General features: G+C 35.9%; 3 protein-coding genes across 4 annotated transcripts in view; 2 read left to right on the top strand and 1 right to left on the bottom strand.

The window, feature by feature from the left end:
• Nucleotides 1–1845: 1845 nt before the first annotated feature.
• Nucleotides 1846–16746, top strand: LOC129272738 (cyclin-J-like). Its single transcript, XM_064107792.1, has 5 exons — nt 1846–2143; nt 6272–6571; nt 7199–7483; nt 10844–11003; nt 11567–16746. Exons 2-5 carry the CDS (start codon nt 6286–6288, stop codon nt 11697–11699), a joined length of 864 nt encoding a protein of 287 aa, XP_063963862.1. The 5' UTR covers nt 1846–2143; nt 6272–6285; the 3' UTR covers nt 11700–16746.
• Nucleotides 16747–42999: 26253 nt separating this feature from the next.
• On the top strand, nt 43000–54049 carry LOC129272792 (DENN domain-containing protein 10-like). 2 transcript variants are annotated; one of them, XR_010295248.1, is made up of 8 exons: nt 43005–43112; nt 44946–45142; nt 46376–46604; nt 46996–47107; nt 48773–48981; nt 49770–49864; nt 50202–51772; nt 52354–54049. XR_010295248.1 is itself a non-coding variant. In XM_064107439.1 (7 exons), exons 1-7 carry the CDS (start codon nt 43073–43075, stop codon nt 50367–50369), a joined length of 1050 nt encoding a protein of 349 aa, XP_063963509.1. In that variant the 5' UTR covers nt 43000–43072; the 3' UTR covers nt 50370–54049. The 2 variants fall into 2 exon arrangements, 1 of the variants encoding a protein (XP_063963509.1); XM_064107439.1 differs by having other exon boundaries at nt 43000–43112; nt 50202–54049.
• A 4953-nt stretch (nt 54050–59002) lies between these two features.
• Nucleotides 59003–61393, bottom strand: part of LOC135156120 (ABC transporter F family member 4-like) — a 12245-nt gene continuing 9854 nt past the window's right edge. The window contains exons 7-8 of the mRNA XM_064107438.1: nt 60385–60530; nt 59003–59341 (exon numbers count right to left, since the gene is read on the bottom strand). Of these exons, the coding sequence (XP_063963508.1) occupies nt 59095–59341; nt 60385–60530 (393 nt within the window). The 3' untranslated portion in view covers nt 59003–59094. The remainder of the gene's footprint in view (nt 59342–60384; nt 60531–61393) is intronic.

Here is a 61393-nt window from a genome sequence, read left to right as displayed (position 1 = left end):
TATTTACCAATGGCATGAAATGCCAAAGTTCTCAACACATTTTAACAAAATATCGTGCTGTAGTTATAAAAATTCAATCTGAATTGTGGTGATAGTAAGAATGTTGCGAAACATTTACAGAGTTGTAATCAAAACAAAAAGGCAGAATCTGCCTCCTGTGATCTTTCATCCAATTTTCAGAAAAAGGGTTCCTCTTGCGACAGCCACCCAATTGACATAAAAGATTGTCGAGACTTCCGGTTCACTCACCTCCTTGCTGTCGCAAACGGAACTCTTCCCCAATTTTCTTTCAACCCAAAGGGGATTTTCCTTTCAAATCTGACAAATCTTTAATACAAAATTTGCCACATCAAGACATGCTGTTCGGAATTTATGCAAACATTTTTGGGGCTGATTCAAGAATCTTAAAGCATAAACAAAAAAATCCTCCCCCAAAATGAAAAGAAGAATTATCATAAAACTCTATCATCAAAGAATAATGGAAATAAGTGCCCTTTCCCCTCACTATGTGGAAGTCATCAAATGCAGCATGAATTATAATAATGTGCTTCACTTGCTGGAAGTGGTAATTTTGATCACATCATAAATGTTTGGATCTGATATTTCCTTAATTGCCAATAAGTCTACACCCACTTCGTCTAATTGCCGTTTGGTCTAATCTCACATGGTCTAATCCTATTTCGTATACAACCAATTTGTCTACTAAACATTTGGTCTAATTGCAATTTAGCCAATTTAATTACCATTTTGTCTAATATCCACTTCTTCTAATACCACTTAGTTGATATGATGAAATGTTTATGAACCAAATTTTCATTTTAATTAGTAATTCGAAGTATAAAATAAGTAGACTAATTGAAATTAGACTAACTGGGTATAAGACTAAATGAGAATGAGACTATTAGACCAAATGTAGTGTAGACCAAATGGCAATTAGACCAACTCGACAGTGGACCGAATGGGTATAGCCCATGTGGTAACAGAGAAGTATAGAACAATTAATGTCTATGTTTAGACCAAGTGCATATAAATACATGTTACCCCTGCTGCAATGGAGAGAACAGTAAGGTCAACTTACACTGCATAGCTGGCAAACGATGAGGAACCTTAAAGTAAATTAAAATAAAACCCCCTACTATGTATTTTGATATGGCTAAATGAATGAGTATATTCATGTATTTCCATATGATTTTGTTTCATTTTTTATTTCTAATGAGCAACCTCCATATTTGAAATATAATAGGCATGCACCTTGGGCTAGTGCACTTACTATACTTCTGGTTATTTGAAAATCCATTTACAGGGCAGCTAGTGCATGATCATATTCTCTTGAAGCCTACCATGGTAAGAAACATTTATGCCCTATTCTTTTTTTTCTAGCTCTCTAATTTTTTTAATAATTATTGCATATTTTTTGTTTGCTTGATTTGTTTTAATTTTGCGCATTTGAAACCATGGTCTAAACCAGTTGTTTGCCCTTATAGCTTATATGCCTAGGCCAGCCCCCCTTTTTTTGTAAATTATTGTTGAGTTCATCCCGGAATTCCATAGGTCATAGGTCATTTATGCCCAAATAGGCCTCCCATTAAAAAAAGAGAAAAAAGTCATTGCATGGCCGTTTGCTTGCCATGGGCATGCATGCATGAATACTGCATGGGCGGCATATTAATGCATGTAGGCCTAGAAAGCAATAAATGTTGCCTCACGCGTAATAAAAAAATATTCTAAATGAAGCAAATGTATGCGGACATAGGCCTAAAAGTTACGACAAAATGAAAAAAAAAAATCCCTTCATGCCCCCCCCCCCCCCCCCTCCCCCATTCAAACCGGACCAATCTGCATGGCATTGCGCAATGCACTGTGCATTCGACCGTGTGCACAAAACTCAAGAGAGTCCTCCGAAACTTTCAGCCTGTCTCGCTCGGCAAACAGGTATTGAGCGGGATTTCAAACAACACTTCCCCTTAACATCCGGCCGGCCGAGCGCGCGTCTTGGATTTGGATGGACGTCTGGTGATACGGCTAATCTCTTCACGCAACCTCGAAGTCTGAACGAAACAGAACTGATTTGGACTTAATTTCCGACTGTCACATTGAAGACCGCTGGACATATCTCCACATTGGTTATTCTTACACTTGTTAGGTAAGTTTGAAGACACACAATGGCACTAGAAACTGTCTGCATGATTACGAAAACGCTTTTTCACAATCACAGGGCGATTTTTTTTTGGCAAGTTCTATGCTCCATCAATTTGATCTCGTGCCTGTGGGAGGAATGGAAAAAGAAAGTTCAGGGGCCGATGGCCGCATGAGTAAATGAGTTGACACTAACTGACTATTAAAAAGGACAAATAGATGCCAACAAAAAAAGAAAACGTTTGCATATGATTAATAATATGGTAAGAATTTGCGAGCGAAACGAGACGCGATAACCTGTTGGCCGGAGTGTTGTCTGTTGGTCTGTGATTTTTGTGATTGTCAATATCTTTAAATGGACTAGGCCTAACTGAAGTCAAAACACATTTTATCTTGGTAATGATTTTCATGTGTTTTTCATGGAATTTTTTGCTGTCGTACCCCTGCCAGAACCCCTCCCTGTCAACACAAGTGCATCTAATTTTGTCTGAAGCCAGGAGCAGCAATAATAGACATTGGGTGATTTCAAGTACGGTGTTGAAATCTGGTGTTGGTGTTGTGACAACACCAACACCAGCCACAACACCGTACTTGAAATCAGGCTGGTGTTGGGATTGACCTCGGAAAATATGACGTATTTCCGGCAGTTCGTGTTGAATGTTGTCTGCTGAACCCAGCACTGCGGCTGGTGTTGACGATCTACGTGCAATTTCCCCATTCACCAACACCAACCCCCAGGGATTGGGAAAATCATGATTTCAAGTTCGGTGTTGGTGTTGGCAATCTCAAGCTCGTGAACGGGTGGCGAACACGATGAAACATCCCCGTAAAATTAGCTTTTACAGTTAAGATGAGTACAAATCATTTGAGCTGTATATATTTTGATGAAGAATAATGTTTACTCTTTCAAATTCTTGAATTAATTAAAACATTGGTATTCTGTACGATGAGAATTTAATGCATTTCTCTCCGATTTCATTTTCGTCGTCGAGACTTCTCGCGTGAAGTTGAGATGATTTAGCAGCGCAGCGCAGAGGCGTGACGTCATGTGTTATCGATAACGCAATAGGTATCATTCCTCTGAACCCAGCTCGGTGTTGGAGCTCGGTTCAGCGGCCTTTTTACGCTCTCAACACCAACACCAACGCCAAACACCGAACTTGAAATCACCCATTCTATTAGTAGGGTGTCTGAAGCCACACTGAAAAGTGTCAGCATAAAACAGGCTGATTTAGGGGAAAATATGGCACATATTTTCGGGGAAGTTCAGGCTACTAGAAAAATGTGATCTGAATTGATTATTAACTTGTGTTTGGCATGTATTGATAGAGAAAATTCAGGGGCTTCTTTTGACAGTAAGGACAAGTTTATATGATCATTTTAAATAAGGATTTAGAGATAAATTGCAAACCCTTATTTTTGTGTGTGTTGAGATTGCCATTTCTCCATGCGTTTTCTATGGGAAAATGAAATTTCTGTTTTGCACAATTTTTTTCACTTTGTCGCAATTTTTCATTGTGATCTGGTTTCCAAATCTTTATAAAAATCATACCATCAGATAGAGCATAAAAAATCCTATTGGACTCTTTATGGACAAGTTTTTGGCATTAATAATGAATTTATAACAGCTCTCGGAAGCTAAAAATTTGGATTTGTGTGTGTCCATTTCTTAACTACACAGACTATTGCAGAGAAATGCTGAAAATTGACCTAATTTCATTCTTCTTTTTTGCAGCCAATAATTTGATTTTTTTTCTATGGCAAGTGCCCCCAAGGCCGAGTCTGCGCAGTCCCCCTTGTCTGCGCACACGCGTATCTGCGCGATTCTAGTAAAAGAAGATACGCAATGAATACAGACTTTACACATGCAATACATAGACAGATATGCATTAAAAAATCCAACTCAAAATGGTGGAAAAATAATGAATTTTGGGCTTTTCATTTGACGGCCTCAAAATGCAGACTTTCTCATCAAAATCCCCGAATCATGTGCAAAGTGAATGGTTGCGCAGACATGGGGTATAGTGAGACCACCACATATCGACCACCTTGCGTGCATTAAAATTATTGCGTATTACAAACGATACGCGCGGGAGAGTAGGCGCAGTGTCCATAGGAATGGTAAGAATCGATTTTACGAGAGAAAGAGAAGGGGAAAAAGGTAAAAATTTAGTAGAATTTATCAAAATTGTTTAGACCCGAACCCGCCCAGTTTCCGATAGGAAACGGCTTTAGAACAAATATCCGTCGTCAATCGTCGAATCATGTGCCGGAGCTTGCAGTAGAAGTAGTGAGACGATCATTTAGCATGTTGACATAGAACTGATTTGGAAGAGTCAAAATATTTCGCCACCGCGACAAGAATCGGCCGTAAACTTAGTGTATCGCGGGTGGTCAGTTTCAAAAGAAGGGTGCAAATGTAAAACCGTCGTATTCGTTGTTCGCAGATATATACGCGAATTGAATCTGAGTAACTGATCGAAACACGGGAATCTGATCTGCTCAATTTTCTGCACAAATGAGACGAAAACTAGGTAAAACTGATAAATATTTTCGCTGATATGATGCTTAGAAAATTAGGTGGTCGATAAGGGGTAGTTCCAACCATACCAATTTTTTTCAATCTTAAAATGACTGCACAAAGTTTTTTCCAAGAAAATCCTATATGTCTTTCATACTTTTATGAGATATTTGGTACACTTACATTAATATTAACTGAAAGATTTTGTGAAATAAAACAAATTTCATGTTAAAGCTTAATTCATACCGTTAGTTGCGCAGACTTGAGCCTTTTGGGGACTATCATCATACTTTGTTTGATCGATGAACAGGCTTAGTCCTACTCGTTGGAGTAAGCTCTAAACTAAACTATAGGTAGTGTACCGAAGTGGATTGCACCAGTGCGACAAGGGTGAGGGGGGCTATTCGTCCTTAGTAACCCCAAAATGACTGGAGATCTAATTCTGCTTTGAATATGTTTATAATGAGCGTACACTGTTGAGGGAGGGAGATTGTGTCACTGTCATCATCATGGCAATGGCGTATCCAGCATCAGCCATGACGAAGAAATGTATGGGCCCATGCACAGCATATTATTAGAGTCACTATTGTCCCTAGGCAATTGGGCCCATGAAATGCTTTGCAGGATCTGATGCTGGATGCCTGCCTGTCATGGAGTCCTATTGCCAGGCTTAGCTAGGGACTTTTTTTAACGTTAAGTTTAGTTGGATCTTGACTTGTTGAAGTTTCTAATGCCTGGGTAAATGACATTTCTGTTTGGGCTGGTCAAAATTTTGCCAAGTTTTTTTTCACTTTATCGAAATGGTGCATTATGATTTTATATCTAGATCTTTGAAAATAATTTTACCTTTACTTTTACCCAAGATTCTGGTATAGTGCTGATGATCCCAGCAGTCGTGCTTCAAGTTCAAGGCCTTCATCCTTCTCATTAGTTTGGTATCTTCATAGCAGTCTAGCTTGGAATCTAATTCATAGCAATAGAAAACAGGAAGAATTCTGAATTCAATAAAAGATCTGCGCTTTTTGTTGACAGGTTTTTGGCAGATCTTACCCAAAATTTGAATTCAATTAGGGTCTACAGTAGATCTACGACTATGGTAAAGCCCAGTGTTTCTGGCAAAATTCATTTGGCTTAATTTTATGCCCAACTACCTTTAAATCTGTTGTTAAATCTGCCAAGTGCCAACTAAGTGAATGTTTAGTCAATTTTCTTGTTTTTATTGGTGAAATTTAGGTTTGATTTTGATGGAATAAATGCTATTTTTAATTTTGAACTGAAAAAGAAATTGATATCATATGATATTAGTCATTGAGACAAGTGAGGGATTCAAACCCGTGCCATTACGACAGTGCAGCAGAGATGTTTCACCCAATGCCTTGATTAGACCACTCAACCAGCAACCAGAGCAATCGACGGCAGAATTGAGTGTTCTATAAAACGTAAAGGCTTAATAGGAAATGATGTCTAGATCATATATATTGCTTGTCAATCCAGTGAAAAAAAAAATGTTGGGGGAAATGCAGTCACATGATCTGTTTCCAGTTCAATGCCTACATTGCAGTTCTGCAATTCCAAATGTGTATACATGTATATATCTTTATTCCTTATAACAAGGGCACCTTCAAACAATGGCTCGTCTCGACCAATGGCATGAAGATCGAGAGTTGGCAGTCGAGGTCTACGCATCCCTGTGCCATGAGGAGACCCGTATCCTACCCTTCCAAGCTAAATCTCCGCAGCTGAATCTCCGCCGTTTCCTGGTCGATTGGCTTGCCATCGTGAGCGAGAACTTGGACATCGAAAGCCCGGCTCGTCATCTAGCCGTTTATCTTCTGGATCGCACCATGGATAGGTTTACTGTCAGCGGTGAAGCCTATTTACAGAGACTGGCTCTTGTCTGCCTCCTGATAGCAAGTAAGTTTACTCTGACAAGCATGGTTGTCCTCTTATGAAAATAGTTTTAAAATTGAATACAGAGTATTCACCTCACCATGACAGCTTCTGATCCAAATTTATATTTGGTGCAAAGGTTCACATCGAAACTCAAACATATCTTTTATCCAGTGTACTTATAAAGCATATCTTTGATTCAATGGTAAATAGTTCTCTGATCCAAAGTTTCAACTTTGATTCAGAGTTGAATATAATTTGAAAATTATCATTTGAAAAGTATCTCTCTCATCTAATGTTAAAATTCTTAGAGAGCTTTAATAGCTTTAAAGCTGATACATTCCTCAACTTTTCATTGCAGCAAGGAGTTAGTTTCTTGAGATTTGACCGGACCTCCCAAATTCCTTGACAGAACTCATTTCAGGCAATGGAAAGCTGCCATCAACATCATAATGATAAAATACACTTTTTTCTGAGCTTCTTTCATAGTATTTCAAATTTTGAGAGGTGAGGGATTTTGGAACCCACTGATATAGTTCCTAATGGCAATAATATATATTTTTAATCTAGAAAAAGTGCAAATAGGGAAAGGTTCAGCACACCTTGAAATTATACTCTCAATAATCATATTTGTTTTATTATGACACACAGCCAAATTTGAAGAGAAGGAAGTCAAAGTGGTCAAACTGACCAATCTTGCCAACCAGATCAACTCTGATGAAACGGCCAAGAAGGAATTCTTCCAAATGGAACTCCTGCTCCTGGATTTCTTTGACTGGAATATCTCAGTCCCGACGGCACTCCACTTTGTAGACTACTTCTTAATGGATTCTATCGGGCCAAATGATCTTCATGGAGGCAAACCTCTCACAAACTTTGATGCCTTGATTTACCTGGAGAGATATGCACAGTACTTCCTTGAGATTAGTTTACAAGGTAATCAAGATATATTTTTTGTTTTCATATAATCAAGCATTTAGATGTAATACCAAATATCCCCTTAACAATGACGTAATGATCTTCTCTCTCTCTCTGCTGAAAACCTTTGTCTACCTTTCTTGTGATATTTTTTTCAGCAAGATTTTCTTTTTTCAAGAAATTATCGAATGAAGGCCAAAGTCTGACTTGGTGTTTAGTGTGACAACAACTTTCTTATAATTTGAATGTACCACATAACACTATTTAATGAAAGCCACATAACACTATTTTATGAAAGCCTTAAATGTTACATTTTCATTTGAAAAATATTAATGCTTATCATAAATGAAAATTGGGAATGGTCATTTGAGAAAAGTTGTTCACGAGCTCGCTTTGAACTGGCTTAGTATTTTCAAGGAGAGCACAGTCGCGGTAAAGAAAATTATCGGCTTGCTTACTTAACTTTTCACTTCAACATTTTGAGGAAAGAAAATTTTCACTAGAAAGTTGAAGATAATATCATTGGCTTTTATATATTAGAATACTTTGTTGAAAATAAGTATTTGGTAGATAATGCCTAATTGTATTGATACAATTCTGGTATATAATGTTCAAAGCCTACTGCTTAGAAAAAAATGCATAGCTATAATTATACTGTATTCAAATAATAAATTTCCTTTGTAGAGTAGATATTCAACTTTACAATACATAGACAGTGTTTTGAATTAATCCCAAGTTCAATGGTGGCCATGACTGTGGATGCCCTGTTGAGTTTTAAAAAAAAGTTTTTAATTTTTTTTTGTGAGAGTTGTTTTATTTTCCAATCCATTTTAATCATACTTGTGTCTGGGGCTTCTATGATATGATACCAAAACCTAATAACAGATTTTATAACAGATAATGCCATTGGATATCGACCAGTTTCTGATTAGAAGTTACTGCACTTTTATTTAAACCAAGGGTACATTTTATTTGAATATTTATGTATCTATGCTGTAATAAACCCCTAATTGAAATTGGCACTCTGGAAAAGTGACCTTTCCTGGAAAATATTGGAATAAAAGGCCTGCATAGAAAACAAATTTGTAACATGTTCATGAAGAAAAGAGGAGTCAAAGAAGAAGAAAATGAGAAGGGTATCCTATTGTATTCACTTCCTGTCCCCCCCCCCCCATTCAGAGTTCATGGCCTAGCTACTGAGTGGCTTATTGTGTTAATATCCTGTCTCTTTTCATTGAGAGGGGCCTTGATTGCTTTTATTGATTTTGGGGGATCTTTAGAATTTTACATAATACCCATATTATCATGCAAGTGTGGACTGGTATTTGCAGCTTAAAGCCTAAATAGTATAACACCTTCTTACAGTTATAATCTGGGATCCAGTTGCTTCTTGATTTATCCCCATCTTATTCTAAAATATTTTACCTCCTGAAAATTAAGAATTGTGATAAGGTCATGAATGTCAGGATAATGGGTGAAAGAGCTTTCAAAATGCCCTTGATTTTCTCTGAAGTTTCCTCTCCTATGAGAAAATAATCACATCAAAAAGCCTTGCGAGTATGGAATGTAAATGTACACTGTAAAGTGAGTTGTGCCAAGTGAGTTGGTGGTCAGAAATCTTCTGTGCCGGTTGGGATCGGCCACTGCCGTCCACTGCAGCGGTAACACTGATGATGGGTGCGAGTGAGTTATTGGACTTCACTTGAATGTATACGGTACTGGTATGCCTCCAACAGCCTATGTGCATATCGATGGTGCCAGAGAAAATGGGACATCCCAGTTATTTAGAAAAGATTTTAATTATTTGAATGTCAAGTAGAATGAAAAGAATACTGATTGTCTTACATGTACTCTCAGATGGAATGTAAGCCTAAAGTGTGCTACCGGCCGTCTCTTGTTTTGTCAGAACACCGGAATGGGAAATACATCACAAGAATCCATAAATTTGCTTCAGACAGATTCTAATGGCTGGCATATAGTAGAGAATTCATCCAGTTCTTATTAGTATTCACATTAGTTCTGAAGATTAATAGTGAGTCTTCAAATGTTTAAATTGCATAATGTCATTGCCTATTATTGTCTCATGGATTCCACGACTTGGGAATTTATCTACATGTTCTTCTCATTGTTTCAATTTTAGTGAAGAATAATAGTGAGTTATTGTCAAATATTTAAATGGTGCTTTGTCATCAGGGTTGGGCTCAATTACTTTCTTCAATTACAATGGCGTAATTGACCAAATGTTCAATTACAATTTACATTCTTTTAAATTATAATTACCTATTACTTTTGTCAATGACAATTACAATTAATTACAATTTCAATTACTTTCTACAAAAGTCATAAATGAAATCGATTTGTATTCTGTATTTTATGTAATATAATTTTGTACTCTTAGTAAATAAGCTTCCATTACTTAACTTGGCGATATTTATTTTGTAAAATTTTATACTTAAGTCTAGTATGATATGCTCAATGATAATTATATCCTTAATTTCCTTCATAAATTTTGTTGAATTTTGTATTTACTATGTCAATGATATCATACATCTTAATTTATATTTCACAGCTATTGTTTTGTCTACAGGATAGTTTTCACATTTCGTCAATTAAAAAAAAAATGAATACAGTACTAGTCACCATTCTTTGAATCACTATTGCCTGTTTCGGCCGGAGAGCAATGGATTTGGTCCACTGATCATGCTGATTCTATTGTTCTCTGGCTGAGGCAGGTGGTGCTGAGTCTGGGAATTGTGACTGGTAGTGTATTTTATCTCTAAACAATTTTGTATTAATGATAATTCTGATTTTAAATGTTATTGAATTCACTCATTACTGTACATTACCCAAGTTACTATTTTATCTATTATGTATATATTGTTATTTTATGTTAACAGGACCAGGCTGGAAAACAGTTAATCTGAGCCTGTTATCCTGTATAAAGATATTTTAATAAAAAAAAATAAATAAATAAATAAACATAGCACCACCTATTTCAACATAATTCTATTAAAGTTACAGAGTAACTGACAAGATGAATGTTTATGTTTAAGAGCACAGATTCTGCCTACGTGTATTACACATACTCTTTGATGCTGAGGCAGTTTACATGAAAAAGGTCATGAAATTAAATCATAAAGTAAGTTTATTGTAAAGTAATTGAATGTAATTAAAAGTAATTGACAATAATTAAAGTCAATAACATTTTTTTCTATTACAATTATAATTACTTTCCCTTTCAAAATTTCAAATACAATTACAGTCATTGAAAAAAAATGTCATTACGTAATTGATCAATTAATTACCTTGTAATTGAGCCCAACCCCGTTTGTCATTGCCTCTTATTACTTGGATCTCTTATCATGCTCTACTCGTTAGATCACACATTCTCCACATTACAACCGTCATTGGTAGCAGCAATCTGTATAGCAGCATCTCGTATATGTCTTCAACTCTCACCTACCTGGACAAACCAACTTAAGAAACTTACCAAGTACTCCTGGGAACAGATCTCCCCTTTCATTGAGACCATGCTCAAGTAAGTACAGGGGGATGTCGATAGAGTGCATACTAGGCCAGGGACGAACACCCTTTTTGCCATTCGATTGCTTGCCAGGGTAAACAATCAAATAGTTTGAACAATGAAGATTCCTAGATCATCAGAAATCACAAAAACGTTCTCACAATAACTAAAGAACCGTTTGGTGAATCAACTTAAAACCTGGTTCGTTATTGGAGAGCCGATCTGATGAGATCCCGGGGACAAAGATCACTGAAGTAATTAAATTTACCATTCTCGTGGTAAATAAAGAACTGTTTAAGGGGTTAACTTTAAACTATTTTAAAGGTTCCGTTGCTCAATTTGCTGCTTAAACTTCATATTTCTTGAGATTCTTGCTTCATGACATTAGTTGAAACAATTCTAGAGATATTGTAGTATAATATTATATCCAGTTCCTAGTTTCATTTTGGTTATCCGAAAATTGAATGTGAAAACAGTGAACTGTCAGTGAGAAAACGATAACATGATTTTCCACATGTAAATGTAAGTAGAAATATTTTATTTTTGTTCACCTTTATTTACTATTCCATTGCTTTCAGAGCACATGAATCAGACGAAAAGGCTGCCAAACGCAACACCACAGTCAGTAAGAAGACACACCATGGATATGTCACCAGTACCCCTGCCAGTGCTCCTACTACGAGTATACCAATACAACCAACGGCATGTTAATCTAGGACGCGGATGGTGTCCAGATGTCAGCGTTCTTGATAGTAGTATATACATGTAGCGACTGTACTCTGCTTGAACGCTGAGAAAGGACAACAAGGTGGATATCAAGGAATCTTTGCGTCACCTTAAATCACACCATTGCATGTGCTGGTATTGTTTTGCTCTCGACTTGATGAAATGACAGTGGTCAACATGGTGCAAGCTTCTGTAGGTGACCAAAGGACAGAACTCATCGAGAAGCTTCGGGATAGATGATCAACTGCTACACCTCTTGGAGATGGACCTTCTAGACATAAATGGAGTATAAATTTGATGGAAGTGTACTGTATGGATTAAGGTTGACATGTTCGTATAGTTTATGCTATGACAGAACTTAGGAATTGGTGATCAATGGCAGTACCTCTCAAAGTCAGTCACAAACCGTCCTTAAATTTGGTAGGAGTTTGCTGTATGAAGGAAGGTTGTACCATGAAGTAGAATTATTTAGTCTTCTTCACACATGCGTAAGGTACTGTAGCTTTGAATGGCCGGAATCCTTCTTTATAGTGTCTTGTCACATCAAATTCTCCAATTTCACCATCACCGAATGGGGATCAGGAGATTTGGTGTTAAATCGTGCCTGCGGCACAGCTGAGAACATGACTGTTAAGTATAACCATTGATTTACTATTTACAATCAGGCTGAAGCTGGCTAAAATTCATGGGAATTCTGTTGTTGCAGTTTGATCAGGTTCTGACAAAGTACTATTTTTCCTCTTAGATTATAATGTAAAGGTTATATCACTGCTAAAACCAACTCCTGTGTTATCTACCTCAACACAATATGAATGTGGTAACTCAGTTGGAGTCTTAACTCTTAACAGAATGTGCCATTGTTCAGGACAAACTTCTATGCAGGCATGCTGTACGTAAAAATGTAAAAGTTAAACAGGGTCACGTTTGAAAGTGTGTACAACATATCATGTAAACGTTTGTGCATTGGTTAGTAGTGTACACACTATGAAAAGAGTCTTACAGCTGAATATTATCGAAACCAAAGAATACATCTATTTATGCTGTAAGGTTGGCATTCCTGATTGTATACAGAAGCAATTTACATGGCTCATGTTAACAGATATATGTGTTAACAGATGCTTATATGTGTTTACATATTCAGATGTTTTGGTTTTCATATTGTTTTTGAAGAAAAATTTCCGTTTAATCTTGTTGATTTTTTTTTTTTTACACCCAACAATTGATGTGTGTGATATGTACCAGTCAGTGTTCAAATCATGTTTTGTTTTATAATAGTCTTTCAAAAAAATGATCAAGCAGCTTGATGATACGCAAATAATATTCATGGGTGCAATGGACAAAAAAATTCATGAGGTGAAAGATGAAATGATTCATGCAACGATGCATAGCGGAGTTGAATGGATCATTCATTTCATCTTTCATCGAATGAAGTATTCTATCCATTGATCGAATGAACATTCATTATTCGTTTTATATGACACCTAAAAATAGATTCTTGTCATTTGGCATTTATAAATTTGAATGCGAAAGTGCATTTAGTGCCAACGCAGTCTTTTGATTGTCGCAAACATACAAACACACACATTGTGTAAACACGAGTGTTTTTACGCGTACTGCCGATGGTCTTGGTGCGCGCTTGCAATGGACAAAATTATATGGATCCTAAAAATCGCACGATAGATGGATCCAAAATTGCAAGGATTATTATGTCATTGTAAAACAACCAGTCAAATTACAAGGATCTATAAAGGTGTCATACATGTATAATCAAAATTATGCAATACACATTACAGGGAGTAAGAAAGAGAAGCAAAGAAATAAAGGATTATAATCTTTATTCCTTTGATGAAAAGAAGCCTTTCATAAATGATAAGATGGACAGTATTCATACTAGGTGAAGACAGGTAATAATATTGTAGTATTAGAAATTAAGAGCCAAGTGGTGTATGGAATGGGACTCATATGGCCAGTGGAGGACCGGACCCGGAGGAGACAAAGCATTGGAGGGGCACAGCATTGTTCACAAAGAATACAGTGCCCCTACAATCATTTGTCTCCTTCGGGTCACGGTCTGCCACTGCATATGGCTCAGCAAGTGATGTCAGAGATATTCCATGAGTTATGCCCAATATTCCATGAAATAAAGCCAACACCCAAAAAAGATATTATTAAGCAAATTATGTCAGTTCACACTTTCAGTTGACAGAACCCCATCTCATAAAATGATTTTGATCCCAGAAATTTCATTTATTTATAGCTTTATGATATCATTAAGTATAATTACTGCTCATCCTATTTGCATTGCTTATATAGCATGCGTTCTTTATTTCTCGCATTTGTGCATTCGTGGAAAGCATGCAATGTGTGTATGACTTAATATTGAACACCAAGTTTTGTACATGATCTTCTGTCAAATTATTGTGCTTTATTGTGCAATACGCTCTCATATAGCACAGGCAAATTTTGCGAACCAAAACATACATGTAGGTTTTGATGCATTGTAGAATTACACCCCCCCCCCCCCTTCCCGAAAATATTTAATACTGCATCAATTCTGTAAATACCCAGCTGAAGAATAAGTATATGCATGTATATTTCATGCATCAGAAAATAGCGAAACTTCTTTTTAATACATATTTCATACAGTGGCAATTAGGTTTAAGTAAGTTATTGATTATGTTTAATATTGTATTCAGGTTTAAATGACTTTCAACTGAGTTGAAAACAACAAATGTATTCATTTTCAAAACAGAAAATCATTTTTGAAATAGAAAATTACTGTCCTTATATTGCTGAATTATACGAGCTTTATATGTTCATTATCATTTCTTATTGTTATATCAGCTGTACACTATTCTACCTCATCAACTCTAGTCCAGTAATGTAATCAGATTGTCTTTAGTCACCTTTCCTGGGTTGGACTTAAATATAAATTATCCTTAGAGAACTTCACTAAGAATTTTTCTAACCTGAATTTGGTTTATGGTTCCAACATGGTATCTACATATTCAGTCATGCTTAACCCTTAAAAGGACTGGGGGGGGGGGGACCATGATGGCTCCCCTCAACGCTTCGCACGATATGTCCGAAACGCAAAAAATATAGAGCCGCAGAATTTTATGACTTTTTCTTTGAAGTCTCACGCAACTTTTGAGATCAAATTAGTAATGTACGGGTATAGTTTTGCAAAGCCACATGCTTTTTTAAGAGACTATGTCATGCCAAAAATGGCTCATTTTAATCCTTTGTGTACAAAGTCTATATGGGAGATGAAATTCATAAATAAAAGGGTGATTATTTTTCATTCTAATTGGTCTGCTTAATTAATTTGATGTTTAATTTAGTTGTTAAATGGTCTGTAATAATTTCTATTGAAAAGAACAATGAAAAACAAAAGATGAAAACACCAAAAATACATATAAAGTTCTAAAAAACAAAGGAATACATAAGGAAACGTGGCTTTCGTAATTTTTCTTTGTGTCCTTTAAATAAGATTGCAAAGATTACATTAGGGGGAAAATTAAAATTTGAAATAATATTGGGTGTTAGATATGCAAATAATGTTTTCCGCATATAAATTTGCATATTTTATTCATAATAAATTCTACAAAATGTTGGGAATTTTTTAATGTATTGGCTTGTTTATGTGGTAAAGAATGTTCATGCCAAATTCAGACGTAATTGCGCGAACGGCGGTTGAGATCAAAAGGGGGCATCATGCCCCCCCCCCATCCTCAATAAATCTCAAAAAAGCCCAGTCCTTCCTTTTAGAGTTAAAACAAGAAGAGGAACGAATTTACCAAGCTGTGACTGAAATGTAATCATGTTAGCAACATTATTTGTGACTTTGGTTATGACTCAAGACATAAGTGCCCCAACAGCCAGATCTATAGGTATTGATACATGTAGGCTGCTCTTTGAATGAAATGAAGATTACTTAAACACCTTGGCCGTTAATTTATATTTTTCAGTAAATTATATTTAAATTTGGATAATATGAAAATAGCTCAATGATTCATATGTCGTGTATGAATATCTAAAGTGATATTAGAGAGTTTGGATATGACAAAGATGTCATGAATGATGAGTTTTGATATCTTAAGTGTTTTCTTGTTTGTGCTTCTTAAGTAAACATTTTTTCTTTGTCAGCTGACCTGGATTAGTTTTACTCAAGTTAAAAAAAAAAGTCCGTAGGAATATCTATGTGCTTCAGAATCACCGTTTCCGTTTTGATTTGTTTATTTTTTTCTTGTTGGCTATGTGACGTTTTTTTGCAATGAAATGTATTTCAATATTCACAACTCACTTTATTTCAGGTAAAAATATTGTACTCGTTCTTAAAGTGTACTGAAAAAGAAATATGTTATTTTAATCATATGCAAATGAAATGCTGGATTTAAGCATGAACACTGCTTTAGATACTTTCTCCCTAGAATCATGTATATTATGATCTGTTACGTATTAATAATTTGTAAAATAGATAAATAGAAAATAAAAAGAATAATATGATTAGGTATTCAAAGTAAGGATTAAACACATATTTGTTGTGTTAATTTGATCTCAAATACATGTAATGTGAACTAAGTGGATGCTTCACTTTTTGTTGTAGACATTCTGGCAAGTGTTAAAGCCATAATCATAACATAGATACCTTTTTCTGTCTCCTATAACTATGATAAATTCTTTTATAATATTGATATGATATTCATTATGTTGGAGAAGTGATTTCACTGGTATTTGTCTTGGTATTGACACGATTTATTGATATTTATGAATAAGTTTACAAACATTTACACTAAAAGCATTCCTAAGTCTTGACAGTAAAGTGTGCTGAATTGAAATAAGTGTGTGTATACATTCATCTTGTTTTGGATGAATGGAGTAAGCCAAGCAAATTGCCTTTTCAAATTGTTTTGTTATTTATTTTGTAAAGAAAGTTTTCTCATGAGTTAGAAGAAATGAAAAACATTTATTTATTCCATGAGTTGTGCCAAAGATAAAGAAATAGTATGAAATATCTCTTTACTATGTTAAACAAAAGTGAAAACAAAAGAATGGAACAAACACCACAATTAAGTTTGTTATTTGTGTTTAATTGTCATGTAATTTGTGTTGAGGTTCAGCCCCCACCCCCATCAAAATATATACATCTGGATATAAATTGTGAATGGAGATAGAGAGGGGGGCAGAGAAAGAGAGAGAGGGGGGGGGGGGTAATGTGAAAATGAACGGAATGAAAAAATAATATGTAAATCGATCTATGTTGTATATGCGTCGCTGTCCCGTTTGTATACCTGAAAAGGGTAGGGGTCGAAAGGGGCCCAAGTAACACCCTCATTTTGGGGAGAATGACTTACTTAAGTGCACCTTTAAAACATATTTTCTCCCCCCCCCCCCTCCCCGATAAAGAGTACCAAAAACGTCAAGAAAATGAATTAAAGAAATAAAACGAATCATATGACAAAAATCGCAAACCAGCAACCCCTGAAGTTATTGCCATTTTAGCACCAAAGTGATATTTCCTTGTGAAAAGCATGAGCTAACCCAAACATTTTTTTCAATTTGGGCCAAAAAGTGATGATTTCTTAATTAAATTCCAATTTCCAAAAGCTGCACTGGATGACCATCTTACCGACAATGAGTGTTCCTGTCCATTTATTTAGTTGGAGAAGCACTCATAAAGTAATGCAAATGAAAAACAATATAGTATATTATCGGGGTACTATCATAAAGCACTTCGTATCATTTATAGTTCTGCTTTCCGTTCTCAAACGGACCCACTTTTTCTTGAAAGTAAACAGTTGAAAGTCAAAGACCTGTATTTATTCCAGTTAGGGCACCTCATGTATAATTCCAATAATGCACTTCCCCATATTTCTTATGCATGTTCCCTAGAAATAAAATTTATCATAACTATACCCCACGAGGCACTGACGAATTTCATACAACTTATAGAACTTAATTATTGGCCCAAAATACATTCATATAGAACGGTCCTAAATTCTGGAACTCCCTTCCTTATAATGTTAAAGACAGTGTCATGGGCGGATCCAGGATTTTTCGAAGGGGGGGGGGGCACATTTTCCCGAGGGAAAATTTGACAAGCAAAAATTATTCACTTTCAAAAGGTGGGTGGGTCACACTTCTGTTTTAACGACATTTTTATATTACAAATTTTAATTGTGCCTCTCAAGGGGGGGGGGGGGGCACGGGCCGGCTGTGCCCCCCCCCCCCTCCCTGGATCCGCCAGTGGAAAGTGTCTCTTTAAATGTATTCAAACGTAAACTCAAACTTTCCTGCCTCATTCCTATAATTCTTCGCAACGGAACTAACATTCATTATTATCTTGTTTATCATCCTTACATTTTTTTTCTTCATTGTTTCATCTTTTTATTTTATATTGTCCAGTTATATCAACTTTCGTTATGTCAACAGATCAAGCTGGTATGTGGTCAGCCCCTCCCGTTTCTGACTTTTCCTCCGATTTTTTTTTCTTATTTATGCTTATCGTATTCTTCTTATTTTGTCTTGTCCTGTCCTGTCTCTTGTTTTGTCTTGTCTTCTTTGTCTTGTCATTCCTAATTCCATCTTCTCTCTTCTTTTTCTTCTGTCTATAATGCGCAGTGCATCCTTCATAGCGGAGACCTCTTTGTGTGACTAACCCTCCATCTAGTCATATGTTTACATCAATCTGATTTCCACCTTTTCGTTCCTTCCATTTTTTCTTTCCTGTATACGCATATAATGATTAAGTCGACAATTTACCTTTTTTTTCATTTCCAAGGGGGATCCGCACTTTACAAGCATATGTTTCATAGTGGACCCCCTCATTTCCATTTATGCTCAAATTTATACTGTTTTTATTTACGAGTTAAGAAAATGTTCATCTGTAAAATTGTACCCGATTTATATTACTTTTTATTATGTTTGAATGGAAATGAAATAAAGAATTGAATTGAAATAAATTATGCTTGCCTCTTGTAATTTTCACCTTATAACCAACTTGATTTTTAGGGGGCTCTTATAATTAACCGCCCTAACTCCCTCTGATGAAAGAAAAAAAATTGGGTGTTTCCCCACGTACGTACCTACAACCTGCAAGGCCAAAATACATTCAAAGCCAATCATCAAGCCTCCCTCCCCCCAAAAAAGCCCAAAAGTACATACGCCGTACGGCGAAACAACTGCCATGAGTAGGGAAAGGCGGGGTAAGTTGAGCATAGGGGCAAGTTGAGCCACCACCCCCAGGCCAATAATGAATGAGTCAGACATTATGGTGGTGTCATGTATTGATGACCCATTACATAACCCTTAACCCCACCACATTGTTTTCAACTTTGAAACAAAAAGTATTTTTTTAGAGGGAAAAATACAAATTTCAGCCAAAAAAGTAAAAAAGGGTGTGAAATAGATAAGTGTTTTTTACACACACACTTCTTTACATATAATAAAGCATAAGAACAACATTGTCAGTCCAGGTATGGATCTTCATTCTTGTCACAGTCTTTTACATGATGGATACATAAGAAATGTGTGGATGCGAAATTATCGCATTAAGTTCGGACTGGGGTAAGTTGAGCCAGCAAACATGGGGCAAGTTGAGCCATGGTAATTCTTATGGAAATGTAAATAAAAACACAATCAAACCTTAAAAAGCCATCGATATGCAGGCAGAAAAGAGCAAATTCACATGACAGTTCTTTTACTTTTAGAGAATGTTAGTATTTTTAGAGAATTAGCAAGTGAAAAGACTTTAAATAAAAAATTGACGTGCTGGTTCTTCCCGCATACATTTTGTACATAGTTTTTGTGGCTCAACTTACCCTCGAAGGTAGCACAACTTACCCCACAGATGGGGCAAGTTGTGCCACTTGACATCGTTTTTTTCAAAGGTCACAACGACTTTCAGTGTGGGGGTAGAAAGTTGTATATAGGTGAAAAAGATTTCCCAAGAATCATATTTAAAGGCAAGGTACTTATTTCTACATTATTATTAGTCATATCAATTCTATCATGCAAAATGCAAAAAGTGTCACAACTTACCCCGTCTTCCCCTACTGCTTTTAATTACTGTTCACTGCAGGTGCGGATCCAGCTTTCGCCAATATAGTCCAGGAAAAATAAGGTTTGACCACAAACAAATTGCAATAGAATTTTTTCAACGCAATGCATTTCCATGACGTCCCCAAAATGACATACTAAAAGTCCAGAAAAATCCATTTCGTGGAAAGATGTCTAATTTGCATAAATCCAAAATGGCGGCTACCGTAAGAATTTTTGATGATTGATAGTAGTACAAACATTGTTCTGATCATAGCACTTTTAATAATTATGATAAAAGCATGAAACTTTCACCAGTGTTATATCTTACCATAGGCTTCATTTTAAAATCAAAATGCAAGTCAAATTTGACCTCCGCTGACCTCTAGAGGTCAATGACCTTAAGGTCAATGACCTCTAAATATCAGAAAATTTATGTTTTGCATCATTAGTACATAATAAATATGGTTATAATGAAAACAAAATGATTCAATATTGACTTTCAAGGTATCTTGATATTTTAGAAAGAATTTGGTGGGTTATAAGTCTTGACCTTTGACCCGGGAGAGCTGGAAAAGGTCAATGACCTTAACATTTTAGAATATTGACACGTAGCATCTCTGATTTATGAACAGGCTTCTAGTGTAAAAATTGCAATACAATTAATTTGAGCACGATGCATTTCCATGACGTCACCAAAATGACATACTAAAAGTCCAGAAAAAGCCATGTTAGTACACAGCTCCTCGTCATAATATTTAAGGTTACCAAAAATTTTCTGTAGAATCTGATTTTTTTTGCTACTTCCCCTATTTTGAGGGTGCTGAACATGAATCTGCTTGTTGCCAAATTTATAATTGCCGTCTTCGACCGTTGCCATGGCAACGGATTCATTTATCAAAAATAGCTTGTATTTCCCTGTAAATCGTAGATAAACATGATATAAATTAGCCAATAGATAAAATTCAAGGTTCCAATTAAATACAAATGAAATTCAAAATATTTAAGATCATCAAAATGATTCCAATTGGCCCGTTGCCATGGTAACGGCTCATTTTTCGTCCAGAAAAGTAAAAATTTTGATTTAAAGTTGTAGAATCTGTTTTTTGTTTCATTTTCCCTGCGTTTAGGGTGTTAAAAATAGGAGTGGGTTTTGCTAAATGTATAAATACACTCTCATTCCATTGCCATAGCAACCAGATAATACCTAATTTGATAAAAATAGAAATAACATGGTAAAAAAAGACAATGGCGAGAAATACAATAAAAGCGACCTACATGTAATTTACATGCATTGGGTTTCTCCCACTCATTTACTAAAAAAACTACATAAATGTTATGCATGAGTTTATTGGAATGATAGGAATCGATGTTGCCTTGACAATGCTTGAATTTAAAGATAAATATCAATTGGCCGTTGCCATGGTAACAGCTTATTTTTCTCAGAAAAGTATACATTTGATAAAATATATTGTAAAATCTGAATTTTCTTTCATTTCCCCTAATTATATGATGCTAGATCTATATGTGCTTGTTGCTAAATGTATAAATACAATCTTAGGCCATTGCCATGGCAACCAAATATCATGGGGGAGATAATGGTGGAGAATTATGCTTAAAAGTGTTAAATATAATAATAAGGGGGGGGCATACATTTGATGAATGAACATTTTAAATCTGTCAGGAGGCGATGTGGTCTTGACCTCCTAATCTGATATTATTGCCATAACCAAATTGGCAGGTGGTGTCCATTTTGAAAAAGTAAAAGTAAAATTTTGGAAATATATGGATCTATATAATGATATTTCAACAAAACATTGGGTAATCATTAAATACAATTAATCATATTGCACAAGTTTCATGTCATATGATCAAGGTCAGAGGTATTTTACGATCACCAAACACTTGCCAGAATGTCTACAACAAAAAGTGAAGCATCCACTTAGTTCACATTACATGTATTTGAGATCAAATTAACACAACAAATATGTGTTTAATCCTTACTTTGAATACCTTATCATATTATTCTTTTTATTTTCTATTTTTCTATTTTACAAATTATTAATACGTATCAGATCATAATATACATGATTCTAGGGATGATTAACAGCAATAACATAAAGATGAGAGAAGAAAACGTATAGAATTTCTAGATAGCTTTATCTACAAGAAAGTGATTGAATATTTTGGAAGTCCACTATTTCGAGTTCAGTTCGGAAGCGACCTCCGACAATATTTCATTGAGAAAGCAAGTTACCAGGGATAAAGCATGGTCTTTCTGCCCATATTCGACTTTTGGCAGAGACATTTCACGCACGACGTCACTGTTGTCGTCATCGAAGAGATCATCGTCAAAGTCTGTCAGATCACTAACTGTTGTGAACGTGTCGTCATCGTATTCATCATCGCTAGCGATGCTGGAAAGGCTGTCATTATCCATTTGATCCATAAACCTTAGCAGACTAGATGTAGAATCCGATAGGAACGATTTGCTATCACTTTCAATCGAGACATTATGACCAGATTGATAAGAGTCATCGACGTTGTCGTCTTCGCTTTCGATTTGCTTTAAGATGTTTACCGGATAGTACAAGGTACTTTGTAAGCCGTCTTCCAAACTCCATTCGGATGTTGTGTCGCTGTAAGCATCACTGATATTTGTAGAATGGAACTGTGTTTCAATAAATAAGATAAAATGTGTCTAATATTAAATTCAACAGAAACGGGCCTCCAAAGTACATTAAGGAAAGAGTACTTTAAGATTTGGCGGGAGAACTTAAAGGAGAAAATTTGCAGAGCCAGAATAGGCCATACCTTTGAAGAAAGGGAAGTTTTCATAACTTTCTCATAGTCTGGTTGTCATGCATTTCAAAGAATATAATTTTTTTTCAGCAGTGCATGGCTTACCATTTTGAGGGCCTCTGTTGTCAAAGCATTCTTTCGAAAGCCAGCGCTGGCATCCTCGGTAACTGTGAACAAAGATAGATTATAGTTGATCAAACTTGAACATGTTGGATAAAAATTATTTTATAGCACCAATATTAAAATTGAAGTAGTCTTGTTTATTAGTAGTACAAGAAAAAATCACGTTTCGTTTACTAAATATGAATTGAATCAAATAGTTATGAAATTATCTTGAAATTGAGTTGACAATATTTTTTCTTCGTGTCATGTGTGTGAGATGGGATTCTGATGAAGAATATCGCCTATACCTTGGAGGAAACAGCACAATTTTGTCAAATTCTTTCCCATACTATTTCGAAGTCGGGAGAAATATCTTCGCACACGTGAAGATCGTCGAGCCATTCTCTTTAAAAGATCTAAAGACAGGAGCTAAGCAAACGTCTTGATCGCAATGAGAATTCATAAAGAATGAATTGTTTACGTTGCTAATGTAAACGGAAACTTGCAAGTTTCTCTGTTACGTATGATTTTTAATAAGCGGTTTTAGTATCTCGTTCCTGATTGGCCCAAAGTTTATTTTGTTGCGCAGTGTTCTTGTACAGGTATTGTTACGTAAGTCAGTGCGCGTAGAAGTTTTCAAAAGCTTTTGTCATTGGAGGACTGGCAGGTCTCTGTGACCTCACAATGTTTTACTTCCATGGGGATTCTGAATAGACTTGCGCCGCTTTGAGCGTGTAAAAGTGCAAAAATGTTGATCAGACAAAATATTTTTGATATCGGATTATCGCATTACTTGATTAGTAAAATACCTTTCCTCTTCATGAATTCCCATGAACCACAATTGAAACGTCCCTTTTTTATTTTAGAGTATCAAATATTTTCAGCTCGCGCTTTTGATTCATAATTTAGTAAGACACACTCCTTGTTCATGATTACAAAAAGTGCCTATAATATCCCGATTTTAGGTCTCAATCGCAAAAAAGAAAAAATGAAATATCTCAGCTTTCGTATCGTGCTCAACTAATGTGATAAGTAAGATTCATATTCCATATTATTTTTCACAATTTTCATGTTTTTCCCGTTCCATGTCCTCCTTTTTAGTTATTCCCCATTCAACCCTATGGCCTTATTCTTAAGACAGGTTTAACGTAGACCATGTTTTAATGATGCGCTAAAATTATGGGAAGCCAGAAATGTCAGAATTATGTTTATATTGTATGCTTCTCATGTTAATTCTGCCCTTTCCTAATTAATTAATTAATGGTAAAAACAACTATCTTATTTATCCTTCCCAGACAGTTAAGAATTAATTGAGAGACAAATGAGCTGCACGATTCCTTGTATCTCTACTGTTAAAGATTTATGTCATGATTGGCTTTCAGTTAAACCGCAACTTCAGCCTAACATTTTCCTGGAATCATTGTTAAAACATTCAACACTTGTCACGCCTAGCACTTTATCCTGCTATCATTCATACCTCTTAACAGCAATAACATAAAGATGAGAGAAGAAAACGTATAAAATTTCTAGATAGCTTTATTTACAAGAAAGTGATTGAATATTTTGAAAGTCCACTATTTCGAGTTCAGTTCGGAAGCGACCTCAGCCAATATTTCATTGAGAAAGGAAGTTGCAAGGGATAATGCATTGTCTTTCTGCCCATATTCGACTTTTGGCATAGACATTTCATGCACGACGTCACTGTTGTCGTCATCGAAGAGATCATCATCAAAGTCTGTCAGATCACTAACTGTTGTGAACGTGTCGTCACCGTATTCATCATCGCTAGCGATGCTGGAAAGGCTGTCATTATCCATTTGATCCATAAACCTTAGCAGACTAGATGTAGAATCCGATAGGAACGATTTGCTATCACTTTCAATCGAGACATTATGACCAGATTGATAAGAGTCATCGACGTTGTCGTCTTCGCTTTCGATTTGCTTTAAGATGTTTACCGGATAGTACAAGGTACTTTGTAAGCCGTCTTCCAAACTCCATTCGGAAGTTGTGTCGCTGAAAGCATCACTGATTTTTGTAGAATGGAACTGTGTTTCAATTAATAAGATAAGATGTGTCTAATATTAAAATCAACAGAAACGGGCCTCTAAATTACATTAAGGAAAGAATACTTTAAAAGTCGGTGAGAGATCTTAAAGGAGAACATTTGCAGAGCCAGAATATACCTTTAAAGAAAAGGAAGTTTTCATAACTTTCTCATAGTCTGGATGTCATGCATTTCAAAGAATAGAATCAATTTTTTCAGCAGTGCATGGCTTACCATTTTGAGGGCCTCTGTTGTCAAAGCATTCTTTCGAAAGCCAGCGCTGGTATCCTCGGTAACTGCGAACAAAGATAGATTATAGTTGATCAAACTTGAACATGTTGTTTAAAAATTATTTTATAGCACCAATATTAAAATTGAAGTAGTCTTGTTTATTAGTAGTACAAGAAAAAATCACGTTTCGTTTACTAAATATGAATTGAATCAAATAGTTATGAAATTATCTTGAAATTGAGTTGACAATATTTTTTTCTTCGTGTCATGTGTGTGAGATGGGATTCTGATGAAGAATATCGCCTATACCTTGGAGGAAACAGCACAATTTTGTCAAATTCTTTCCCATACTATTTCGAAGTCGGGATAAATATCTTCGCACACGTGAAGATCGTCGAGCCATTCTCTTTGAGAGATCTAAAGACAGGAGCTAAGCAAACGTCTTGATCGCAATGAGAATTCATAAAGAATGAATTGTTTAAGTTGCTAATGTAAACGGAAACTTGCAAGTTTCTCTGTTACCTATGATTTTTAATAAGCGGTTTTAGTATCTCGTTCCTGATTGGTCCAAAGTTTATTTTGTTGCGCAGTGTTCTTGTACGGGTATTGTTACGTAAGTCAGTGCGCGTAGAAGTTTTCAAAAGCTTTTGTCATTTGAGGACTGGCAGGTCTCTGTGACATCACAATATTTTACTTCCATGGGGATTCTGAATAGACTTGCGCCGCTTTGAGCGTGTAAAAAAAAAGTGAACAAATGTTGATCAGACAAAATATTTTTGATATCGGATTATCGCATTACTTGATTAGTAAAATACCTTTCCTCTTCATGAATTCCCATGAACCACAATTGAAACGTCCCTTTTTTATTTTAGAGTATCAAATATTTTCAGCTCGCGCTTTTGATTCATAATTTAGTAAGACACACTCCTTGTTCATGATTACAAAAAGTGCCTATAATATCCCGATTTTAGGTCTCAATCGCAAAAAAGAAAAAATGAAATATCTCAGCTTTCGTATCGTGCTCGACTAATGTGATAAGTAAGATTCATATTCCATATTATTTTTCACAATTTTCACGTTTTTCCCGTTCCATGTCCTCCTTTTTAGTTATTCCCCATTCAACCCTATGGCCTTATTCTTAAGACAGGTTTAACGTAGACCATGTTTTAATGATGTGCTAAAATTATGGGAAGCCAGAAATGTCAGAATTATGTTTATATTGTATGCTTCTCATGTTAATTCTGCCCTTTCCTAATTAATTAATGGTAAAAACAACTATCTTATTTATCCTTCCCAGACAGTTAAGAATTAATTGAGAGACAAATGAGCTGCACGATTCCTTGTATCTCTACTGTTAAAGATTTATGTCATGATTGGCTTTCAATAGTTAAACCGCAACTTCAGCCTAACATTTTCCTGGAATCATTGTTAAAACATTCAACACTTGTCACGCCTAGCACTTTATCCTGCTATCATTCATACCTCTTAACAGCAATAACATAAAGATGAGAGAAGAAAACGTATAGAATTTCTAGATAGCTTTATTTACAAGAAAGTGATTGAATATTTTGAAAGTCCACTATTTCGAGTTCAGTTCGGAAGCGACCTCAGCCAATATTTCATTGAGAAAGGAAGTTGCAAGGGATAATGCATTGTCTTTCTGCCCATATTCGACTTTTGGCATAGACATTTCATGCACGACGTCACTGTTGTCGTCATCGAAGAGATCATCATCAAAGTCTGTCAGATCACTAACTGTTGTGAACGTGTCGTCACCGTATTCATCATCGCTAGCGATGCTGGAAAGGCTGTCATTATCCATTTGATCCATAAACCTTAGCAGACTAGATGTAGAATCCGATAGGAACGATTTGCTATCACTTTCAATCGAGACATTATGACCAGATTGATAAGAGTCATCGACGTTGTCGTCTTCGCTTTCGATTTGCTTTAAGATGTTTACCGGATAGTACAAGGTACTTTGTAAGCCGTCTTCCAAACTCCATTCGGAAGTTGTGTCGCTGAAAGCATCACTGATATTTGTAGAATGGAACTGTGTTTCAATTAATAAGATAAGATGTGTCTAATATTAAAATCAACAGAAACGGGCCTCTAAATTACATTAAGGAAAGAATACTTTAAAAGTCGGTGAGAGATCTTAAAGGAGAACATTTGCAGAGCCAGAATATACCTTTAAAGAAAAGGAAGTTTTCATAACTTTCTCATAGTCTGGATGTCATGCATTTCAAAGAATAGAATCAATTTTTTCAGCAGTGCATGGCTTACCATTTTGAGGGCCTCTGTTGTCAAAGCATTCTTTCGAAAGCCAGCGCTGGTATCCTCGGTAACTGCGAACAAAGATAGATTATAGTTGATCAAACTTGAACATGTTGTTTAAAAATTATTCTATAGCACCAATATTAAAATTGAAGTAGTCTTGTTTATTAGTAGTACAAGAAAAAATCACGTTTCGTTTACTAAATATGAATTGAATCAAATAGTTATGAAATTATCTTGAAATTGAGTTGACAATATTTTTTTCTTCGTGTCATGTGTGTGAGATGGGATTCTGATGAAGAATATCGCCTATACCTTGGAGGAAACAGCACAATTTTGTCAAATTCTTTCCCATACTATTTCGAAGTCGGGATAAATATCTTCGCACACGTGAAGATCGTCGAGCCATTCTCTTTGAGAGATCTAAAGACAGGAGCTAAGCAAACGTCTTGATCGCAATGAGAATTCATAAAGAATGAATTGTTTAAGTTGCTAATGTAAACGGAAACTTGCAAGTTTCTCTGTTACGTATGATTTTTAATAAGCGGTTTTAGTATCTCGTTCCTGATTGGTCCAAAGTTTATTTGTTGCGCAGTGTTCTTGTACGGGTATTGTTACGTAAGTCAGTGCGCGTAGAAGTTTTCAAAAGCTTTTGTCATTTGAGGACTGGCAGGTCTCTGTGACATCACAATATTTTACTTCCATGGGGATTCTGAATAGACTTGCGCCGCTTTGAGCGTGTAAAAAAAAAGTGAACAAATGTTGATCAGACAAAATATTTTTGATATCGGATTATCGCATTACTTGATTAGTAAAATACCTTTCCTCTTCATGAATTCCCATGAACCACAATTGAAACGTCCCTTTTTTATTTTAGAGTATCAAATATTTTCAGCTCGCGCTTTTGATTCATAATTTAGTAAGACACACTCCTTGTTCATGATTACAAAAAGTGCCTATAATATCCCGATTTTAGGTCTCAATCGCAAAAAAGAAAAAATAAAATATCTCAGCTTTCGTATCGTGCTCGACTAATGTGATAAGTAAGATTCATATTCCATATTATTTTTCACAATTTTCACGTTTTTCCCGTTCCATGTCCTCCTTTTTAGTTATTCCCCATTCAACCCTATGGCCTTATTCTTAAGACAGGTTTAACGTAGACCATGTTTTAATGATGTGCTAAAATTATGGGAAGCCAGAAATGTCAGAATTATGTTTATATTGTATGCTTCTCATGTTAATTCTGCCCTTTCCTAATTAATTAATGGTAAAAACAACTATCTTATTTATCCTTCCCAGACAGTTAAGAATTAATTGAGAGACAAATGAGCTGCACGATTCCTTGTATCTCTACTGTTAAAGATTTATGTCATGATTGGCTTTCAATAGTTAAACCGCAACTTCAGCCTAACATTTTCCTGGAATCATTGTTAAAACATTCAACACTTGTCACGCCTAGCACTTTATCCTGCTATCATTCATACCTCTTAACAGCAATAACATAAAGATGAGAGAAGAAAACGTATAGAATTTCTAGATAGCTTTATTTACAAGAAAGTGATTGAATATTTTGAAAGTCCACTATTTCGAGTTCAGTTCGGAAGCGACCTCAGCCAATATTTCATTGAGAAAGGAAGTTGCAAGGGATAATGCATTGTCTTTCTGCCCATATTCGACTTTTGGCATAGACATTTCATGCACGACGTCACTGTTGTCGTCATCGAAGAGATCATCATCAAAGTCTGTCAGATCACTAACTGTTGTGAACGTGTCGTCACCGTATTCATCATCGCTAGCGATGCTGGAAAGGCTGTCATTATCCATTTGATCCATAAACCTTAGCAGACTAGATGTAGAATCCGATAGGAACGATTTGCTATCACTTTCAATCGAGACATTATGACCAGATTGATAAGAGTCATCGACGTTGTCGTCTTCGCTTTCGATTTGCTTTAAGATGTTTACCGGATAGTACAAGGTACTTTGTAAGCCGTCTTCCAAACTCCATTCGGAAGTTGTGTCGCTGAAAGCATCACTGATATTTGTAGAATGGAACTGTGTTTCAATTAATAAGATAAGATGTGTCTAATATTAAAATCAACAGAAACGGGCCTCTAAATTACATTAAGGAAAGAATACTTTAAAAGTCGGTGAGAGATCTTAAAGGAGAACATTTGCAGAGCCAGAATATACCTTTAAAGAAAAGGAAGTTTTCATAACTTTCTCATAGTCTGGATGTCATGCATTTCAAAGAATAGAATCAATTTTTTCAGCAGTGCATGGCTTACCATTTTGAGGGCCTCTGTTGTCAAAGCATTCTTTCGAAAGCCAGCGCTGGTATCCTCGGTAACTGCGAACAAAGATAGATTATAGTTGATCAAACTTGAACATGTTGTTTAAAAATTATTCTATAGCACCAATATTAAAATTGAAGTAGTCTTGTTTATTAGTAGTACAAGAAAAAATCACGTTTCGTTTACTAAATATGAATTGAATCAAATAGTTATGAAATTATCTTGAAATTGAGTTGACAATATTTTTTTCTTCGTGTCATGTGTGTGAGATGGGATTCTGATGAAGAATATCGCCTATACCTTGGAGGAAACAGCACAATTTTGTCAAATTCTTTCCCATACTATTTCGAAGTCGGGATAAATATCTTCGCACACGTGAAGATCGTCGAGCCATTCTCTTTGAGAGATCTAAAGACAGGAGCTAAGCAAACGTCTTGATCGCAATGAGAATTCATAAAGAATGAATTGTTTAAGTTGCTAATGTAAACGGAAACTTGCAAGTTTCTCTGTTACCTATGATTTTTAATAAGCGGTTTTAGTATCTCGTTCCTGATTGGTCCAAAGTTTATTTGTTGCGCAGTGTTCTTGTACGGGTATTGTTACGTAAGTCAGTGCGCGTAGAAGTTTTCAAAAGCTTTTGTCATTTGAGGACTGGCAGGTCTCTGTGACATCACAATATTTTACTTCCATGGGGATTCTGAATAGACTTGCGCCGCTTTGAGCGTGTAAAAAAAAAGTGAACAAATGTTGATCAGACAAAATATTTTTGATATCGGATTATCGCATTACTTGATTAGTAAAATACCTTTCCTCTTCATGAATTCCCATGAACCACAATTGAAACGTCCCTTTTTTATTTTAGAGTATCAAATATTTTCAGCTCGCGCTTTTGATTCATAATTTAGTAAGACACACTCCTTGTTCATGATTACAAAAAGTGCCTATAATATCCCGATTTTAGGTCTCAATCGCAAAAAAGAAAAAATGAAATATCTCAGCTTTCGTATCGTGCTCGACTAATGTGATAAGTAAGATTCATATTCCATATTATTTTTCACAATTTTCACGTTTTTCCCGTTCCATGTCCTCCTTTTTAGTTATTCCCCAGTCAACCCTATGGCCTCATTCTTAAGACAAGTTTAACGTAGACCATGTTTTAATGATGTGCTAAAATTATGGGAAGCCAGAAATGTCAGAATTATGTTTATATTGTATGCTTCTCATGTTAATTCTGCCCTTTCCTAATTAATTAATGGTAAAAACAACTATCTTATTTATCTTTCCCAGACAGTTAAGAATTAATTGAGAGACAAATGAGCTGCACGATTCCTTGTATCTCTACTGTTAAAGATTTATGTCATGATTGGCTTTCAATAGTTAAACCGCAACTTCAGCCTAACATTTTCCTGGAATCATTGTTAAAACATTCAACACTTGTCACGCCTAGCACTTTATCCTGCTATCATTCATACCTCTTAACAGCAATAACATAAAGATGAGAGAAGAAAACGTATAGAATTTCTAGATAGCTTTATTTACAAGAAAGTGATTGAATATTTTGAAAGTCCACTATTTCGAGTTCAGTTCGGAAGCGACCTCAGCCAATATTTCATTGAGAAAGGAAGTTGCAAGGGATAATGCATTGTCTTTCTGCCCATATTCGACTTTTGGCATAGACATTTCATGCACGACGTCACTGTTGTCGTCATCGAAGAGATCATCATCAAAGTCTGTCAGATCACTAACTGTTGTGAACGTGTCGTCATCGTATTCATCATCGCTAGCGATGCTGGAAAGGCTGTCATTATCCATTTGATCCATAAACCTTAGCAGACTAGATGTAGAATCCGATAGGACCGATTTGCTATCACTTTCAATCGAGACATTATGACCAGATTGATAAGAGTCATCGACGTTGTCGTCTTCGCTTTCGATTTGCTTTAAGATGTTTACCGGATAGTACAAGGTACTTTGTAATCCGTCTTCCAAACTACATTCGGATGTTGTGTCGCTGTAAGCATCACTGATATTTGTAGAATGGAACTGTGTTTCAATAAATAAGATAAAATGTGTCTAATATTAAAATCAACAGAAACGGGCCTCCAAAGTACATTAAGGAAAGGGTACTTTAAGATTCGGCGGGAGAACTTAAAGGATAAAATTTGCAGAGCCAGAATAGGCCATACCTTTGAAGAAAAGGAAGTTTTCATAACTTTCTCATAGTCTGGTTGTCATGCATTTCAAAGAATAGAATCATTTATTTTTCAGCAGTGCATGGCTTACCATTTTGAGGGCCTCTGTTGTCAAAGCATCCTTTCGAAAGCCAGCGCTGGCATCCTCGGTAACTGTGAACAAAGATAGATTATAGTTGATCAAACTTGAACATGTTGGATAAAAATTTTTTTATAGCACCAATATTAAAATTGAAGTAGTCTTGTTTATTAGTAGTACAAGAAAAAATCACGTTTCGTTTACTAAATATGAATTGAATCAAATAGTTATGAAATTATCTTGAAATTGAGTTGACAATAATTTTTCTTCGTGTCATGTGTGTGAGATGGGATTCTGATGAAGAATATCGCCTATACCTTGGAGGAAACAGCACAATTTTGTCAAATTCTTTCCCATACTATTTCGAAGTCGGGATAAATATCTTCGCACACGTGAAGATCGTCGAGCCATTCTCTTTGAGAGATCTAAAGACAGGAGCTAAGCAAACGTCTTGATCGCAATGAGAATTCATAAAGAATGAATTGTTTAAGTTGCTAATGTAAACGGAAACTTGCAAGTTTCTCTGTTACCTATGATTTTTAATAAGCGGTTTTAGTATCTCGTTCCTGATTGGTCCAAAGTTTATTTTGTTGCGCAGTGTTCTCGTACGGGTATTGTTACGTAAGTCAGTGCGCGTAGAAGTTTTCAAAAGCTTTTGTCATTGGAGGACTGGCAGGTCTCTGTGACCTCACAATGTTTTACTTCCATGGGGATTCTGAATAGACTTGCGCCGCTTTGAGCGTGTAAAAGTGCCAAAATGTTGATCAGACAAAATATTTTTGATATCGGATTATCGCATTACTTGATTAGTAAAATACCTTTCCTCTTCATGAATTCCCATGAACCACAATTGAAACGTCCCCTTTTTATTTTAGAGTATCAAATATTTTCAGCTCGCGCTTTTGATTCATAATTTAGTAAGACACACTTCTTGTTCATGATTAGAAAAAGTGCCTATAATATCCCGATTTTAGGTCTCAATCGCAAAAAAAAATGAAATATCTCAGCTTTCGTATCGTGCTCACCTAATGTGATAAGTAAGATTCATATTCCATATTATTTTTCACAATTTTCCCGTTTTTCCCGTTCCATGTCTTCCTTTTTAGTTATTCCCCATTCAACCCTATGGCCTTATTCTTAAGACAGGTTTAACGTAGACCATGTTTTAATGATGTGTTAAAATTATGGGAAGCCAGAAATGTCAGAATTATGTTTATATTGTATGCTTCTCATGTTAATTCTGCCCTTTCCTAATTAATTAATGGTAAAAACAACTATCTTATTTATCCTTCCCAGACAGTTAAGAATTAATTGAGAGACAAATGAGCTGCACGATTCCTTGTATCTCTATACTGTTAAAGATTTATGTCATGATTGGCTTTCAATAGTTAAACCAAAACTTCAGCCTAACATTTTCCTGGAATCATTGTTAGAACATTCAACACTTGTCACGCCTAGCACTTTATCCTGCCATCATTCATACCTCTTAACAGCAATAACATTAAGATGAGAGAAGAAAACGTATGGAATTTGTAGATAGCTTTATTTACAAGAAAGTGATTGAATATTTTGGAAGTCCACTATTTCGAGTTCAGTTCGGAAGCGACCTCAGCCAATATTTCATTGAGAAAGGAAGTTGCAAGGGATAAAGCATTGTCTTTCTGCCCATATTCGACTTTTGGCAGAGACATTTCACGCACGACGTCACTGTTGTCGTCATCGAAGAGATCATCATCAAAGTCTGTCAGATCACTAACTGTTGTGAACGTGTCGTCATCGTATTCATCATCGCTAGCGATGCTGGAAAGGCTGTCATTATCCATTTGATCCATAAACCTTAGCAGACTAGATGTAGAATCCGATAGGACCGATTTGCTATCACTTTCAATCGAGACATTATGACCAGATTGATAAGAGTCATCGACGTTGTCGTCTTCGCTTTCGATTTGCTTTAAGATGTTTACCGGATAGTACAAGGTACTTTGTAATCCGTCTTCCAAACTACATTCGGATGTTGTGTCGCTGTAAGCATCACTGATATTTGTAGAATGGAACTGTGTTTCAATAAATAAGATAAAATGTGTCTAATATTAAAATCAACAGAAACGGGCCTCCAAAGTACATTAAGGAAAGGGTACTTTAAGATTCGGCGGGAGAACTTAAAGGATAAAATTTGCAGAGCCAGAATAGGCCATACCTTTGAAGAAAAGGAAGTTTTCATAACTTTCTCATAGTCTGGTTGTCATGCATTTCAAAGAATAGAATCATTTATTTTTCAGCAGTGCATGGCTTACCATTTTGAGGGCCTCTGTTGTCAAAGCATTCTTTCGAAAGCCAGCGCTGGTATCCTCGGTAAATGTGAACAAAGATAGATTATAGTTGATCAAACTTGAACATTTTGGATAAAAATTATTTTATAGCACCAATATTAAAATTGAAGTAGTCTTGTTTATTAGTAGTACAAGAAAAAATCACGTTTCGTTTACTAAATATGAATTGAATCAAATAGTTATGAAATTATCTTGAAATTGAGTTGACAATAATTTTTCTTCGTGTCATGTGTGTGAGATGGGATTCTGATGAAGAATATCGCCTATACCTTGGAGGAAACAGCACAATTTTGTCAAATTCTTTCCCATACTATTTCGAAGTCGGGATAAATATCTTCGCACACGTGAAGATCGTCGAGCCATTCTCTTTGAGAGATCTAAAGACAGGAGCTAAGCAAACGTCTTGATCGCAATGAGAATTCATAAAGAATGAATTGTTTAAGTTGCTAATGTAAACGGAAACTTGCAAGTTTCTCTGTTACCTATGATTTTTAATAAGCGGTTTTAGTATCTCGTTCCTGATTGGTCCAAAGTTTATTTTGTTGCGCAGTGTTCTCGTACGGGTATTGTTACGTAAGTCAGTGCGCGTAGAAGTTTTCAAAAGCTTTTGTCATTGGAGGACTGGCAGGTCTCTGTGACCTCACAATGTTTTACTTCCATGGGGATTCTGAATAGACTTGCGCCGCTTTGAGCGTGTACAAGTGCCAAAATGTTGATCAGACAAAATATTTTTGATATCGGATTATCGCATTACTTGATTAGTAAAATACCTTTCCTCTTCATGAATTCCCATGAACCACAATTGAAACGTCCCCTTTTTATTTTAGAGTATCAAATATTTTCAGCTCGCGCTTTTGATTCATAATTTAGTAAGACACACTTCTTGTTCATGATTAGAAAAAGTGCCTATAATATCCCGATTTTAGGTCTCAATCGCAAAAAAAAAAAGAAATATCTCAGCTTTCGTATCGTGCTCACCTAATGTGATAAGTAAGATTCATATTCCATATTATTTTTCACAATTTTCCCGTTTTTCCCGTTCCATGTCTTCCTTTTTAGTTATTCCCCATTCAACCCTATGGCCTTATTCTTAAGACAGGTTTAACGTAGACCATGTTTTAATGATGTGTTAAAATTATGGGAAGCCAGAAATGTCAGAATTATGTTTATATTGTATGCTTCTCATGTTAATTCTGCCCTTTCCTAATTAATTAATGGTAAAAACAACTATCTTATTTATCCTTCCCAGACAGTTAAGAATTAATTGAGAGACAAATGAGCTGCACGATTCCTTGTATCTCTACTGTTAAAGATTTATGTCATGATTGGCTTTCAATAGTTAAACCAAAACTTCAGCCTAACATTTTCCTGGAATCATTGTTAGAACATTCAACACTTGTCACGCCTAGCACTTTATCCTGCCATCATTCATACCTCTTAACAGCAATAACATTAAGATGAGAGAAGAAAACGTTTGGAATTTGTAGATAGCTTTATTTACAAGAAAGTGATTGAATATTTTGGAAGTCCACTATTTCGAGTTCAGTTCGGAAGCGACCTCAGCCAATATTTCATTGAGAAAGGAAGTTGCAAGGGATAAAGCATTGTCTTTCTGCCCATATTCGACTTTTGGCAGAGACATTTCACGCACGACGTCACTGTTGTCGTCATCGAAGAGATCATCATCAAAGTCTGTCAGATCACTAACTGTTGTGAACGTGTCGTCATCGTATTCATCATCGCTAGCGATGCTGGAAAGGCTGTCATTATCCATTTGATCCATAAACCTTAGCAGACTAGATGTAGAATCCGATAGGACTGATTTGCTATCACTTTCAATCGAGACATTATGACCAGATTGATAAGAGTCATCGACGTTGTCGTCTTCGCTTTCGATTTGCTTTAAGATGTTTACCGGATAGTACAAGGTACTTTGTAATCCGTCTTCCAAACTACATTCGGATGTTGTGTCGCTGTAAGCATCACTGATATTTGTAGAATGGAACTGTGTTTCAATAAATAAGATAAAATGTGTCTAATATTAAAATCAACAGAAACGGGCCTCCAAAGTACATTAAGGAAAGGGTACTTTAAGATTCGGCGGGAGAACTTAAAGGATAAAATTTGCAGAGCCAGAATAGGCCATACCTTTGAAGAAAAGGAAGTTTTCATAACTTTCTCATAGTCTGGTTGTCATGCATTTCAAAGAATAGAATCATTTATTTTTCAGCAGTGCATGGCTTACCATTTTGAGGGCCTCTGTTGTCAAAGCATTCTTTCGAAAGCCAGCGCTGGTATCCTCGGTAAATGTGAACAAAGATAGATTATAGTTGATCAAACTTGAACATTTTGGATAAAAATTATTTTATAGCACCAATATTAAAATTGAAGTAGTCTTGTTTATTAGTAGTACAAGAAAAAATCACGTCTCGTTTACTAAATATGAATTGAATCAAATAGTTATGAAATTATCTTGAAATTAAGTTGACAATATTTTTTCTTCGTGTCATGTGTGTGAGATGGGATTCTGATGAAGAATATCGGCTATACCTTGGAGGAAACAGCACAATTTTGTCAAATTCTTTCCCATACTATTTCGAAGTCGGGAGAAATATCTTCGCACACGTGAAGATCGTCAAGCCATTCTCTTTGAGACATCTAAAGACAGGAGCAAAGCAAACGTCTTGATCGCAATAAGAATTCATAAAGAATGAATTGTTTAAGTTGCTAATGTAAACGGAAATTTGCAAGTTTCTCTGTAACGTATGATTTTTAATAAGCGGTTTTAGTATCTCGTTCCTGATTGGTCCAAAGTTTATTTTGTTGCGCAGTGTTGTTGTACGGGTATCCGGTGCGGATCCAGCTCCTGCCAATAGGGGGGGGGGGGAGGCCCGATTTTTTTTCACCCATATTCTCCCCGATCGGCCTCTCAAAGTTGATTTTTGTTTGTTTGTTTCTTTGAAGGGGTTGTCCCTGTGGCGTAATGAGCCAAACATTTTGAGGAGGCTCGATACAGCGTATTGAATGAAATCAATAAGAAGTTGCGAAAGTGCAACATTTCATTTTTTATTTTCTATTTTCTATTATTTGATAGATTTTGAATTAATATTTTGAAAATAATGAGCCTTTCTTTTACCCTTATCCCTTCCCTTTTCTCTTTTTTTTAAATATTTTTGGTCGTGAAAATGTGGGGCGGGTGGTCAAAATGCCGATGTCCTAACAGTCATTTCTTAGCTTTATTCTTATAAAACAACATAAAAAGTGTAATAATTGCATAAGTCCTATGTAAATAGTGTGAGCGCGAAGCACGAGCTGGACATTTTTGGAATTCCATGTATTTTGTCCTGAAAATGGAATATTCTGGGCAATGTTTGTGAATCTGAACAAGATGCGTATGTAACTAGATAATTACTGCGATCGAGCGCGAAGAAATTTTTAATATGGGTTCTGGCTTGATTGGAAAGGGACCTGACTAGGACGTTTTGCAGTTAGCCATTAAAGCAACACATATGCAATTATTAAGCAATGCGAGCGCAAAGCGTGAGCTGATTTTTTTTTTACATTCCGACCTAAAATAAATGACATTCCTAAGCAATTTATGTACTCACTAATGGTATAAGTATAAAACCAAACAATTGATGCGAGCGGGAAAAAATTGAGATTTCAGACCTACAAAATTGGAAACTCTATTCATGTTTTTAAATCTTGAAAAAGGATGGGTAATTTGGTATCTCCCTATTTTGATAATGCGAGCGCGAAGCGCGAGTTGAAAATACTTGAAATTCCGGTATGAAAAGGGTGAATTTAAGAACTATCTAATTAAGCACTGTGTAGGGAACTTGTGAAGTGGATGTGGATAGCACGTATGCGAGTGCGAAGCGCGAGCTGATATTTTTATTATTATTTTGACCTAGGACCTGGACATTCTTTATTTTGGAAACCTGTGACTGAGGATGAGGTTTTTAATCATCTTGTAACTCTAGATGAAAAGAAAGCTTGTGGTCATGATAATTTACCAGCACGATTGTTAAGAGATAGTGCTGTTTACATTTCAGGTGTCCTGGCATATATCTTTAATTTATCTTTAGAATGTGGGAGGGTACCAGATGAAATGAAAATAGCAAAAGTTACGCCTATCCACAAAAAGGGACCAAAAGATGAACCTGGAAACTATAGACCAATATCTGTTTTGCCAGTGCTCGGAAAGGTTTTCGAAAAAGTAGCAAACGGGCGATTAGTACAGTTTTTAGAAACAAACAATGCTTTTTACCACCACCAGTATGGTTTTCGTAAGAAGTACATTACTAAGTTGTCATTAATAAATTTGTCCAACACTCTCTTAAAAGAAGCAATTGATGAGAGTAAAGCTACACTTGGGATATTCATTGACTTCAAAAAAGCATTTGATACGATCAATCATAATGTCTTAATCAACAAACTCTCTCACTATGGAATACGCGGTCTCCCGCTTAAATGGTTCGAAGACTATCTTAGAGGAAGATATCAGTTTGTTCAATATGAAGAGACAGTCTCTAAGAAAATGGAAATCACATGCGGTGTTCCTCAAGGTTCGGTTCTAGGACCAACATTATTTTTACTGTATATAAACGATCTACCATCTGTTTCTAATTATTTCAATTTCAGATTATTTGCAGACGATTCTAATCTATTTCATACCTTCCCAGCTGGACAAGATGAAATTGATGTAAATGAAGTCAATATTAACATAAATAAAATACAAGAATGGTGTGTTGCAAACAAGCTTACTATCAACTCTATGAAAACGAAATTCATGTTGATTGGTAACAGAAGGAAAAATATTAGACTAGCTGGTAAATTGGAAATAGCCGGAGAGGAGATTGAAGAGGTTAATGAAGCAACTTTTGTAGGTATAACAATAGATAAACATCTAACTTGGAAGAACCATATTAGAATAGTTAATTCATGTATACGTAAAAGAGTAGGAATTATATTTCGGTTGCGACATTTTGTACCAAAATATACATTAGTATTATTATACAAGGCATTCATAGAGCCACACATAACTTATGGAATCGAGGTGTGGGGGAGTACTTACAAGAGTAGCTTAAATTGTATATCTTACACCCAAAAAATGGCAGTACGTGCCATCACATTCAGTGAGTGGCGAGCTCATACACGTGTATTATTTCAGAATTTAAAGATCCTAAATGTATTTGAAATGCACAATTTATCTATATGTACCTTCATGTATGACCTGGGTAATAATAACTTACCTCACTCTTAGTAGATTATTGCGATGTAATAGAGCATAGATACCCAACAAGACAAAAAGAAGGTCGACAAGTACATTTACCAAAATTACGGACTACTCAAGGACAATTCTCTCTATCTTTCTTAGGAAGTGATTACTGGAATAATGTACCATTAGCCATCAAACTAAAAGTATCCAGAAACGATTTCAGGAATTCATTACAAAATCATTTATTAAATCAATAACTTATCATATTGCTCTGTATATAACATAAAATGTTACACTCATAATTTTATTTTGTTTTTTTGTAGTTGTTGTGTTAAAAAAAAAAATACTTTAAAGTTCAATATTCGCCTATATTACTAATATGTGTAGGGGCCAGGCTCGACTAGCACTTGTGCTATTTTCTGGTCCCTTTTATCAGCTCTTAACATATACATGTATGTTTCATTTCTGTAATATTTATATGCATGACATAATAATGTAATATGTAAACATCTGTAAATATGTTGTTATCGTTGGTGAATAAAAAATCAAATCAAAAAAATCAAATCAAATCAAATTCTAAGCCTATAAGGACATTTTGTCATATGAAAATGATGACTATCTTCCTTTTCCTCTTCATAGTAGCACGATATGGAACTTGTCGATATTCGTTTCTGATCGAAAAAGGGAAAATTTATATTAGGAATTCATGAACATTTTATATTTATCAATGTATTAAGCCTGATGAGAGAGTGAAATTTGTTGACATTGAGACCTGAAAACTGGATATTTTAAGCACTTCTGTAATCATGAATAGGATTTATGAGTTGATATATTTTCAACAATAATGCGCGAGCGCAAATCGCGAGAGGAAATATTTTCAGAAACTGTCATCAAAGGGTGCTTTTAAGTAGTTTGTTATAGAATTAATATATAAAGAACCTTAACAAAGACAATAAATAAATAAATAGGCCTACTTGGCAAATCAAATAATGCGAACGCACAGCGCAAAAAGCTGCAAATAATTCACACAATAAAACGGACATTTTACAGAGCAATTAAAAAAAATAATTTGTAAATCAAACACAATAATGAAAACTCGAGTTCCGAGCTGAACTATGCTTTGTATATTGACTTCAAAACTTGATAATTTGAGCTACATATCAGCCTATTGAGCAAGATATGTATCTCTTCGAACAGGCTATGCGAGCGCGAAAATTTAATATAGTGACATGAAATATATTTTTTAATAATTTTCCCCTGACCTTATTTTACTCACTCGACTCCCTCCTCTTATATTTCCTCTTCCCTTTTTCCTCCTTTCTTTCCCCCTTTTTTTTTCTTTCTTTCCCCCTTTTTTTGCTCCTCCAATAGTTAAGTTCATTTTATTTGTCTTCCAACTTTGGGTTTGAATACATGACAAACATACAAGTGTGTATAAAACAATGAGCAGAGTACATACAGGTATACATAAAACAGAGTATGCAGAAAACATTGTTTTTAAATACATTATACATGCAGCTTAAGACAGAAAAGAAATAATTTTAAAGGAAGACGAGGAGACCTAAGTGAAGCAATGCTTGTAAATTAAGATTCCTCATTACGAATTCAAAGAACATTGGATAAACAACACAGAAATGGCAATATAATATAATATGATAACTAAAGAGAGAGGCGGGGAGAGAAGAGGGACACATTTATGTACAAAAGGGACAAAAAAGGGGACATGAGGACAGAGACCAGCCAGGCCCGGGAAAGGGGGGGGGGGGATGAAACGTATTGATAATTTAGCATTAACTGATAATTAAATAACACACAAAAAATAGGCTTTACGAATCACTTCCATAGTTACTCAGTAAATAAGATAACTGACAGCATGTGTAATAGGGGGCCCGGGCCCCTCGCCCCCCTCGATCCGCCTATGCGGGAGGGCCGAGACCCCTACGCATAATACACTGCATCTTGATTCGAGGATCGAGGCATGCACTTTAGCCTCCCCACCCCCTTCAAATCTATACTCCAGAAAATCATGATCTTATATATACCCCCTAGCTTAATTACACCCTTAATTATTTTGGTTTGGAAATTACACGAAGTAAAGATAGAATATACAACCGCGTAGCCAGGATTTCATTTTGGAGGGGGCGGTAATCGCTGCCAACACTTACAGAGCGCGCGAAGCGCGCTCCTTAGGGGGTGTGTGCAGGGAGGGGGAGTTTCCCCTCCCGCGCGAAGCGCGAAGCTTTTGGTGTTTCATAAATTAAAATGAAAAGGAGCCGTCTCTTTTGTCTCTAGTATCTATATCAGCTCCAATTCAGTTGACAATATTATGATTTTGAACCTTTTTTTCATGAACCTTGTTTTCAAAAGTGATTGTGAGCGAACGCATAAAAAAGGAATACAATGGAGGAAATTAAAATGATGAATAACCCCGCGCAAAGCGCGGAGACTAAAGCGTTTTTTCAATTTTTTTGCCATGAAAAGGGTCCCGATAAAAGGGTTTTCTCAAAGATATATTGAATACTTCCCTTGGAAAGATCAGATTTGATTACAAACAATTTAGCGACAGTGCATAACTCGCAAAACAGAGGAGAAGAAGTGTATATATATGCCGGGAGAAAGATATTCCTCCCCGCGCGCAGAGCAATAAAACTTTGAAGTTTAAAAAAGCGGACGTTTCATCAAATGCAGATATCTCTAATACCCCATCGGGTCTAATTCAATTGATTTTCTAAGATTATTGAACTTTATTACAAGGAAAATAGTGCGCAAAAGGTTGAAACTTCTGTGATTCATTGAAATTATATAAAAAAGGATGCCTAATTTCTTTGACTTATCCTGAAGCGCTTCATTTTGAATTATAAAGAACCTTAAGTGTCATTCAAAATTTCAAACTGAGTGCACAAAACAGGACAGGAGATGAATGTGCAGGGAAATGACATGAAGTTTAATAGAATTTGATAATAAATATTGTACTTTTCTATCTAATACGACACGAATTTTATACCTTCCTCTTTTTAAATTAGGAACCTGTTTGCCCCAAAATTATGGTTATTTAGTGATGAGCTGAAAAGCAGGAGAAGTTGACTTTATGGAGGTGACGGCAGAAATTGATATAAAGATTTTACCCGCCCAGGGCCGACCCGTCCAGAAGTTGCGCAATCAATTAAAAAAAAGATCACTTTATATACTTCGGCCTAACCTTACTCTAATTCCATGCCCTAATGTATACATTTGAACTTTAACTGGCAAGAAACACATATAGCTGAGGTGGAAAAACAGGGTTAGAGAAAGGGTGGGGGAAACAATGGTGAACTTCAATATTATCATTTAACCGCGCGCAAGCAAAATTCATATATAAATTTAGAGCAAGAGTGAAGGAGTTTCTCTTTTGAGAAAAAAAAAGAATAAAAAGAAAAAAAAACACAAAGCTACCTTTCTTCCCTTTCCTCCCTTCCCTATTCCTTAATTTTCTCCTCTCTTTTTTCCCTTCTTTTTTTTTCTTTTTGGGGACGTTTTTTTTTTGGGGGGGGCGACCGCCCCCACCGCCCCCCCCCCCTGGCTACGCGCCTGAGAATATAGAAAAATATGTAGACCCTATAAAAAAAAAAAGGTACCCCTAAACGGCCACGCCTCCACCTAGCTAGTACGTACAGTACCTCTTTACTCCGATATCGTCGAACTTAGAAATAAATGGGCGTAGGGCATAAAAGTGGCTTTGGCACTAAATCTGTATAGTGAGAATGGCAGCCCTTATTTCCTTGTCTGCGGCAGGATTAATAGGTAAGAATTTACTAGATAATGCATGTATTCATATGATATTACATGTGAGGCATTTTCTTGCAAGAAATGAAATTATAGTACCGGTACGATGTCAGTAATACGAGTTGGTAGAAAGTGAGTCTGTGAGTGTGAGAACACAGTCCCATACATTCTCTTATTTGTCATGTTTAGGGTAAAGTTCACTCTACCTCAACTTCAAGTGATGTTCGTGCAGGCTCCACTTCACTACCGCTACACTACGCTCCACCTACCCGAACATCAAGTCAATGAACTCGTTCGGATACTCCGAGTGGTAAAGGTGGGAAAAAAGGATATCTATTTTAAAAATTATATGAAAAAAAAATACATAAAGAAGCAATAAAAGCTTAAATCTACAAACAATTAAAGCTTAACTCTAACGTTACACCCTTCATGCCCTTATTCACTCCGTGTCCGCTCACACTGTCACTAGTACGAGGTTAGTATGCTATACTAACCTCGTACACCGGACCGCGTTTGACCCTGGATTTCTAAGTAGTTGGCATTTGGCAAACATCGCTTCATTGCAGAAGTAATATTTGCCAAAATTGAAACTCCTCGCTACTCACCGGGGCTCTTTCCAGTATGTAGCAATACAATCATAATTTTGAAATTTAATTTGGAAAGAAAAATCGTACAAAAAAGAGCAAATTTGCTTACCTCGGCCTGGAAAGTGACTTCGCATGTCTCTCCTACGGAAAAACAAGGAAGCCCGTTGGTGGCGCTAATAGATTTCACAACCTTGATTCAGCTCCTCGGTAATAAACTGTTTCTAAATTTATTGAATACGCAATTCTTATGATTACTTGACTAATTATGGGCACCAATAAATGAAATACCTTCAAAAACATAATTCAAGATTATTGTTGGCGATAACACTTTTGCAAATAATTTAAAACGATGACTAATAAAAAAAAAAATGAAAAAATCTACGTACCTGGAACGAAACCAGCAGTACAAGCTTTAACGAACGTCAATAATAAGGTCTACCAAAGTCTATACAATGAAAAGATTGGACACTTCACGGACTTCGCGTAATGCCTTGCGTCGATTTGCGTGTAAAATAGTTCAGGTGCCTAGTCTTTCCCTTGTCGTGTCTTTGATATGAATATAAATCGTGCGCCCTCTTTAGGCCAAAAATTGATTTCGTCGCTGACCGAAGGGCATCTCCGTGAAATCTTCACTGAAGATCAAGAAAAAATACATTATTTTAAAAGCAAAAAAAAAGTCACCAAACGATCTAAATGGTTCGGTAAGTGTCATAGCACAATGTGGAATCCTAACTTGAGTGTAATTATATTTTATTTGGGCAAATGCCCATGATATATTTGCATGTGTTGCCTGCATATGATATTCCTTCGCACGCGAGATGAAATGAACCCATCCATCCTCCGGTTATCCTCAAAATTGGTGATTTTTGGCCAGTATCTAATTCCTCACACGTACTATTCACAGCCGATTTCAAAACATCGCATGCACATGCGCGAGGGTCGCAGGTCAAACAGCATGAATATTTATATTATATTGGATGGCTCAGAATGGAATACCAGAAATATTCCAAGAGTTTGGGAGTCACAGAATTGCTGTAAAATCTCACTGTACAGATGATGATGAAGATCTTATCACATTTTGGGGTCACAAGTCATAGAGGTTATTGTTTAAAAAATTTGAAGTTACGTATGTATTATCAAGAAATGCCAGAAGCAGACATTTCAACAGCGTACAGTCAAGAAAAAGCAATAGTCCATAGATCTAGTTCCTTCCAAGAAAAAGAATATCTGATATATAGCCTCTTTTTGCATTTAATTTTTGCAGAAAAAGACAACAATGGAGATGTCCTGTGGACCTGGTCGTATCCCTCCATCTCCAGTAACAAGAAGAAGTTGCTGATGAGGAAGTGTTGCCTTTCCCAAGATGGGGCCATCATTGTTCCCTTTGTGTATGGTCAGTATCAAAGGGAGTGGTTTTACATCATGACCGTGCCAGTAGAAAATGTATCTGCCCTCAAAAAGGTAATGAAAACAGACCTTTCCTTCTTTCATTTAGATTTTAAAACTGAATAATTTTGTAAAAGAAGATGTTATGTGGGCTTGTCTGGTTTACCAGTCTGTGATGTCTTCCTGTAATGAAGATACCGCTGCATAGACCAGGGCCCCGTCTTTTACAAAGAGTTGCGATTGATCCGAAAAAACCAGCGACATCAACATCTAAATTGAATGTTTGTTTACAATATCTTCTAGATACAAAGTATTCATAGTTTCATACATTCATAATTTTCTTTAAAATTCAGTGTGATTCTCTTAATTTGTTTAAGGACACTTTGCAATTTCCCTGTAGAATAAAATTATGACATTGATGGATTTCCTTATAGTTGAGATTGACCCAATCAATCACAACTATTTGTAAGACAGAGCCCAGGGGCCTGTTTCATAAAGGACTTGCAACTGTTGTAACTTTGGCAACTACCATGGTAACAAGGCTCAGCAGCCAATCATAATCAAGGTTACCATGGTAGTTGCCATAATGACAAAGTCACAACAGTTGCAAATCCTTTATGAAACGGGGCCCCAGATGACACTCCTTGTATATTGTTAATTGTCAATTGGGAAAGCTATGACATTGCCCACTTTAAACTAATTGGTTGACCCATTGCTCAATACCAAACTTTGTAACATGCATGTGTGATCAATATTTGAATATTGCTGAGTTGTTTATTAGATTGAGATAAGAAACACTGCTATTCAACAAGTGGAAAGTCAGTGGCAGTCTTGTCTGCATGATGCGATTTAACAGCAGTGGTGCTGACTTTTAAGTACATATAATTTTCTTTGTTTTTATATTTAGCTTTTGAATATAAAATTCAATAATCCAAGGTCACTAAGGGTCATGGCCATTGATGCCCTGTTCATTGGGATAAATGCCCCTCTTGGGAGATTGCAGGCCTCCCAGGGGAGATATTACAATTATAAAACATATCGTTCACCTCGGCTTTGATTAGCTTATTGAGAATGGAAAGTTTGATGTTTCTTGTTGTTTCTTGTATTTTTCTCTTTTGTGCTGAAATAAAGGAATGTGTCCTGTAGAAAAGTGTTCTCGCCCAAAAGATATTGATATTCAAAGTCTGAATTGTACTTTTAATGAATGGATACCATCATTTAATTTTGGATAGAAGGAAATGAAAATATACATGTACATGTACTCTACTTTATGTATTTGATTCAGATTGTCAATTTTTCTTCATACAGGTCAAACACTTTTCCTTCATATTACTTGCCAAAGATTTCAATCCTGAAAAATACCAAACCTTGAGTGAGATCCTATGTAGAGTATACAATACAACGGGGAATGCTGCCACGATCCTCAAGGGCTACTTGTCCGTCATCACCAAAGGCACTTGCCCAAGTGAAAACAATGGAACTTTTGTCGCCCAAGACTTTGATGCAAAGAAGGCTTACGCAGCAGGATGCGTAATCGGTATGTGATCTTTGCATTTATGATCAGTGAGTTATGGTCTCCTAGCCAACTCGTCTTTTCATTGTCAAACAGCATTGTCAAAGTCTCAGCACCAAACTTGGGCTAAGGTCTACTAAAATTGTATTCAACTGGTTAAGATTTCTGAAATCTGTTACTTACATGAAATTCGATTTAGAATAAGTAAATAACACATGTTTTGCATATTCTAGTATTAACAAAAAACATTTGACCTAGGCAATGAATCTACTACATGTATCAAGATAAATATATCATATATATGTTATCCATTGTCCCCGATTTTCGTGAAGAAAATGTGTCCGCAGAATTTTTGGTATGAATATGTTCCTTATAGTACATATAATTCAAAGAAAATATCTTCTTTTTTTTAAAGATGTTATCAACTCATTTGGTCTGGAAAGCATCCTCATTTACACAGCTCTACTGTTAAAAAAGAAGATCGTAGTATATCATTCCAGAATAGAAGAGGTCATTAAATTCATAAGGTGAGTTTTCAACTACTTTAAATTCCAATGGAAAGAGGAATTTTAAATCTTTTCATGCTGTCAAACACAAAATGCATTTAATTACTTGTTATTGATGTATAACCACACCAGAAGTGGTTTTACATTCAGATCCCATATTCAGAACTCTGGTTTAATTCAAACTCTGGTTTAGAGTAATAAAATAGCCAATTTGGACACAAATTTCAGGCTCAATTTATCAGCTCATGTGTTAACTCATATCATTCATAACTATCTGAGATTATTAACTGAAACAGTTCACCATTGTTGCTTGATAATAATAATAACTAATGTAGGATTTGTATAGCGCATGTATCCACCTTGCTAGGTGCTCAAGACGCTCCGATATTACCCCAGCTAAGCTAGTCTACCAATTCTGGTGCGCACAGCTTGTTGAGGAATTACCTCCTGTTGATACCCATTTACCTCACCTGGGTTGAATGCAGCACAATGTAGGTGAATTTCTTGCTGAAGGAAAACATGCCATGGCTTGGATTCGAACCCCATCCTTCAGATTGAAACACGAGAATCTTAACCACTAGACCACGACGCCCCACATAAAAGAGCACAGTGAATATAAGAAATATACCATGGTAACAAGATTTTCACACAGCCCAAAAATTATTTTGTATTTTAAAAGCTATTTTTATTAGTGCTTTGGGGCTGTAAAATGGCTTTTCACCCTCATTTAAAGGGTAGTATTGGGCTCTCTTAGTAATGAATGACCCATAGATATTGTTATTTACCAATATTTCTCGTTTAACTTTTCATGGCAGATAGTTTTTAGGGCCGACTCTGGAGAAAATGGTCGCCCGAAACAATAGTTTAGAAGATCTGGGGGGGGGGGGGCTATCAGGGCATTGCTGAGGGCAAAATCATTTTTTTTTCCCCGTTTTGACATATTTGGCTTCCCAGAATTTTAGCACAGGGTTAGAGTATGAAAAGATTTTAGCGTATGGGCTTAGCCTTATGAAAATGAAAAATCCATATTTTATTTTTCGAAATAGACATGAAATTAAATACTCTGAAAATTTGCTTTGCCCCATTGATCGTGGGCCCGGCAGCCGCTGCGCAGCGCCAGATCGACGAGGCTCTATCCCTTTAATCATTGAACGCCAAACAGGGTAGCAGCAACTCCCTTCTTTTAACGTCTTTTGGTCTGACGCGGCTTCCCAGTTATGTTATTATTCTGAAAGACTTGACAGAGTTATATGACTTGAAAGAGATGCTAAAATAATAAATGGTAATTGGATCTCTGCTTTATTTTAACCACCATCTTTCACTTTCACTGCTATAGTGTATTTGAATTGATCAAATTATGGAGTTGTTATTTGAAATGAATAATGGCTTTGGAAGCGCATAGAGACGTCACTCATAATGTGTTATGCGCTATAAAAGAACCGACTATTATCATCCGTAATGTATATCAAAGTCAAGGTCATTTTGAGGTCAGTGAACTTATTTGCTTTCATATTCCATGAATTCCAGCTACAAACTACAACAATGTGAATTTGATGCATATTATTATTAACTGCTTTCTGCTTACGTGACGAGTACTGTGGTAGGGTTTGAACCCAGACATAGCTACTGATCATAATACCTCTACATCATTAAAATGATCATTTTGTGATATCTGTTTTCTTGCAGGGCATTGCCATGTTTAGTATGGCATCGGCAGAACTGGTCTATTCTCCATCCGTACGTACACATGGAAGAGGATGAATTGGAGGATTTAAGGACGGGGCCTGCCTATGTTGCCGGCTTTGTAGACGCAGTTGTGGAGAACAACACTGAATTATACGACTTATTTGTGAATCTATCAACTGATGAAATAACAGTAGCAACTCATGCCAAAGGTACGTACAAATGAACATGGCAAATTATACACATTTTCTGAATGTAAGGAATGTCTTTATTGTTGTTATGGAAATCTGTTGATTTCATTAAATTCATTCCAATCTGAAGAAAATGTACATTTGATTTCCAAAACAACTTTGGAGCATTACTGAAGAACTAGTGACATTACTGTAATATATATCTTTAATACTTGGGCTTTTCTCGTGGCAGATTCAATTCTTAAGACAAAGTGTGAAAAAGTAGTAAAAAGGTGAAATTTAGACCATCTGGACCCAAGTAATTAGATTAATGGTAGGACCATGAGGTAATTAGGGCAAATTGATTGTAGAAAAGCTAGATTTAGCCATTATGGTGTAAGATGCATCGGGTGATATTCTGGTAATTAAACCTAGTTGTAGCACAAGCCTAATCTAGAATTTTAAACCACATTTTTATGGAATGCTGGGCTTTATAATATTTATTTCATATTTATGGCAATTAAAATGTATCATTCATTAAAATTAATATTTTTGTATTTTCATTTTCTTCCCATTTCACATCTCAATTTTATCTCAATCTAATTTTTTTTGCCAACTTTTTGCAGCAGGATAAGAATAATTTTAATTGGTGAATAAGTTGACAACTGGCATTCCATAATAGTGTGATCTAAGTAACCCAGGTTTAACTAAACCATTGATATCATTATACAAACCTTTAGACCATCTGTAGGTAGACTAAAATAGATACAAGCCATATACCATTGAATTATCAATTGACCTTCTATACCTGAAATTATCTCTTTCTGTAGATATGTTCACCATGAGTAGAATACACAAAGACATTGCTCAGCTAATGGTCAGGTGTGCTGGTGATGACTCCATGACAAACCTTCAAGTCATCAAGGTAAGCTTCTAAGACTCTCTCCTAAAGCTAATTTCATATGAAAGAAAATAAAGAGGGGTCTTTTCACAAAGGGTTAAAGGCAGATTATATGGGGAATTTTATGCCATTCAGATATAAATCACCCTTAGTGTAAGAAGATTAATGACCATCAAACATGTAATGCCTGTGGAAATCCCCCCCCCCCCCAGACAGTTGCCAGAGGCTAAGTAGGCATTGCTGAAGAATTTCTTGCTAGTACACTGAGTTTCCCCCATAGATGTCTTGACACACATCTGCAATGCTGTGCTAACTACAAAATATAATTTCATATTTTTATTCCTTTTCTTTTTCTTTTTAGGAAATTTCAAAAAAGACTGGTGAGCTACTCAACAACTTGAAATCTCTGTCAGAGAATGAAGACGATCCTAAAATCACGCTAGAGAGACTGAAGGAGAGGAAGCTACCCCCGGCGACGGAAGGCTTCCTCTTTGGTATAGCAGCTGCAGAAGGGCTAGTCCAGATGTGATCAGATCCTGGTCCAAGTTGCATAGAATTTGCTGTAATTGTAACTTTGCCATCCTCTGGTAACTTCCGTGGAAATAATGAACAGCAATCAGTTGCATAGAAGTTACTTCATTTGTAGATCTTGGTCCTATTTGACTATGATTGTAGATCCTGGTCTCAGTTGCAAATAAGTTGATTTGATTATAGAGCCTGGTCCCAGTTGCAAAGAAGTTGATATGATTATAGATCCTGGTCCCAGTTGCAAAGAAGTTTTTTATTGTAGATCCTGGTCATAGTTAACTATGATTGTAGATCCCGATCCTAGTTGCAAATAAGTTTATAGGATTGTAGATCCTGGTCATAGTTCCAATGATTGCAGATCCTGGTCCCAGTTGCATAGAAGTATAACAATGGTACATGTGACTTTGCTACTCAATGATTAAACTTTTTTCTTTATCTTTTTGGGCCACAGAAACATGTTATACTTAGACCAAATTTGACAATTTTTGCATTTTTTTTATCTGGTGAAATTGCTCCGACCATTTCCAAACTCCATGTCAATTGTAGTAGTCAGGTTCAAGAAAATGTACTTCCTTTTTTATGTTATTACAAGTATATTTGATGGCAATTTTATGTGTAACATACTGAAATGACATTTATTTTTAAGTGAAAAGGACCAGTCGTGATCTTTGGATAGAGCGCATGGAAAGATTTTTTATTAAGTAAGAAAAAAAAGAAGAGGAGAGGTGATCATACAAAGTTTATTGAATGGCATTGTGATGTAGGTTAAGGACAACTATTGCTAATGGTAATTCTCCTTTGTCTAATATTAAACTTTCAGACATTCAGACTGCAACAGATTCAGAATCGTGCAGCTCGTATCACTTCAATGGCCAGAAAATATGATCATGTGTCTCCTTTGTTCAAAGAACTTTACTGGTTTCCTGTTCGGAAAAATAACTTCTTATAATATTGCTGTTTGTTTTCATGTCAGGCCTTTTGTTGTAAGTACATGCCAGCTACTCTGCTCATTTATATGAAAAACAAACCAAAATTACATTTTTCAGGAAAGATCTATACGATTTACAGTATTCACTAGTCCCTGATATAGAGCAATATATTTTCTGATGTTCAAAAGGAAAGAATTTTCTGATGAAAATATCCTAGCCCATAGTTCCCAAGTTACACATTATAAAAAAAATCATGCACAACTCCAAGAAAGATACAGAAAACTTTCATTGGTTGGGATGATCACATAAAATAATGTTAAGTTTCGCTTCTATCACCTTAATTTCGTTTTGGGGGCAAGCTTCCGTCCACTCCTGTGGATTTTTTTCAAGCCAAGTGATCAGTCACACACAATACTGCCTGGGGTCTGTGACTCTTAATCACTGGACCAAAGATGGGTGACAATAGATTTCCAGAGTCTCTATTAAAGGAGAATGAAACCCTTGAAACCAGCTGAATCCATATCAAAGATAAAAATCAAAGAAACATATTGTTTAAAGTTTGAGGAAGATTGAATGAATAATAAGAAAGTTATGAGCATTTGAATATTGAGATCACTAATGACATGTAGATCTTCCCATTGGCAATGCGACCAAGATCTGTGATGTCACACATACAACTCCCTCATTACTTTAGTACTTATTTCACTTATATTCTCACTTTTATAGAGTCTATCACAAGGTGAGGTGTTCTCTTTATGAGAGGACAAGTACCGAGGTTTCACAACATTGTATCGTTGATGAATCGTTTGACATATGATTAAAATGAGCAAAAAGAGATGTTTTGGGGTATATTTTCATTGTCCAAAAGGGGAGAGTTGTTCATCTGTGACATCATAGATCTTGGTCGCATTGCCAATGGGAGGATCTCCATAGCATTAGTGATTTTGACATTCATATGCTCATAACTCTTCTATTGCTAGTCCTATTTTACTCAAACTTTTGTTGACCTTATTCTTTTATTTTTCTGCTTTCACAAAAGCTAACTTGCTCCAAGAGTTTCATTCTCCTTTAAGGACTGGGTTAATCCTTTTATCCACACTGATTCTTTTCCAGAAGTTCCTTTCAAAGTCAATAATTAGGGCATCATCCCATCCAATATTGTGGCCTGTGTTAAGGGCATATTCTCCTACAGCTGAATGGGATGGATTGTTCAATCTGAGGGCTTTTTGTTCCTTCAGTCGTTCATTCAGAGTTCTGTGTGTTTCTCCAACCTAACAATTGGCACAGTCTGTGCAGGTGATCTTCTTAACACTACCCAACCTTTCTTCTTTTGGAACTTGGCCTTATGGATGGACCATCCTGCTTCTAAAGGTGTTGGGGCTTTTGAAAGCAATAGTGATGTCCTTGTTTTGGAATGCTCTTTTCACACGAGAGGATATGCTGTAAAAAACTCCAAGAAAATCGTATTTCCATCTTAGCATTTTGCTTTTGCTTATTAGAATCAGTTATGTCTGTAATTTTGTTAGTGATAAAACTCAATTGGCCCGTATTCTGAACTCTGGTTTCATTCAAACTTTGTTCTAAAGTTATGGTTTAACTATGGAGAGCCAACTGTGACAGAAAATCATCTCATCCCAAACTCTGGTCAGTCATAAATGTGTATGAATAATAACTGAATTAGTTTTCTTCCCCATTGTAGCATGATGAAAGTGCAAAGTGAACATAAGAAAATACTGTGTTAAAAATAATTTGACATATTTGGCTTCCCATAATTTGAGCAGAGTTAGACCATGGCCTTTATTAAACCAGATTCCAGGATAAGGGCCAATGTGAAATTTGCCCTTGTGTCCTAAAGAGTGGTTGAATGAACATGAAGGCTTCTATTGTACAGAGAATTTCTGAGCGAGACAAATTAATTCATTAAGATTTATTGAGTACCAGACTATTAGCAATTTGTTCAAATCATACAGGATTGTATACATTCAAAGTGAGAGTTTGGATTACAGTAAAAAGGGAGAGTCAGGCTTACTCAGGCAAACCTAAATATCAACTTAAAACTGGTAAATAATGCATGTTTTGCATTTAGTCTGAAAATTCTTTTAGTTCCTTTAAGGCTCTGTCACATCGTTCCATGCAAGCCTTTCGTGTGACCGTTATTGCTACCCACAGGTCGCCGGCATTGACAGTATCGCACGTTTCTCACACAGTTACCTGCAGAAGTGCACGCAAGTCTGATTTGCACGTAGAGAAGTTTTGAATTTTGTTGCGGGTGATTGCCCACAACCCGGCCACAAGGCTTGCACAGAACAATATGACAGGGAATTCAAATTTGATTTTATGACTTTATGCAGACTTGATAATCTGTCCCATAAAAGACAATAAAATTGGAAAAGGTGATATCTCCTTCATAGTTTATATAATAGACATATTCATTTATAGCTAATACATGTAGCAAATAGATAACTTTATTTTACTCAAGTACCGATACAATATATTAATGAAAGGAACACAATATCATGTATGTTCTTAAGAATTCTTATCTGCCATTCATTTGGCACAATATTGGTTATTGAATTTTGTTTTGAGATACATGCTTCGCAATAAGATTAATGACTATATCATGAATATTCCAACGTAGATTATTTAGTTTTAAAAAAAGAGTGATATGTCTGTGTTTTCACAATGTACAAAAGAATTTATATATTCTGTAAATAAATATAAATTTCATATGAATTCCACCATTCTTAATAAATGTCAAGTGTTTATGTCTTGTATTCTTGATATCATCACTGTTCTCACAGGCATCCCAAGAGTCCAAAAACAATGAAAAAAAAATGTTTGCACTACACAGTCAAATGTCTATCATCTCAAAATTTCAGCCTCTAGCAGTTAGATATTGTACTATGTCAATGATATAAAAAAAAAATTCCTATCACAAAGATTTAGCACAAACATTAAGCCCTCCAAAATAGCAACAAAACCTAAGCTAAACCTGGGCCATAAACCTTAACCTGGGGGGGGGGGGGGGGGGGGTTGTTTCATAAAGCTGCTCATAAGTTACAAGCGACTTTACGACTGGTGACCCTTTTTCAGAACTATATCAACACCAATGGAAATATGATGTGTATCATTTTCCACAAGAAAGGACCATCAGTCTTCTGAAGTAACCTACAAACAGCTTTATGGCCACCTTGGCCATGAAGCTTAACCTGGGGTGGTATTCTGAGGTCATTTTATCTTTAAAATATTTTATTTTATCTCTTAAAATGAAATTGGTATTCTGAGATGATATTTTATCTCTCAGATAAAATTTAAAATTTCATCTTGCGTATAAATTTTATCTTGCGTATTTATGATGATACGCAACAGAGCAGTGGCTGCGTAGACATACCCATCGCATATCTGGCCATTGCAACGCGGGTGATGTGCTTGCGCCCAAGTTACTTTGAAGAAAAAATAAAATAAACTTAAAAGAGGGTAGGGGCTATTTTATCTCCGCGACGTTCATTTCGTCAATATTTCTAGGTGAATTAACTCCAAATGTTGGCATGAAAATTAAGAAAAATTATATATTCGTTGAGAACAACACCTTAAAGTTATTCCTGTACAATCAGGAAGCATTTCATAAGAATTTTCTTGACTAATATTGTTTTTGAAATGATGCTTGAAAAGATGCGATATAGACTTTGAAAAAAGATGAGAGTATTGCCATTTTTGTTAAAAAGAAATCTCTGTAAAGACGCACAAGCGTATAGTGCAAGCGTATTGAAGTCAATAAATTGACGCAATCTCACTCCTTCGCCACACCGAGCGGAATGGATTTCCATTGGTTGAGTGATATGAGAGAGCTATAAAAGCGTGTTTCTAATTGGATATTGATTAAAAAATAGGTGTGTCTTACAGAGACAAGTGGAATGCCTCTGGCCGTCTCACCTGCATCACGCGATTCAATATAGCAGCAGTGCTGATTTTGAAAACTACTATAACTCGCACAAGATGTTCAGTGATACTTGGTTACTCGTATTTCCACGTTTTATGAATTAGACCAATACACTTATAGAGATATGATGGCAATTCAACAAATACCCCCAACGTGGCCAAAGTTCTTTGACCTTACATGACCTTTGACCTTGATCATGTGACCTGAAACTCGCACAGGATGTTCAGTGATACTTGATTACTCTTATGTCCAAGTTTTATGAACTAGACCAACACACTTTCAAATTTATGGCTGTAATTCAACAAATACCCCAATTTGGCCAAAGTTCATTGACCCTAAATGACCTTTGACCTTGATCATGTGACCTGAAACTTGCACAGGATGTTCAGTAATACTTGATTACTATTATGTCCAAGTTTCATGAATCAGATCCATAAACTTTCAAAGTTATGATGGTAATTCAACAGATACCCCCAATTCGGCCAAAGTTCATTGACCCTAAATGACCTTTGACCTTGGTCATGTGTCGTGAAACTCATGCAGGATGTTCAGTGATACTTGATTAATCTTATGTATAAGTTTCATGAACTAGGTCCATATATTTTCTAATTTATGATGACATTTCAAAAACTTAACCTTAGGTTAAGATTTTGATGTTGATTCCCCCAACATGGTCTAAGTTCATTGACCCTAAATGACCTTTGACCTTGGTCATGTGACATGAAACTCAGGCAGGATGTTCAGTAATACTTGATTAACCTTATGGCCAAGTTTCATCAACTAGGTCCATATACTTTCTAAGTTATGCTGTCATTTCAAAAACTTAACCTCAGGTTAAGATTTGGTGTTGACGCCGCCGCCGTCGCCGTCGGAAAAGCGGCGCCTATAGTCTCACTCTGCTATGCAGGTGAGACAATAAAATGAAGATAAAATTGTTCTCAGAATACCAATTCGGAGAGATTTTAAGGGTATTTTATCTCACTGATTTTAACGGAGATAAAATATTTTATTTTATCCGAGATAAAATGGATCTCAGAATACCACCCCAGTACTATAAAGCGTTTTTGGTTAGGAAGGGCGACTTCTACGATTGATTGCATTCATTTGGTAATTATGTATGATCAATCAGCCATTAAGCTATATATGACACGTTCCTTTTAAACCCTTTTTAGGGTTGGTGAAAATGGAGACGATATCAGGGGCGTAAGTGGTCACAAATAAAAAGATCTGACAAAAGCTGAAGTGTTGAAAAAGTCTGAAATAAACAGAGCTCCCATACTTTTTTGTAGAGGAAAAACCCAAATATGCTGAAATTAAGCTGAAAATCAAGACCAAAACAATCTGAAATTGGCTAGAAATCTGAACTCTCACACCCTTGCAATATAAAAGATGTTTTCATCAATCTACAGACAATCATGTATAGACTATTTCTGTTCAAATCTGAATGGGCTATACGGTCACATGACATATGCTCCAGCGATTTGCTTCAGTCTTAATATCTCAAAGGGCATACACAGAGCTGCCAAGTAGTACGATTTTTCCGTATTTAGTACGTTTTTGCAACCAAAATACGGCAGTACGTTTTTTCTTTAAAAAATACGTTTTTTGTATTAAAAAAAAAAAAAAATGGTTATTAGATCAATGTAATTTCAGGTAACTTGTTTTTTGTTCAATCATTTTTGTAAAAACCAGGGTGAGATATATACAAGTTTCAATGTTTTGTTTTTTTCATCTGCAAGAGCAGTGCACATTTTAGCTGGCATGCAGCTTGAGCGCCGTGATGGGCGAGTGCACCAAGCATTTTATTATGAAATACACTTTTTTGGGGGGAAAAATACAAAATATTTATCTCACACAGTAAAAATACTGATTTTTTTGTCAAAATACTGATTTTGGGGGATAAGAATACTGAAAATGCAAAATACAACTTGGCAGCTCTGCATACATATAGTGTTAGTTTCAGGGTTGTAATAAAATTTTTGGTTCAGGATGATACAAAATAAAGATAATGATTAGGGTTTATCCAGTTTGGAGATTGGATTTTAGGTTTGACGCGCAGATTTTCCATCGGAGCATTTGGCGCCGGAGCGAATGTCATGGAACCTGGCCATACAGCTTCCAAAGCTGAATTGTATACATATGATATGTGAATGTTTGAACTGCTTTATGTGTACCTGGACAACATGAAATCAAAGTAATTCAAACAAATTTCAATAAATTTGGAACTTACAAATCTATACTAAAATTGTCTGTAAACACCTCACAGAAATATGAATAGACCTAAGGTCAGCTCCCTGAAAAACAACGGGTTCAAAATGAATCTATTTGAATAAGAGGGGAAAGTTTTCAAGGTGACAAATGAAGTCTGTTCTCCACTACACAAAGCATTTAAATCTTGTAAGCATGACAACTCATAAATGTACTGGAACCAACTGGCCTATACCAATTTCACTCTCAATTAAATACACAATTAAATAGGATAAATCTATTTACACCTTGAAAACATTAGAAAATCTGAATACTACAGAGAAAGTAATTTTGTACAGAGTATTGCACTACATAAATTGATCTCACAGAGCACAGGTCAGGTAGGAAGTGGCAATTCACATTCAGTAGACATATAGTTCCACAAAAATCCAACAATAATTATCCTGAATAAGTACATATTGCTCAAGGACGGTTACAAATCTATACACAGAAAAGGTTAAAATTGACCTACCCATCAATTAATCTATCTTAATATCGCAGGGTGCTACATAAGCACTCGCCCGATTGCCCAGGGCAAGTAAAAGTTAGAGTCAGGCAAGTGTTTTGAAGTAAAGACCAAAACTACTTGCCCGAATAGGGCAAGCCAAATTCTCATAGTAGAATGACCAAAATTAGGGTCGATATGATGTTGACCCTGATTTTGGTCATGGCAGGCAAGATAAAATCACTCTGGAAAAAGAAATGAAATAACAAGATAGATCAATTCATGTCAAAAGAGAGAAAAGGGTCAATAGTTTATTAAACCGCAAAACTTTCTATTGACAAGGTTAAACTTTTTTTTCAAGGATTTTTCTGGCAAGTGAAATAGATTTTTTGGGGAAGTATATTCCACCTATCTAAAAAGTTACTTGCCTGACCGGGCAAGTGCTTCTAAAAAGTTATGTACCACCCTGTATCTGTCTACATCTCTTCCAAATCTAAGTTTTCTGTTCCTAAAACAATGGTTCTGTCTATTGTCTTCACTATTCAATCTATTTGAAATATCACCTGTTTCTTATCTTTCTTTCTTATCGAACAATCTCCCAACATAAATGATGGAAGTTAAGACTAAAAACTGAAACTTATTTTTAGATATTCCACAGCCTGGTTCATCATTTCTTCATCAATATATATTGAGCTCCGACTGATAATAACCTTCCTGACTTTATCTCACTACACCTATCTGACACTTCTTGTCCCTGCAACAGAAACGATAAAAGTATTGACCTATCTTTTCAGGTATATGACATCTGTGACCTTCGACCTTGTGACTGCAAAGTCTATTCAGATCATTGTTACAAGCAAACATAACCAAGGTTGAAGTTGAACCCTATAATGGTTTTCTAGTTATCGCGAGAACATTCTTATTTTAGGCATATCATGACCTCATTAAACTTTGACCTTGATACCCCCAAAACGTAGCAGCTCATCAACACTCCTAAATGCATACTTGGGCCAAGCAGATTCGCTAAAGAGTTCTTTAGTTTTTAATGTGAGAATGAAATGGGGTAACAGGCTATCCAAAAACATTATGCCTTCGAGCAGAGGCATAAAAATACATTGAGTTCTTTCTGATATATTTTTTTTTTACAAGCAACTAAATACTTATTTCATCTTCTGAAAGGGATAGTCTTCCCACTAGGTCTAAATGGAGTTGTTGAGATAGGCTGAGTGTTTTGTAGTCTCCTCCTTTCTCTCTCTTTCCTTCTCTGGAGTTTCTCCTCCCATTCATCATAGGCAATGTGGCTATCTTTCTCCTTCTCTCTCCTCTCCCGTTCCTCCATCTCCTTCTTCAGCTGCTCATCTCGTCTTTTCTTCTTCTCGGCATCGTGCAGCTTGTCGTCCTTGACGGATTTCCTGTAGGGAGAGGAGATGTAACTTATTGATCTTTATTTATTTAACCATAAAAAAACAGACACATCGTACAATGTTAACAAATAAATAATATTACTGTTTAAACATGACATAAAAAGAGAGAGTAATAATTGGTTATTTATAGGCCAGCAGGGAAAAAATACATGGGGGTTGAGGGCAATTTTCTCCCCTAAAATGCTCGAAAGAGCCCTGGAAACGCAAAAAAAATGAGCCCTTGAAAATCCCCATTCATTGCAATGTTAAAGCTTATCCATTGTTGCAGATTTAGGCAGTAAGTTGTGAAAAGTAGCCAATTAAAATTTAAAAACCCAATTGTTTGCCTGTAGACCAAAAGTTAAATTTAATACTGTGGCCCAGAGACATGCAAACCCTGAGAAGACCTTGCAAAAAGCCTTTGAGAAAATATCATGCATCCCCATGAGACAATTGGAGAAAAAAAATATGTACCAATTAAACTCAAGGGAAGTAACAGGAAAGTATTCAAGCTTACCAACTTGTACACCGATATCAAACTGAAATATATTGAAATATATGTTTTTATTGATGCATGAGCAAAATGCCAAATAAAATAATACTAATGATTCTTGAAGTTCAATACACATGGAAAAACAGAATGTGTCTGATGTGATTCCAGTATGGAGTTTCAACAAACAAGTGACAGCACCAAAATTCATGCTAACAAATGAGCTTTTCCCAATATTGACATTCAAATTCACACCTAACATCAATGAAATTAAACTATGGAAGTGAGATTGGATATCTTTGATGTCTCCCATGAACATCACCATTTGCTATGTTTTTTTTTTTTTTTTGCAGCAGCAGGCAAAAGCTCCACGCAGTTGATCGCGATGTAACTTATAATTATATTTACAAGATTGCACAGCAGGCTCTGTCACAACCTTCTTTCTGGAAGATAGCATGCATTGCCGATTTTGGACACTAAAAAAGTGAGGGGGTCCAAAATATTATTCCTCGTTCTGATTTTGTTTAAAATAGCCTAAGAAAAAATAATATATGATTCTTACCATTTCTTGTAAGCGCTATTGGCATCTTTTTCTTTGTTCTCCTTCTCATAGATTTTGGTTTCTTCCAGGTTCTTCTGCTTTTTCTTTTCCTTCCGATGTTTGTCGATGAGAACCTCATCTTTATCAGCCTTCCACATCTCAAAGGCCTGCAATGGGAGCAAATAGAAATTTAATTCAAACGTGGTTGGATGAGTTTCTTCTCATTCATTACGTGAATCCTGTGTTTAAAAAATACCCCACCAGCTTATAACACAGGAACTCCATTGCCTTGCGTGTTGTGTCAATGGGAGCTCAGGTGGGGTATTTGAAACCCCAATTTCAGATTTTGGGAGAACTTCATTTCTCTCGTTTAAACTGGGGTGGGGTTCATCTGACTGCTGATAATGTCTTGCGTGTTAGTCAATGGGAGCACAAGTGGGGTATTGACACCCCACTTTCAGTTTTTGGGAAAGTTTAATTTCTCTCGTTTAAACTGGGGTGGGGTCGATTTAGTGACTGCAGCTGCTGATAAGAGCTGATAAAACACTGTGCATGCTACCACATCAGGCTGATGAATTGCAGCTGTCCTTGTTACGTAATAGTATAAACAAACTCTTCAGAGCTTCCTGGCTGACAGTAATCTTGAAAGAATATATTTGTATTCTATTTGTTTTAGGACATTAGCATGTCTAAAAACGATTCAAAATTTAGATGGAGATCGAACTGAAATTTTGAACGATGCAAAATGACCCACAATTGCCGAAATAACAATAAGTTTTTAAAAAATCACCCCCAGTTAACTCCCTCTCTCTCCCTCTCTCTCTTGCTCTCTCTCTCCATCTCTGCCAGGCCTTATGAAGGTCACTTCTCCTTGGGGGAAGGTGGATTAGCTGGGAGAGTGCGTGGTTGTTTACTTAAGGATAACCATTCCTTGTTGATATTGGGATGGGGGGGGGGGCGAGTGAAAGTAGCTTGGAATTTGAAATTGGGGTGTCAGAGGAGATCCATTTTTAAACACAAAGTTTCGTAA

Source organism: Lytechinus pictus, chromosome 12 (genome assembly GCF_037042905.1).
Source record: "Lytechinus pictus isolate F3 Inbred chromosome 12, Lp3.0, whole genome shotgun sequence".
In the NCBI taxonomy this organism is placed as follows: Eukaryota; Metazoa; Echinodermata; class Echinoidea; order Temnopleuroida; family Toxopneustidae; genus Lytechinus; species Lytechinus pictus.
This window is presented reverse-complemented; position numbering and strand designations above follow the sequence as displayed.

Bases quoted from the DNA above. Each gene is read 5' to 3' on its own strand.
- LOC129272738 (XM_064107792.1), top strand. From the start codon at position 6,286: ATGGCTCGTCTCGACCAATGGCATGAAGATCGAGAGTTGGCAGTCGAG. The intron at 6,572-7,198 runs GTAAGTTTACTC...TATGACACACAG, and splicing joins TGTCTGCCTCCTGATAGCAA to CCAAATTTGAAGAGAAGGAA. The intron at 7,484-10,843 runs GTAATCAAGATA...TCTACTCGTTAG, and splicing joins CCTTGAGATTAGTTTACAAG to ATCACACATTCTCCACATTA.
- LOC129272792 (XM_064107439.1), top strand. From the start codon at position 43,073: ATGGCAGCCCTTATTTCCTTGTCTGCGGCAGGATTAATAG. The intron at 43,113-44,945 runs GTAAGAATTTAC...TAATTTTTGCAG, and splicing joins GTCTGCGGCAGGATTAATAG to AAAAAGACAACAATGGAGAT. The intron at 49,865-50,201 runs GTAAGCTTCTAA...TTTTCTTTTTAG, and splicing joins CAAACCTTCAAGTCATCAAG to GAAATTTCAAAAAAGACTGG.